Consider the following 72,089-nt stretch of genomic DNA (forward strand, 5'->3'; position numbering starts at 1 on the left):
AGGAATTACAACAAAACAATCATGAAAACAATGCAAACTATAAATTATCAGTTGTTTCAACCCAGAACATTTATAGCTAGGAATAATAATTGTGATCATTGCAGTTAGTTCCCAAAGAACAAAATGGAGAACAGACAGGGTACTTGTCTAAAAGGATAGAACTACCATGGGAAAATACATCTCCCAGAAGGCCTTGGGAGGTAGTCTTAGATTCCTGACATGTGACAGGCAGGAGGTGGGGGAGGGAAGCACTCTCATCTAGTGGTTTAATCAGGTCAGTGAGTACTGGAAGGAGGAAGAGAGCTGGCCTTGGGAGGAGGTAGGAGGAAGGAGGGAAGCCCATTTCAGGACTAAGCTGGAATAGACTTCGGAACGAACCTGAGAACATGGAGATTGAACTACATGACAATCTCTTAGAGGTGGGTGTGGAGAAGTTGGAATTTTTAGAGGGACTGGCAGACCTGCAATATTAAAGCAAAGTGGATAGTTCTGTCTTCCCTTCCTTTTGTAGTTGAGTAGTTAAAGTAGATCTTTTTTTTTTTTTTTTAATAAACAGCTGTGGGTGGATGATAGTCGTCTAGTTTGTTGTGACTATAGTGTATGGTGGTACTCTAGAGAGTGCCTGATATAAAAGTTGTTTACAGAGCAACAGTATTGGACCTATGAACTGAGACAGTGGATTATGGTATTTTTTTGTTTGTTTTGCTCTGCTCTATCCTCCTTGAAGGGTAGACTATGAAAATTGTACTGGCTCCAGCCTGGTGAAGAACTGTAAAGTTTAATTAGATTGATAAACTCTAGGAGCAAATCCTGGATCAGAAGGTATTTTAGAAGACTGCAGTATTTTAGGGCTGTGTTGAACTTTTGGATACTGCATAGTTAACTTACTCACAGACGTCTAGGCAGTGTTTGAACAGAGATTATCAGACTTAAGAGAAAAGAATCCCCAAGGACAACACCCAAAGAGAGCAGCTGCTTGACATAATGAAATGATTTATAGAAGAAAGTTATTAATTTGATCTTTTTTATAGCGAATATATAACTGTACCTGTACATAGCGATACCATTTATTTGTTTTTCTGTTTTAGTCCTTCTCTTTTGTAAAGAATTGCATTGCTGTCACTTGGGTGTCTATGAACTATGGGCCAGATTTTGAAACTTATGTGTGGGCGTAATTTGTGCGCGCAACCCGGCGCGCACAAATCTATGCCCGATTTTATAACATGCGCGTACAGCCACGCGCATGTTATAAAATCCAGGGTTGGCGCGCGCAAGGGGATGCACACCTGTGTACCTTGCGCGCGCCGAGCCCTAGGGGAGCCCCGATCGTTCCCTCCGAGGCCGCTTCGGAGCAGCCTTGGAGGGAACTTTTATTTTGGTCCCCCCCCCACATTCCCCTTCCTTCCTCTATCTAACCACCCCCCCACCCCTACCTAAATCCTCACCCTACCTTTTATTTCTTACGCCTGCCGACCAGATGCCAGCGCGCGAACCTCCGACATGGCCACAACGAAGGAGGCCTTGGGACCACCCCCGAACCGCCACCATGCCCCGCACCCACCCCCGGACCACTGCCACGCCCCAGGACCACCCCTTTTCCGAAGCCCCAGGACATACGCACGTCCAGGGGCTTGCTTGCGCCACCGAGCCTATGCAAAATTAGGGATGTGAATCGTTTTTTGACGATTTAAAAAAATCGTCAGATATTTTTTAAATTGTCAAAAATCGTTAGAGGCGTGATATAATAGAAATTCCCCCGATTTATCGTGAAAAATCGTAAATCGGGGGAGGGCGAGAAAACCGGCACACCAAAACAACTCCTAAACCCACCCTGACCCTTTAAAACAAATCCTCCACCCTCCCGAACCCCCCCAAAATGTTTTAAATTGCCTGGTGGTCCAGTGGGGGGGTACCGGCGCGATCTCCTGCTGTCGGGCCATCGGCGCCATTTTGCCTACCACTAATATAAATGGCGCCGATGGCCCGATAAAAAAAAAACCCCACCTCGACCCCCCCCCAAAAAACTTTTTACACATACCTGGTGGTCCAGGGGGGCCGCGGGGAGCGATCTCCCGTTCCCAGGCCATCGGCTGTGCTAAAAAAAAATGGCGCCGATGGCCCTTTGCCCTTACCATGTGACAGGGCAAAGGTAGCGCTGGCGCCATTTTGAATACTGGCAATACGGCCCGAGTGCAGGAGGTCGCTCCCGGACCCCCGCTGGACTTTTGGCAAGTCTTGTGGGGGTCAGGAGGCCCCCCCAAGCTGGTCAAAAGTCCCTGGGGGTCCAGCGGGGGTCCGGGAGTGATCTCCTGCACTCAGGCCGTATTGCCAAAATTCAAAATGGCGCCGGCGCTACCTTTGCCCTGTCACATGGTAAGGGCAAAGGGCCATTGGCGCCATTTTTTTTAGCGCAGCCAATGGCCTGGGAACAGGAGATCGCTCCCCGCGGCCCCCCTGGACCACCAGGTGTGTGTAAAAAGTTTTTTGGGGGTGGGGTCGGGAGAGTGGGGGAGGCTAAGGAGGTAATTTTAAAGGGTCGGGGTGGTTTGTTTTTATCGTCGCGGGCCTCACTAAAAAAAATTAGTGATGTGAATTGGAATCGGAACCCATCCCAATTCACATCTCTAATGATCAGATTTCCCCCCCAGCCGAACCCGATCATTAAAACGATCGGGCACACGATTCACATCCCTATGCAAAATAGGCTCGGCGTGCGCAGGGGCAGATTTTTTCGGGTTACGCTCGTAGCCTTTGAAAATCTGCCCCTATGGTTGTTAAAACCAGCACTGTAGCACAAGTTTCCTGCCAGCTCTGTTGCTGGTGGTATATTGGGCTTTAATACCTGAGGTACCAAACTAATTTTATACAGACCACAGCAGTATTACCATGGCTGTATTAAAGACAGCATGTTCATGGTAACACTGCCATCTTCTATATGTCAGGTTTTTCCACCTTAACCGGCCCAAAGTGAAAGGGCTGGTTAGCATGGAGCGCCTTGCCCCCATCCCCAAATTGGGGTTAAGCCAGGTTCTTTGGCAAATCTCCTTCACTCTTTGAAAAACTGAATGTCCATCCAGATCCACCCAAACTTCCCTCAGTCTCCTTGGAAAGTGAATGTGCCTCCATTCCTCCCACTTTCAAAATACAGAAAACCTCAGGCCCTCCCCTATGCCCACCCCCACCCCTTAAAAAAAAAACCAACTGAATGCAACTCTGGGCCAAACCTTCCTTCTAAGAAAGTAAATGTGTCTGCAGACCCTCAGACATTCTCACCTCCCTCCCTCCCTCTCCAACCCAGCTCAACCCAAAAAGTCATTGTCTTCACTGGCAGGAGGGAGCCAGTTTCTATTTCTACCCTGTCAGTGGCAACACAAAAATAAAACTGGTGTTGCTGACATTCTGACCCAAACACCGAAGTGTGTGAGGTTGGCATCAGTGCTAACATATATGCAAATAGCATTCATTAATGTGCTTAGTAGATGGGCTGTTAGTTAATGCCTGCATTAGCACATATCAGTGTGTGTTTAGTGTTGCCATTAATGCTAATGCCTATTAGTGCAGCGCTCCCTTGATGACTACAGTTTTTATTAATTTAAAAGAGACGTGTAATAAGTATATATTGTTAAAAGTGTTCCTAGGCTCTTTCATAGTATTGTGATCAACAGTCTTGTTTTCATCCAGTGTGTTAAGGATATTACTTATGCATAGTGAAAATTTCTTTACACTCAATAATTGCACTGATTAAAGTCTCTAAAAGACCCAGTGGTTTAGCTGTTCTAAAATTTCACAATGCCAAACATGTTGTTTCTGTCTCGGTAAACATCTAGCAGTTCTTTATTAGTTTTGATGATAACCTTTTCTTTTTCACTTAAGTCAATAGTTTTTCTTTTTCTAAGTAGCTTGTTATTACTAAAGTCTGTATTCTCATTGACACCATCAGTTACAGGAATATTTTTTTTCAATAACAAATTCATTAATGTTTCATGATTTAAAAAAATCATTAATGCTCCTACCCGTAGAATTTAATAGATTGCATTGCATCACAGACATGTATTGCTCATTCTATACATGTTGAAAGGCAATGCATGCAAATTTATCTAATGTATATTCATTGTGGATATCCTGAAAACCAGGTCTGTTTGTGGATCTTGAGGACCAGAGTTGGCCATCCCTTCCCTAAGGGATCCATCCCTGCCCCTCTAACTAATCCAACGAGTTTGGAGGGCCAGGATATTCATGGGTATGAAGGACATTAGAGATTTCTTCCATGTTCTGTAGCTGCAACAGGGATGATGCACCCCTAGTGGCATCATACATAAGAATATAAGAAATGCCATGCTGGGTCAGACCAAGGTCCATCAATCCCACCATCCTGTCTGACAGTGGCCAGCCTGGGACACAAGTACCCAAGTGATCCGAAAGAGTAGATTTATTTCTTTCTACTCACGCCCAGAAATAGCATTGGGTTTCCCTTGTCTAGCCTATTAATAATGTTTTATTGACTTTTCCTCTACAAATTTTTCCAAACCTCTTTTAAACACAGCTATGCTAGTAACTTTGACCACATCCCATGAGAAGAGATTTGACAGCTTTATTGTGCCCTGAGTGAAAAAATATATTCTATGATTTGTTTTAAATCTGGTTGTTCGTTTCATGAAGTGTCTCCTTGTTTTGATATTATTTCTAAGGGTAAATAACCACCCTTTATTTACCTATTCCTACCTACTCATGATATTTTATACATGTCTATCATGTCTTCTCTCAGCTTTTTCTTTTCTAAGCTGAAAATCCCTAGCCTGCGTTGCCTCTCATCATAGGAAAGCTGTTCCATTTCCTTTAAAAAGTTTTGTTGCCCTTCTCTGCATCTTTTCTAGCTCTGCTATATCTTTTTTGAGGTGGTGTGGCCAGAACTGCACACAATATGCAAAGTGAGGTCACACCATAGATTGATACAGAGGCAATATGACATTCTATTTTATTCTCCATTTTTTTTTATCATTCCTAACATTCCATTTGCTTTTTTGACTGTAGCAGCACACTCAGATGTGGATTTCAATGTATTGTCCAGACTCCAAGGTCCTTTTCCTGGCTGATGGCTCCTAAAACAGAACCCAACTGTTGTGAATGTGGGAATGCAGTCACTTGTTCAAGAGAATGAGACCTTGGACCACGGCACAGCATCAGGCAAAGCTCCAAGGTACACACCATGGGAGGTGACATATCCATGCCCGGGCTGAACTTGAAATGTAGCTTGGACTTGGAATGTAGCTTACTCAGATCTCCATTGAACCTGCACGCACAGAGTGAGACCCAACAACACAATGCTGGTCTTTGGGGTAGCCCTCTGGCCACTTGATAGCCCTTTCAGACCTGCTGCTTCAGAACAGCTTGAGCATCAGGACAAATGAAGGCTGAGGACACAAGACATGAAACAGGACGAAGTCTCAAGAGACGGGCAACATGGAAAAAGTCTCAGGAGATGTGGAACATGGACAAAGGTTCAGGTTCAAGTTCAGCTTCAATAGGCACTGTGCCGCAGCGTGCCCTACACAGCCTGAGGTTTTGTTGCAGACCACGCAGTTCCACTGCGCGCCATTTACAACCCACCATGGGTTGGTCGCAGACCACGCCGGGGGATGGGCAGACTCTGGACTGAGAGTTGGACATGGACAAAATCCAGGACATCCCTTGGAATGAGAAACATGGCATGGAATGAGGAATAAGGCTTGGAACGAGGAACAAGTTGATCCACTGGCTAGACAAGCTCCACAAGACCGGAACTTGGAACTTCAAAACATGGGCTGGACTTGGAACCTAGCTTGGACCTGGAGCCTAGCTTTGACTTGGAACCTAGCTTACTCAGGCCTCCACTGAACCTGCACACACAGAGTAAGACCCAAAAATGCAATGCTGGTCTCTGAGATAGCCCTTTTGGACCTGCCACTTGGGAACAACTTGAGTGTCAGGACAGATGAAGGATGAAGGCACTAGAGATGAGGAACATGGACAAAGTCTCAGGAGCCGTGAATCATGGACAAAGGTGCAGGTTCAATTCCAGTTTAGCTTCAAGGGGCACTGCGCCGCAGCATGCCCTACACAGCCTGAAGATTGGTTGCAGATCATGGAGTCCCACTGCACGCCCTACACAACCCACCTCGGGTTGGTCATGGACCATGCCGGGGGTGGGGAGGCTCTGGACTGAGAGTCGGACATGGTAAAAGCCAGGACATTCCTTGCAATGAGGAACATGGCATGGAATGAGGAACAAGGCTTTGAATGAGAAAAAAGGCATGGAACGAAGAACAAGGTGATCCACTGGCTGGACACGCCTCATGAGACAGGAACCAGGAATGTCACTAGGAACTTGGAACTTGACTTGCATCTTGAAACTTGGAGTCCTAAAACAAGGATGGTCTCCAAGGATTTCACCCAGCAAAGGTGGACTTGGAGACAGGCCTTGTGCCAGGAGGCACCCATGGACTGGTCATGGACCACAACGCTGGCATGCCTGGAGGAAGGATGAGAGAGAAGCTGGAAGGCAAAACTTGGGAACGAGGACTTCAACATCCATTACTAGACTGAAGACTTGGACAAGGCAAAGACTCAGAAGACTTGGATGAAGCGAAGTCTCAGAAGACTTGGATGAGGAACCAAGGAGAGACCAGGAACATGGAACAGGCAACATGAAGGAGCTCAAACGAAAAACAAGGATTAAAGGAACATGAAGAACAAGAAGACCGGAACATGAAGTCCATTATCACAAATGCATGACAAAGGAAGACCTTGAAGGATGCAGACTCCATGGACGACCTTGAAGATCCTTGTGAAGGTAAAGTTGGACTGACAGGGAAGCCCTTTTATAGGACTGCAGGAGTGATGAAGTGATAATGTCATCAAGAAGGGCTGCAGGGCTTTTCCTGCTGCGGGCCCTTTAAATAAAGTACAGAGATGTGCGTGTGCTCCTAGGAAGGGTGCCGCACAGGTGGAGCATCAGTGGTGGAGATCCAGGCCATGAAGAGGATGGCAGCAGCAGGGGCAGGAGCAATGGCAGCATAGCACCACAAAGACCAGCTCAGCGGCGACACAGCATTGTCAGGGCTCCCTCCAAGATGTGCTGAGGTAGAAGAGGCAGCAACTCCCTGCTGTGCAGCAGCAGGTGTCAGTGGCTCATGAGCCATGGCTTCACCAGCAGCTCCCAGCCGCAAAGGACAGCATCAGCTGCAGCTCCCACTGCGGGGAGAGAACAGGGCTGGCATTCAGCCGGCAAGGAAGGTAAGAGGCCGCTCATCGGTGTGTCCTGCAGTGGTATCGCAACACCAACATTGTGCATATTTATTTAGTTGAGATTATTTTTTCTTATGTACATGACTTTGCACTTTTCCACATTAAATTTCATCTGCCATTCAGATGCCAATTCTTACAGTCTCATACGTTTCTTCTTCAGTTCCTCACAATCCACTGCTATTTAATAACTGAATAATTTTGTGTAGTGTGCAAATTTTGATCACCTCATTTATTCTCTTTTCCAGATCACTTATAAATATGTTAAATAGCGCATGGGTCCAAATACAGATTCCTGTTGTATTCCACTAATGACCTTTCTCCATTTGGAAAATTGGCCATTTATTCTTTCAGTATTGAAAATCCACACCCCTTCATGGTCCCTCAGGTCGGCCATGTTATGTTCAGGCTTGTGAACCCTTGGGCCGATGGGAGGATGGTATACCTTAGGAGGAAGATCCGTAGGTTCTCCCGATGGGTGGCGAGGCAGGAACAGAAGACGTGACCAGCTGACCCTCAGCACTGGAGACAGAGGCGATTGTGGAGGCAGACGAAGAGTCATGACGTCGAGGAAAGGAAGTGTGTCTTTGCCACTGGAAGTCTGCGGTCCCCCCAGGAGGAGCCCGTAGGGACCCAGACCGCTGGGACTTAGGTGGACCTTTGAGAGGTCAAGAAGTTCAGTGCAAGGGCTGACTGGAGCTTCACCCCTGGAAGCCCGCGGTCCCCCCGGGAGGAGCCCGTAGGGACCTGGGCGCTGGGACTTAGGTGGGCCCTTGGAGACGATGGTCAAGACGAAGTCCAAGGTCAAGTGCCAGAGGGTCGTCGCTTACCAGTCCGAGGTCACACACTGAGGGATCACCACTTGCCAGTCCGAAGTCACACACCAGAGAATCACCGCTTATCAATCCGAAGTCACACACCAGGAATCACCGCTAGCCGATCTGAAGTCAGGAACCAGGAACACCAAGAAAGACAGGAACAAGGATCCAAAGTAGAAGAACTCACCGAAGCAAGCAGACCTGACTAACCCAAAAGTTGCCAAGTTGAGGAATGAGCAGAGGAAGTCTCGTTTTATACTTCCTCTGCTCTGACTCATAGGGAACAGCTGAGCCTGGTTAAAGGGATCAGGTCCCTTTAAATCTAATGAGGAGGCGCGGCCTCATGCCTAAAGATGGCGGTGGCCATCTTGGATTTTCTCCACGGAGGAAATGCTGCAGGACGCCGCAAGGGAGGAGCAGGGACGGCTACCCACCCGGCGGCCAGAGCGGGGACCCGCGCCGAAGCAATGGGCATCGGGTCAGGGGTCTTCCCCGGAGTTCCCGTGGCGGGTCGCCGTCGCGGGCAAGGTAGGGGGCCGCACTGGTGGCCTTCCCAAGCGCGGAACACAACAGGCCAACGTAATGCTGCTCAATGTTCCATCTGTGAAGCTGGCCCATCTTGATTAAACCAGAGAACAGGCCTTCTCCTCGGCAGGTCTGCTTCTGTGGAATAGTCTACCAAAGGAAGTGAGATGCCTCCACATAAGAGCTTTCTTTAAAAAAAGAATTAAAGGTACAACTCTTCAAAAATGCTTTCCCAACATGAAGCAACAACTTATTCTCCTCTATGCTACTCCCTTCTGAAGTTCCTTTAGCCCCCCTGAATCACCTGTAAATCTTTCCTGTGATCCCTTATACTCATGTTATCCTATGTTCAATATTATTCGTAATGTCTTAACTTCCATGTGCATCCATGCTATATGATGTTTGGCTTTACTCATTTTGCTGATTTACCAAACACTTTTTTTCATTACCTAGTTGACATATTATGTGTGTTTTAATGTACCCTGCTCTGAATGTAAGAAGGGCACTTAACATGCAAATGAGCTTTCTCAGTCGCTGGCCCAGCCCTTTGGAACTCCCTCCCTCCCCACCAACTATTGCTTATAAGATCAGCTAACCAGCCGATTTACACAATCAGATTACAGATATTCAATATATCACCTGTTGTTCCAAAAGTAATTGATATATTTTAACCACAATGTATGTAAATTAATAATTGATTGCATTGTTATTTTATTTTATTAGTACGTTATATCTGTAAACCGCCTAGATGGTCAGACCTGTCCTATTCGTGGTATTTAAAAACTTTTAAATAAATAAAAAATAAATAAAGGGCGAGTAGTACATGCTTTTAAATAAATAAATAAATAAATAAATAAATATTCCTACTGTCTGTTTCCTGTCTTTTAACCAGTTACTACTTCCTATCCAATGACTTTTTTAATTTCCTGAGGAAACTTTGTCAAATGTCTTCAGAAAATTCAAATACACTATTTCAACTAGCTCATCTTCATCTACATGTTTATTTATATCTTCAACAAAATCTAATAGATTTGCTAAAACAATCTACATTTTTCTACATTAAACCATCCAGTAATTTTAAGGTGAATTTTCAGAGATGCATGCGTACAAATAGCACATATTCGCATAAATATCATTTTATAAACCTCAAACTTACACGTGCAAGTAATGATGCGTAAATACATTTTCTCTTCTAAAAAAGGGGCGGAGAGGGCCATGTACTTTCCTGTGTGGAGCCAAAATTAGAGGTTGATTTTAAAAGGAGCGCGTGGCCATCTATATGCACGTGGTTCCTGACGAATACACATGGACGGCCGCACCGATTTTATAACATGCGCGTGCCGGCACGCATGTTATAAAATCTAATAGCTGTGCATACATGCATACCAGATTTGAAAATCCATGCGTGCATGTGTGAGTGACGTGCACAGGGTGACAAATGTTTGGTAAATATGCGTGGTGACGCAATCGGGCCTCCCCCAGTTCCCTCCTACTTCGCTCCAATTAAGGAGCAGAGTGGGAGGGAACTTCCCTACCCCCTTGCCTAGCCTTCCTTCCCTTTCCCCTTTCTACTCTAACCCCTAACCGAGGAGTCAGTTGGACCGTTAGATATCCAAGGGGTTAAAGGGGCTTTTAGGGAAGATAAGGCCATTCCAGAAAGACTAAATGAATTCTTTGTTTCTGTGTTTACTAATGAGGATGTTGGGGAGAAACTGGTTCCAGAGATGGTTTTCAAGGGTGATGATTCAGATGAACTGAACCAAATCACTGTGAACCTGGAACATGTAGTAGGCCAGATTGACAAGCTAAAGGGTAGCAAATCACCTGGACCAGATGGTATGCATCCCAGGGTCTGAATGAAATAAAAAATAAAATTTCAGATCTATTAGTTAAAATTTGTAACCTATAATTAAAATCATTCATTGTACCTGAAGACTGGAGGATGGCCAATGTAACCCTAATATTTAAAAAGGGCTCCAGGGGTGATCCAGGAAACTATAGACCAGTGATCCTGACTTCGGTGCTGGGAAAAATAGTGGAAACTATTCTAAAGATCAAAATCACAGAGCATATAGAAAGACAAGATTTAATGGATCACAGTCAGCATGGATTTACCCAAGGCAAGTCTTGCCTCATAAATCTGTTTCATTTTTTTAAGGAATTAATTGTGGAGAAAGATGAGCCAGTAGATGTAGTATATTTGGATTTTCAGAAAGCGTTTAACAAAGTCCCTCGAGAGGTTTCTAAGAAAACTACAAAGTCATGGGATAGGAAGTGGTGTCTTTTTAATGGATTACAAACTGGTTACAAAGACAGGATTCAGAGAATAGGATTAAATGGTCAATTTTCTCATTGGAAAAGTGTAAACAGTGGAGTGCCTCAGGGATCTGTACTTGGACCCGTGCTTTTCAATATATATATAAATGATGTGGAAAGGAATGTGATGAGTGAGGTTATCAAATTTGCAGATGATACAACATTATTCAGAGTAGTTAATTCACAAGCAGATTGATAAATTGCAGGATTGCTTTGTGAGACTGGACCAGACCTGGGCAAGGGGCGGCCCGCGGGCTGAATCCGGCCCGCCCACTGCTGAGAGCAGACGGGGAATGAGGCACTGCTGCCTTCCCTTGCAGAGGGAAGACAGCAGTTCATTCTCCGCTCCCTCGCTCCCCGATTGGCCGGCCAATCGGGGAGCGAGGGAGCGGAGAATGAACTGCTGCCGGCCAATCGGGGAGCGAGGGAGCGGAGAATGAACTGCTGCCGGCCAATCGGGGAGTGAGGGAGCGGAGAATGAACTGGTTTTTTTTTACAGCGTCCGGTGGGGGGAGGGAGTGACTCGAGCGAAGGCACACTGTCCGATTGGCCGGTGCTGGGCAAGCCTTGCCCAGCACCAGCCAATCGGGCAGCGTGCCTTCGCTCGAGTTTCTTTCCTACATACCGGTATGTCACAGTTCCGCCTTTCGTGGTCTTTTTTCAGAGATCCCCAACCACCGGTCCGCGGGAGTTTTTTGCCGGTCCGTGGTCTCCCGGTCTCTTCCACTGCCGTTGCCGCTGGGCTGTCAGCACGTTCAAGCCCAGTGGTAACGGCAGCGGTGTTAGAAGTGTGGCACCCGCGGCTGGCCTTTTCTTCTTCCCGCGCCTGCACCCCCCTCCCGTGACCCGGAACAGGAAGTGATACTCGGAGCGGTGCACGGGAAGGAGAAAGAGCTGTGCCGCATCGACTGCAGCGTCGGTCCCCGAGCAATTAAAGCAGCCGGTAATCAAGAAAGGACACAGCAGCAGGAGCCTCCCGCGGCCGATGGGATTCTTCTTTCTTGGCCTGCGGGGGCTGCTGCAGCTCCCATTTGTGCTCGGGGGGGGGGGGGGGAAGAGGAAGTGAGTAACAGAGAGTGAGAAGCAGCCAGCCTGCGTGTGATTGAGAGTATGTGTGTGAGTGAGAGAAACTGGTCAGAGAGCTGATGTGTGTGTGTGTGTGTATGTGAGAGACAATGAAAGTGATTGCTCAGGGAGATGACTGATGTGTATGTGAGAGTGTGAGACATTAGTCAGGAAGGTGACTGATGTGTGTGTGTGAGAGAAAAAGCATGGAAGTGAGAAGTCTGGGTATGTGGGAAAGCATGAGCGTAAGAAGCCTGGAGTTGTGGGAGTGAGAAACCTGGGTGAGTGTGCATGCATGAGAGAGAGAGACTGCTTGGTAAGGAGACTGTGTGTGTGAGAGAAAAAGACTGGTGTGTGTGAATGTGAGAGAATGTGATTCAGGGAATGAGAAGCCTGTGCACGTGGAGAGTGAGCATGGAAATTAGAGAGACTGGTGTGTGTGTGTAACAGAGAGAAAGTGATTATGGGAATGAGAAGCCTGTGCATGTGAAGAGTGAGCATGGGAGTGAGAAACCTGGGTGTGTGTGAGACACAGCATGGGAGGGAGAAGCATGTATATCTGAAAGAGAACTTGGGAGTGGGAAGCCTGTGTGTGTGTATATGCATGAGTGAGATCAGGTGACTGGTGTGTGTGTGTGTGTGAGAGAGAGAGAGAAAAAGTGATTATGGGAATGAGAAGCCTGTGCATGTGAAGAGTGAGCATGGGAGTGAGAAACCCGGGTGTGTGTGAGACACATCATGGGAGGGAGAAGCCTGTATATCTGAAAGAGAACATGGGAGTGAGAGACTGGTGTGTGTGTGTGTGAGAGAGAGAGAAAGAAAGTGATTTTGGGAATGAGAAGCCTGTGCATGTGGAGAGAACAAGCATGGGAGTGAGAGACTGGTGAGTGTGTGTGAGAGAGAGAGAGACAGAGAAAGTGATTATGAGAGTGAGAAGACCATATATGTAAGTAGAACACGGGAGTGGGAAGCCTGTGTGTGTGTGTGTGTGTGTGTATGGCATGAGAGAAACTGTTCAGGAAGGTGACTGGTGTGTGTGTGCCAAAGACTGTTTGGGAGATGATTGGTGTGTGAGAGACAGAAACTGGTCATGGGGGCATGACTTGTATGGTGTGTGTGTGTGAGAGACATGGGCACTAAGGAAGAGGACCATAAGTATAGAGCTTAGCTTCTACTGCTGCTTCTGGTGTGTGCCACGGCCTGCAGGGAAGGGGAGTAGGAGAGCTGCTGGAGGGGGTAAGTAAAGGTGGCTTTAAGTTTATTTTTCTTGACTGCCATTTTAATTGTGTGATGTCTGCTTTTTTGAAATATTTTATTGGTGTTTGGAGAATGTTTAATAGTTTTTATGAGTTTTTAATTGTTGGATGTTATTCTGTTCATAGCTGTTTTGAAACATTTATTCTGCTTATTAGTATAGTTTTACAATTATTTCTGTGTGGGGATCTATAGCTGCTTGCTAGTTCTGTTTTCCTAATAAGAGGTGTATTGGTTTTTAGGACCTGATTTAATATTTGTAGTGTTGCCTTTTCATAGATAGGGTTGCTCCTGTTTGAGTGTATTCCATAATACAGGTGTAACTGTGTGCGGATTAGTTTATGTGCATTACTACAGATCCTGGGAGTATGTTAGGTCGGTTCTGTGTCTGTTACCGAGATGAGATATTTTGCTAGCATGTAAGCGTTTGTATCGGTCTTATTTGTTGTGTTTTCTCAGAGGACATGCATTGGTGGTAAACTGCTGTCTTTTCATAAGTAGGGCTATTGAGAACTGAGTTAATTATATTAGTCCGGCCCTCTAAAACCATCCCAATTTCTCATGTGGCCCCATGGGAAAATTAATTGCCCACCCCTGGACTAGACAATTGGGCATCCAAATGGCAGATGAAATTTAATATGGACAAGTGCAAGGTGATGCATATAGGGAAAATTAATCCATGCTAAGGTTACACAATATTAGCTTCCATATTAGGAGCTACCACCCACGAAAAATATCTAGGCGTCATGGTGGATAATACATTGAAATCGTCAGCTCAGTGTGCAGCAGCAGTCGAAAAAGCAAATAGAATGTTAGGAATTATTAGGAAGGGAATGATGAATACAATGGAAAATGTCATAATGCCTCTGTATAACTCCATAGTGAGACCACACCTTGAATACTGTGTATAATTCTGGTGACTGCATCTCAAAAAAGATATAGTTGCGATGGAGAAGGTACAGAAAAGGGTGACCAAAATGATAAAGGGGATGGAACAGCTCCCCTATGAAGAACATTTAAAGAGGTTAGGGCTGTTCAGCTTGGAGAAGAGACAGCTGAGGGGGGATATGATAGAGATCTTTAAAATCGAGAGGCCTATAATGGGTAAATGTGAATCTGTTAGTTAATCTTTCCGATAATAGTAAGACTAGGGTGGACTCCATGAAGTTAGCATGTGGCACATTTAAAACTAATCGGAGAAAATTCTTCTTCATTCAAAGCACAATTAAGCTCTGGAATTTGTTGCCAGAGGATGTGGTTAGTGCAGTTCGTGTAGTTGAGTTTAAAAAAGGTTTGGATAAGTTCATGGAGGAGAAGTCCATTAACTGCTATTAATCAAGTTGTCTTGGAGAATAGCCACTGCTATTACTGGCATCAGTAGCATTGGATCTAGTTAGTGTTTGCATACTTGCCAGGAACTTGTAACCTGGATTGGCCACTGTTGGAAATGGGATGCTGGACTTGATGGATCCTTGGTCTGACCCAGTATGACAATTTGTAATGCCTGTCTACCTACCCCAATTTTTTTTATTTCCCTACTTGCTGCTCCTCTGGAGCAGAAGTAGTTTCCGCATGCCTCCGTCTGCCAGCGCACGATTCCCCTGGACAGTAAGTAATGGCTGTTGCCCCGGCTGGCCTCCATCCCAGCTCGCCCCTCTTTCAGAGCCTGGCACTTGTGCGCTTACCGTAAGAACACATAAGAACATGCCATACTGGGTCAGACCAAGGGTCCATCAAGCCCAGCACCCTGTTTCCAACAGTGGCCAATCCAGGCCATAAGAACCTGGCAAGTACCCAAAAACTAAGTCTATTCCATGTTACTGTTGCTAATAATAGTGGTGGTTATTATCTAAGTCAACTTAATTAATAGCAGGTAATGGACTTCTCCTCCAAGAACTTATCCAATCCTTTTTTAAACACAGCTTTACTAACTGCACTAACCACATCCTCTGGCAACAAATTCCTGCGTTTAATTGTGCGAAGAGTGAAAAAGAACTTTCTCCAATTAGTTTTAAATGTGCCACATGCTAACTTCATGGAGAGCCCCCTAGTCTTTCTATTATCGGAAAGAGTAAAAAACCGATTCACACCTACCCGTTCTAGACCTCCCATGATTTTAAACACCTCTATCATATCCCCCCCTCAGCCGTCTCTTCTTCAAGCTGAAAAGTCCCAACCTCTTTAGTCTTTCCTCATAGGGGAGCTGTTCCATTCCCTTTATCATTTTGGTCACCCTTCTATGTACCTTCTTGATTGCAATTATATCTTTTTTGAGATGCGGCGACCAGAATTCTACACAGTATTCAAGGTGCGGTCTCACCATGGAGCGATACAGAGGCATTATGACATTTTCCGTTTTATTCACCATTCCCTTTCTAATAATTCCCTAATCTGTTTGCTTTTTGACTGCCACAGCACACTGAACCGATGATTTCAATGTGTTATCCACCATGACGCCTAGACTTCTTTCTTGGGTAGTCGCACCTAATATGAAACCTAACATTGTGTAACTATAGCATGTGTTATTTTTCCCTATATGCATCACCTTGACTTGTCCACATTAAATTTCACCTGCCATTTTGATGCCCTATTTTCCAGCCTCACAAGGTCTTCTTGTAATTTATTACAATCTGCTTGTGATTTAACTACTCTGAACAATTTTGTATCATCTGCAAATTTGATTACCTCACTTGTCCTATTTCTTTCCAGATCTTGTATAAATATATTGAAAAGTATGGGTCCCAATACAGATCCCTGAGGCACTCCACTGCCCACACCCTTCCACTGAGAAAATTGTCCATTTAGTCCTACTCTCTGTTTCCTGTCTTTTAGCCAGTTTGTAATCCCCGAAAGGACATCAATACCTATCCCATGACTTTTCATTTTTCCTAGAAACCTCTCATGAGGAACTTTGTCAAATGCCTTCTGAAAATCCAAGTACACTACATCTACCGGTTCACCTTTATCCACATGTTTATTAACTCCTTCAAAAAAGTAAAGCAGATTTGTGAGGCAAGACTTGCCTTGGGTAAAGCCATGCTGACTTTGTTCCATTAAACCATGTCTTTCTATATGTTCTGTGATTTTGATGTTTGAATTCTTTCCACTACTTTTCCTGGCACTGAAGTCAGGCTAACCAGTCTGTAGTTTCCAGGATCTCCCCTGGAGCACTTTTTAAATATTGCGGTTACATTAGCTATTCTCCAGTATTCAGGTACAATGGATGATTTTAATGAAAGGTTACAATTTTTACGAATAGGTCTGAAATTTCATTTTTTAGTTCCTTCAGAACTCTGGAGTGTATACCATCCAGTCCAGGTGATTTACTACTCTTCAGTTTGTCAGTCAGGTCTACCACATCTTCTAGGTTCACCGTGATTTGGTTCAGTCCATCTGAATCATTACCCATGAAAACCTTCTCCAGTATGGGTAGCTCCCCAAAATCCTCTTCAGTAAACACCGTAGAAAATAAATCATTTAATCTTTCCGCAATGGCCTTATCTTCTCTAAGTGCCCCTTTAACCCCTTGATCATCTAACGGTCCAACTGACTCTCTCACAGGCTTTCTGCTTCGGATATATTTTTAAAAGTTTTTACTGTGAGTTTTTGCCTCTACGGCCAACTTCTTTTCAAATTCTCTCTTAGCCTGTCTTATCAATGTCTTACATTTAACTAGCCAACATTTATGCATTATCCTATTTCCTTCTGTTGGATCCTTCTTCCAGTTTTTGAATGACGATCTTTTGGCTAATATAGCTTCTTTCACCTCCCCTTTTAACCATGCCGGTAATCGTTTTGCCTTCTTTCCACCTTTCTTAATGTGTGGAATACATCTAGATTGTGCTTCTAGGATGGTATTTTTTAACAATGGCCACGCCTCTTGCACACGTTTTACTTTTGTAGCTGCTCCTTTCAGTTTTTTCTATTTTTCTCATTTTATCAAAGTTTCCCTTTTGAAAGTTTAGCACGAAAGCCGTGGATTTGCTTACTGTCCCCCTTCCAATCATTAAATCAAATTTGATCATATTATGATCACTATTGCCAAACGGCCCCACCACCGTTACCTCTCTCACCAAATCCTGTTCTCCACTGAGAATTAGATCTAAAATTGCTCCCTCTCTCATCGGTTCCTGAACCAATTGCTCCATAAAGCTTTCATTTATTCCATCCAGGAACTTTATTTCTCTAGCGTGTCCCGATGATATATTTCCCAAGTCAATATATTGGGGTACTTGAAGTCTCCCATTATTACTGCACTACCAATTTGGTTAGCTTCCCTAATTTCTCTTAGCATTTCACTGTCAGTCTCACCATCTTGACCAGGTGGACGGTAGTATACTCCTATCACTATAGTCTGTTATGCTCAGGCTTGTGGACCCTTGGCCGACGGGAGGATGGTATACCTTTCAGAGGCTCCGTAGGTTCTCTCGCCGGGTGGCGAGGCAGAACAGGAGGCAGGACCAGCTGACCCTTGGCACTGGAGACTGTGGCGAGCGCAGAGGCGATGAAGAGACGAGATGAGGCGCTGTGTCTTCACCACTGGAAGCCTGTGGTCCCCCCGGGAGGAGCTCGTAGGGACCCGGACCACTGGGACTTAGGCGGGCCCTTGGAGATGGTGGTCTAGAAGGAGTCCTAGGTCAGGTGCCAGAGGGTCGTTGCTCACCAGTCCTAGGTCATACACCGAAGGATCACCGCTTGCCAGTTCGAAGTCACACGCCAGAGAATCACCGCTTGCCAATCCGAAGTCGCACACCAGAGAGTCACCAAGGCCAATCTGAAGTCAGGAACCAGGAACGTCAAGACAGAACAGGAACAAGGTCCAAAGCTTGAAGACTCACCGAAGCAAGCAGACTAGACAGCACTAGGGAACATTGCCAAGTTGCTGGATGAGCAGAGGAAGCTGCCTTATATACTTCCTCTGCTCTGCCTGATAGAAGACAGGTGAAGCCATTTAAAGGGATTAGGTCCCTTTAAATCAGTGGAGGGGGCATGGCCTTGCACCTAAGGATGGCGGCGGCCATCTTGAATCTCCCCCGCGGAGGGGAGACGCCGCTAGACGCTGAGAAGGGGGAAGCAGGACGGCTTCCCCTGCAGTGAGCAGGTCTGGAGGCTGCGTGGGCGCGGCAGCCCGAATCGGAGCCCTCCCCCGGGGCTCCTGCGGCGAGAGAGCGATGTGAATCAAGTAGGGGGCCCGTGGTCGTGGGGCGCCACGGCCGTGGGACACAACATAGTCTTCCCCGACACACAAGGGATTTCTACCCATAAAGATTCAATTGTGCATTTAGTCTCGTGCAGGATGTTTATCCTGTTGGACTATATGCCATCCCGGACATAAAGCACCACACCGCCTTCCGGGTGCTCCTCTCTGTCATTGCGATATAATTTGTACCCCGGTATAGCACTGTCCCATTGGTTGTCCTCCTTCCACCATGTCTCTGAGATGCCAATTAAGTCTATGTCATCATTCACTGCTATACATTCTAATTCTCCCATCTTAATTCTTAGACTTCTGGAATTAGCATACAAACATTTCAAAGTTTGTTTTTTTGTTTGTATTTTTATTCTGCTTTTTAATTGATAGGGATAAGTTAGAATTTTTAAGCTCAGGTGAGTTTTTAGTTACAGGCACTTGGACTACTTTTCTTATTATTGGAACCTCACTGTCGGGATGCCCTAAATCTAATGCATCATTAGTATCCTTTGAAGATACCTCTCTCCGAACCATGCACTGCTGAATGACTGTCCGCTTTCCCTTTGCCCCTTTCCCCTTTTCCCTTTGCTCTATCTCCTTTTTAAAGGTTAGCGCCAGCAGTCTGGTTCCACCCTGGTTACGGTGGAGCCCATCCCTTTGGAAGAGACTCCCCCTTCCCCAAAAGGTTCCCCAGTTCCTAACAAAACTGAATCCCTCTTCCTTGCACCATTGTCTCATCCACACATTCAGACTCTAGAGCTCTGCCTGCCTCTGGTGACCTGCACGTGGAACAGGGAGCATTTCAGAGAATGCTACCCTGGAGGTTCTGGATTTAAGCTTTCTACCTAAGAGCCTAAATTTGGCTTCCAGAACCTCCCTCCCACATTTTCCTATGGCGTTGGTGCCCACATGTACCACGACAGCCGGCTCCTCCCCAGCATTGTCTAAAATCCTATCTAGGTGAAGCGTGAGGTCCGCCACCTTCGCACCAGGTAGACATGTTACCAGGCGATCCTCACGCCTACCAGCCACCCAGCTGTCTACATTCCTAATAATCAAATCACCAACTATGATGGACCTAACCCTTCCCTCCTGGGCAGTAGGCCTTGGGGAGATATCCTCGGTGCGAAAGGACAATGCATCACCTGGAGAGCAGGTCCTTGCTACAGGATCCTTTCCTGCTACACCAGGTTGATGCTCTCCAATCATGAGACCTTCTTCCTCCAAGATAGCACCAGGGCTGCCAGTCTGAAGTTGGGACTTGGCTACTATGTCCCTGAAAGTCTCATCTATATACCTCTCTGTCTGCCTCAGCTCCTCCAGGTCTTACACTCTAGCCTCCAGAGATCGGACTCATTCTCTGAGACACAGGAGCACTTTGCATCGCATGCAAATGTACAACTTCTCACTGGTGGGTAAAAAATCATACATGTGACACTCGATGCAAAAGACTGGGAAGTCCCCGTCTTGCTGCTGGACTGCTGCCTTCATCTCAATTTTGATCAGTTCCTAGTTAAGTTTTAGGTTGCTATAGGAGTAGGAATGTGTCTAATTAATGTCCTTTAAATGTATTAGTGAATTTGCTATATGTCTGGTAGTGGCCTACAGGGGTCTGAGCAAACTCTCAATAAAGTTTTTGCTGTTGTGGGTTTTTTTTGTGAAAGTGGCACCTGCCTATAAATTAAAGGATGGGCAAGGGGTGGGAGGGTTGGGAAGTCCAAACAGTCTAACTTCAATTAGTCAGCCAGAGTGACTCACTGCTCTCTTGATTAACAAATGATGGTACCTATTCAAACCAAATCACACTATCTCACCACCTTTCCAAGGTGAGGAACTGAACTGTTCAACCTTTTTACTTAGGTATACACTGCTCCTAGCTTATTTCTAGCTTCTGGCTACTTTTTTTTTGCGGGGGGGGGGGGGGGGGGTTTGTGTGTGTTTTTGTTTTGTTTTGTTTTGTTTTTAATACACTCAGTTCTGCTTACTAGCTGCCTTACAGACTTTAAAAAATAAACACACTACCTCCTGCTTACTAGCTGCTTTATTGACTAACTATGCGCGTTGCTGGGCCCATTTTAAAATGCACGCGGTGGGTGCAAGGCCCATCCACACCCTTAAACCCCAGTTTTTACACGTGGAGGCCTTTGAAAATTTGGGCTTTAATGCATATAAGTTGCTATTTTATAAACAACCAAAGCAACTCACATACATTTGTTACCTGAATGTATTTACACCTGCTAATTATCTGATGTAAGTGAGAACAACATTCTTTGAGGCCAATGTTTAGTAGGCCATTTAGAGGACAAGTTAGTAATAATATCTTCAGTGGGATAAATGTCCTGATGAATATAGTTGTTTAAAGTTATCGGGCTAGATATAGCCGGATAAATTCAACCCTAATCATCCAGTGATTGAATATAGCTGGTTAGGCCTAAGGTTATCCAGCCTCATGTGGCCAGATAACTCGCTACTTAACTGGATATCTTCAGAGGTGTCCGGGTAAGTAGCACCTCTTAGAAAAAAATTGCGGGCCTCCTAGCCTTATGCCTACCCCCTCCAACACCCTCCCCACTTGGCGGTCCTGACAACCTGGTCCAAACCTTTAAAATTCGGAAAGTTTAAAAGTTTCATTTGATGATATCCACTGGCACGGGCCTCCCCCTTCTTCCTCCCGCCCCATTAAAAATACTTTAATTGTCCCTCTTCTGCCCCCCTGTCAGCCCTCCCACAGACACCTGGCTGATGCCCTCCCACCCACCTGTTACCTCCAAAATTGGCCCCTTTGTTCTGGGATCACACTTCTTAGTAATCCCAGCCACTTGTAGCATAATTTTGGCTGTTACTTGAGTAACAATTCCAGTGTTACATAGGTAATAACACTGGAAGTGTACAGTTTAGTATAAAACTATGCTTCCAGCATTATTACCTATGAAACTTTACAAACGGCCAGGATCGCTGAGAAGCACACTCCTGGCACAAAGGGGCCAGTTTTGGAGGTAACGGATATCAGCCAGGAGTGGGGGGGGGGGGTGACTGAGGGGGGCAGAAGAGGGACAATGAAAGTATTTTTAAAGGGGAGGGAGGATGGAGGGGGAGGCCTGTGCTGGCTGCGATCATTGGGTGAAAATTTCAAACTTTTCAAATTTTAAAGGTTTGAGCCAGGTTGTGGGGGCCTCCAAGGGGAGAAGAGAGTACATACATGTGGTGTTGGGAGGGTGGACATTGGGACAGGAGGCTCGTGACTTGGTGCTTTTTTTTTTTTTGCTGTTTAAAGGTGTGCTACTTATCTGTGTAAGTAGCTAGTTATCCAGCCACACTTTAGACTTGCTTACAAGCAGGTCTAAAGTTATGTGGCTAACTTAGCTGAATATACCCGATATTTGACTAAGTTTGCCTTATAATGGGACCCCTTCCTGGACTGTCCCAGAACACCTCTTTTATATCCAGCTAAATTATAGCTGGATAAAAAAATATCCGGCTATGATTTCAGTGAATAAGATGCTGAATACTCCATATAATCCATTTAGTAGGATAACATCCTTCCTAAAAGACAGATATTTCAAAGTCTCCATCAACAACAACTCATCTGAAGCCATCCCCCTTGAAACAGAAGTGCCTCAAGGATCTGCTCTCTCGGCCACACTTTTCAATATCTACCTACTCCCACTCTGCCAACTCATCTCAAGTCTAGGTGTAACATACTACATGTACGCCGACAATATACAACTCCTCATACCAATAACCTCCACCATCGAAGATGCACTGATACTAGCAGCATCTCACCTTGACTCAATTAGGAACATGCTAAACCACCTAAAACTATGCCTCAGCTGAACAAAACAGAATGCATTCTGCTAGAAAGAAAAAACGCAGGACCAAAAACCAACCCTTCCATACAAATAGACAACATCTGTATACAACTAAAGGACAACGTAAAAGACCTCTGTATATGGATGGACAATGAACTAAACTACAAAAAGCACATCGCAACAAAAACAAAAGAAGGCTTTCATAAACTCCAAATACTTAAAAATCTAAAACCGCTACTTCACTCCCAAGAATTCAGAACTGTCTTACAATCTCTTATTTTCACCAGCCTCGACTACTGCAATACACTCTTGATAGGACTCCCAAAAACGGCCTTAAAACCACTTCAATTACTACAGAATGCTGCAGCTAGAGTCCTATCCAGCAAAAAAAAAATCAGACCACATCACCCCTGTACTCAACAATTTACACTGGCTACCGGTAGAAAAAAGAATTGAATTCAAAATACTGACAATCCTACACAATGCAATATGCAAAGCAGATAACACTGCACTCAATAACATCATACAGATATGCAGATCACAGCGCACGACAAGAACCGCGCAAGTAAATTACATCTAGTCATACCATCACTTCCATTAGCTAAGCTATCCAACACAAGAAACACACGGAAAAGCTGACAAGTGCTAAGAAAATACAAGAATTAAATCTACATGTATAAATTATTAAAATTAGGAGCACAAATACTTTCATGCAGGAGATTTGCACCATGTATCCAAATACATTTGACTTCTCCGAGTAAGTGGCGGCTTTGCTGCAACTTAGCTTGATAATGTTGCGTCCGTCTGTCTCAGACGTCTTTGACCCTTGTGCCTCACCTTTTTCTCTGCTCTCCCCGCTAGCCTTCGGAAGATGGCTACCGCTGCGTCTGCAAGCCGCGTTCTCCAGCGTCCCCAGAATGGCTATGGCAAAGCCTCACGCCATGTTTCTCCTAAGGGCCTCCTAGGGTGCACGCGCGCACGCCACCCATGTCTTTATCCACGTCATGGCGGAACCTTGGGGGCGTCTCCCTCGAGTGTCATCACGATATCCGGGTATTTAGCCTGTGCTTGTTTGCTAGCTCATTGAGTTAGCAAGGATTGGACTTGTCCAGTCTAAGCTACTCTGCCGCTTCCGTGCTGCCGCTGGAAGCTCTCTCTGCCTTTCGGGGTATTCTCTAACTTGGGTACCTGCTCCTTGTGGGCCCTTTGCTTTCTTTCAGGTGCCTTACTGGGATCAGGTACTCGCTCCTCGAGGGCCTGCTCTCCCTGCCTCAGTGCCTGTAACCATCTTCTGCCTTGTGGAATCATCAACCTTACAGCTACCATCTAGTGAGTAATCTATTTCTCAGTCTGTCTCATCTACAACTCTCCTGTGCTGGGAACCTACACCTGGATCTCCCTATACCATCTCGGTGAGACGGGTCCCCTCTGCCGAGGGCCCCTGGAATGCTACCTTTGGATCACCTCACTACTGCCACCTCTGGTGGTATACAACAGCTGTACAATAAAAGACAAACTCTGTGCCCACAGTACTGGGCTAGACTCGAGTCTAGCCCAGTACTGTGGCTCCCCATGGGGCTCCTCCCCATGGGCATGGTCATCCCCCACTGTACCCAGGAATCCACTCAAACACCTCAAAACCATAACAGATAAGACAAAAAAATGCTACTTATGTGGCTAAGTAAAATAGGTAGGATAAGTGTTAATTTATTCAGCTATGTTGAAAATAAATGCTGCATATCTTTTAGATATACGAGCCTGTTGTTGAGTTGATTTAAACATATTTCTCTATAGTGTGCACGCAATTGCGTGCATGATACAAAATATGTGAGATTACACATGCACTCCTGTCTACATGTGTTCATCAATGCGCTCACGCATATATTAAAGTTATCCACTTTATTAGTAACTTTCAAAGTGACTGCGTGCACGCATATTATAAAATCAGCTACCCACGCGTGCATGTGCGGACAATTTTATATCGATGTGTGTACGTATGCACAAATGCCGTCTCCAACATGTGAGGGGGATTTTAGTAGATGCACACGGCGACATATTAGGCCTATTTCCTAGTTCCTTCCCAGTTCACCCTATTAAAAGAGAGGACTTCCTAAACCCCCTACCTAACTTAACTAGCCTTCCTTTTATCCTACTAACCTCAACCCTTAAAACCCTTCTTTTTTTAATTTACCTACTTACATGCAGCCCAAGGCAGAAACAAGTTACATGGTTGTGGGATCCTGGCATGTGCTACTGTGCATAACTGACTACATGGTGCAGTCCTGTCCCACTTCCTTTTTGCCAAAACTTTATTATCTGTATACCAGGAGATATGCACGTGGCCATGGGCCTTATAAAATCCACGTGGCCTGCACACGTCCAAGTCACATGCGTATCACCAGGTTTTACCTTGTGCAATCCTTTAAAATCTACCTCTTTGTTTCTAAGAATAGCTACTACCATTTTGCCTGACACTGATGTCAGATTTACTAGTTTGTAGTTTCCAGATCAGCCCTTGAGCCCTTTTTCAAAATTGTTGTTGCATTGACCACCTTCTAGTCTTCATGTATTGTGACTGTTTTAAATGATAGATTACAGACTACAGGTTTTCATTTTCATGTTTGAGTTCTTTCAGAATGCTGGGGTAGATACTATCTGGTCCTGGTGATTTGTAACTCCTTAGTTTTTCAATTTGACCTATTACATCCTCCATTATCACAGCGATTTGTTTTAGTTGCTCAGAATCATCATCATCAAAGAATGTTTCCAGTGTAGGCATGTTTTTATTTATTTATTTTAAATATATTTGTAAAAGCAAATATTTAGTTTACTAAATATTGTAAAATATAATAAAAATCTCAAAGACAAATAGTATGACAGTAAATATCAGTAAGGGTAAATAGTTTAGCAGCAATAAAGCAATGCATAAGATTTGTAAAAAGATACCTCCCTCACCAGTCTCCCTATTATAAGTCAATGTATCTTGGAAGAAATCAAGAGAGACAGGTCCAGAAAACTCATGGGATGGCTAAAGACCTTCTCCCTCTGAGAATCTAAAGGACACTGTTAATTATAGTTCATTTATACCCTCATTTCTAACCCTAGTTCAGGTTTTTTTTTGTAAGTTCAGTTGGTCTTATTTAGAAATTACAACTTAAGCAGCTTTATGCCTTAAGATGTGGTCTTGCTTTGAGACATCCTGTTGCTCCATAAGTCACAAACAGTTCAAACACTTGTCCTTATCAAATAGTTAACAGATATTACCTGTTCCTATTTCAACTTGTTACTTACTAAGCAGACTAAAAGAAAGCATGTGAAACTAGCATGTCTAGAAAATCGTATGTTTAAGTTCTTGTGCAAGTAATATTGATCCATATTTAATTCATTTATTTATTTGTGTTTGCTTTATTCCACTATTATCACACCTGCTATATCACAAAATTTTTCACTTAAACTAAAATAACTGCCTATTTCTTCTCATAATCTTAATCTCACAATTCTTACAATATTCATTGGGGATTACAACTGTTATGATATCGAGGTTTTTGGTGGATTCTCAGGGGCAACAGTGATGGTATCTCCTATGGGGAGGAGCCCCATAGGGAACTGAAGCACCAGGCTAGACTCAGATGCACAAACACAGAGAATATATCTTTTATTTTAGAGCTAGTGTGGTCCACCAGGACAGTAGAGAGTAGATTAGATAGCAACAGTCTGTGATCCTTGGCATAGGAGACCCGTCCCACAATGATGGTGTAAGGCCCCAATGCAGATGTCCAGTAAGGCACTGTAGGAGAGACAGACTGGCAGATGTTATAACACACTCCCTGGTCACTGAGTAGATAGAGTTCCCAATGAGCAGTAGAGAGAGGATAGGTATTAATAGTCTGTAATCCTCGGCAGAGGAGACCCGTTCCACAATGGTGGTGTATGGCCCGATGCAGATGAGCAGTGAGGAGCTATAGATGGACAGACTGGGAGAAGTTGTACTCACTCTCTGTAGCTGATAGGTAGTATTCCAGCAGGTTGAAGAATTGGTAACAGGCACCAGGATAGACACACAGGCCCTCGAGGAGTGAGTACCTGTATTTAGGATAGGCACCTGTAAAGAAGCAAAGGCCCCTGAGGAGTGTGTACCCAGGTTAGTAGACCCCCGAAGGGTGAAGGTGGCTTCCAGCAGTGTAGAAGTGGCAGAGCAGCTTCAGACCGGAGCGAATACAATCTGTTGCTAACTCGGCGAGAGTCAGCAAATGGGCAACCTTTTGAATACAGAAGCAGTGATGTCACTTGAGGGGGGCGCCCCCGAGGTTCACGCCAACACTGCTACAAGACGTGAGACACGCGCCCTAGGAGGCCTCAGGTCAACCTGGCGAGATGCCACACCAGAGCTGCTCCAGGAAGCCGGAGGGTGCAGCTCCGCTGTGTGACCTTTTCAATAGATCCCTAGAAACGGGAGTGGTGCCAAGTGATTGGAGAAGAGCGGTGGTGGTCCCGCTTCACAAGAGTGGGAACAGGGAGGAAGCTGGCAACTACAGACCGGTCAGCCTCACTTCAGTGGTGGGAAAAGTAATGGAGTCACTGCTGAAAGAGAGAATAGTGAACTATCTACAGTCCGGAGAATTGATGGACCAGAGGCAACATGGATTCACCAGGGGAAGATCCTGTCAGACAAATCTGATTGACTTTTTTGACTGGGTAACCAAGGAATTGGATCGAGGAAGAGCGCTCGATATCATATACTTGGATTTCAGCAAAGCTTTTGACACGGTTCCGCACAGGAGACTGGTAAATAAAACGAGAAGCTTGGGAGTGAGTGCCGAGGTGGTGACCTGGATTGCAAATTGGTTGACGGACAGAAGATAATGTGTGATGGTAAATGGAACCTTCTCTGAAGAGAGAGCGGTTTTAAGTGGTGTACCGCAAGGATCGGTGTTGGGACCGGTCCTGTTCAATATCTTTGTGAGCGACATTGCAGACGGGATAGAAGGCAAGGTTTGTCTTTTCGCGGATGACACTAAGATCTGCAACAGAGTGGACACGCCGGAAGGAGTGGAGAGAATGAGACGGGATCTAAGGAAACTGGAAGAGTGGTCGAAGATATGGCAGCTGAGATTCAATGCCAAGAAGTGCAAAGTCATGCATATGGGGAGTGGAAACCCGAAAGAACTGTATTCGATGGGGGGGGGAAAGGCTGATGTGCACGGAGCAGGAGAGGGACCTTGGGGTGATAGTGTCTAATGATATGAAGTCTGCGAAACAATGCAACAAGGCAATAGCAAAAGCCAGAAGAATGCTGGGCTGCATAGAGAGAGGAATATCGAGTAAGAAAAGGGAAGTGATTATTCCCTTGTACAGGTCCTTGGTGAGGCCTCACCTGGAGTACTGTGTTCAGTTCTGGAGACCGTATCTACAAAAAGACAAAGACAAGATGGAAGCGGTACAGAGAAGGGCGACCAGGAAGGTGGAGGATCTTCATCGGATGACGTACGAGGAGAGATTGAAGAATCTAAATATGTACACCCTGGAGGAAAGGAGGAGCAGAGGCGATATGATACAGACTTTCAGATACTTGAAAGGTATTAATGATCCAAAGACAACGACAAACCTTTTCCGTAGGAAAAAAATCAGCAAAACCAGGGGTCACGATTTGAAGCTCCAGGGAGGAAGATTCAGAACCAATGTTAGGAAGTATTTCTTCACGGAGAGGGTGGTGGATGCCTGGAATGCCCTTCCGGAGGATGTGGTGAAGACCAGAACTGTGAAGGACTTCAAAGGGGTGTGGGATAAACACTGTGGATCCATAAAGTCAAGAGGCCGCCAATGAAGAGTGGGTGACTCGCCAGAATGATGGCTACTGCCTGGAGACAATACCCTTATTCAATAAACGTACACATGCTTACTGTGACTCCAACATCGTTCTAGCTTCAACAGCAAGAGGAAATGTGGAATAAAGGATCTGCACTCATAAAGGGGGGAGTAGCTGGCTTGTTACGGCGGTTACTACCCCAAACCAAATAAGCCTGTTACTTCAATTTCTATGCATATACAGCATAGTTCTCTGCTTCAACGGCAGGGGAGAAGAAAAAACTGATACTACACACATCCAGCAGAGCTCTCTGCTTCAACGGCAGGGGAGAAGAAAAAAGGGTTCGCACTCACAAAGCGGGGAGTAGCTGGCTTGTTACGGCGGTTACTACCCCAAACCAAATGTGCCTGATACTTCACTTTCGATGCATATCCAGCATGGCTCTCTCCTTCAACAGCATGGGAGAAGAATAAACTGATACTTCAAGCATATCCAGCATAGCTCCCTGCTTCAACGGCAGGGGAGAAGAAAAACAACCAATAAGGACTGTATAACATAGTCTGAGTAAAACAAGCATGGGTGTAGCTTGCTTATTGCGGCGGTTACTACCCCTACTACCCCTAACTAATCAAGCTAGATATTTCACTTGGATGCAGCTCCATCACTGCTTTCTACATTAATGGTGGGGGTGGAAGGGAAATAGAACCAAGAGCTAAGAGAAACAGATAAGTATGAGAGAAAAAAGTGTGTGAAGCTTGCTGGGCAGACTGGATGGGCCGTTTGGTCTTCTTCTGCCGTCATTTCTATGTTTCTATGTTTCTATTCTCCCTAGGCTGGTGGAGAAGGCTAAAATAGAGGTGAGGCATGTCGGGCGAAGCCGTCTGAGACTGACAGATGCAACAACAACTAACATACATATAAATCTAAAATAGTACATCATCACATAATAAAATAAAACTGGAGTTCTCAAATCTGTCCTTAGGCATTCATCCGCAGCCAGTCAGGTTTTCAGGATATCCTTAATGAATATGCATGATAAATGTTTGCATAGGTAGGAGGTAGTACATGCAAATAAATCTCATGCATATTCATTAAAGATATCCTGGAAACACAACTGGCTGGGGGTGGGGGACCCAAGGACCAGTTTTAGCATCCCTGCAATAAAACATAAATGTAATATAATTACTAGAATTAATAAAATTACTCTGCAAAAGCCTGTGCAAAAAAAAAAAAGCCTTTACCTTCTTTTTAAATTTCAACTATTCCTGCTTTTTTGGAATTTCAAAAGGTGAGGTGTTCCATAAAAGAAGACCTTAAACAGGCCGGATTTTAAAAGGGTTACGCACATAAGTTATGCGTGTAACCCTCTTAAAAGGCCCTTGCGTGCACCGAGCCTATTTTGCATAGGCTCGGTGGCGCGCAAGTCCCGGGGCTTTGCAAAGAGGGCGTGTCGGGGGCGTGTCGGGTGGGCAGCACGAATTTTGGGGCGGGGTGGGAGGCGTGTCGGGGACATGACGCCAGCCCGGAGGCATGGTCGAGGCCTCCGGACCAGCCCCCGGGCCCCCCCCCTACCCAACAAAGGTAGGGGGGGTTTAGATAGGGCCGGGGGGGGGTGGATTAGGTAGGGGAAGGTGAGGGGAGGCAGAAGGAAAGTTCCCTCCGAGGCCACTCCGAAATCGGAGCGGCCTCGGAGGGAACAGGCAGCACACGCCGGGCTCGACGCGCACAGGTTGCACAAATGTGCACCCCCTTGCGCGCGCCGACCCCGGATTTTATAAGATACGCACGGCTACGCGCGTATCTCATAAAATCCAGCATACTTTTGCTCGCTAGTGCGCTGTTTTTTAAAATGTACCCCAAAATGTTTTTGCCTTAACCTTACAAAACAATGAATATCACATGCTGGTACCACAAGTAACAACTGGGATGATGAATGCAAAGTACTTGTTGGGATATACCATGAAACTTTTTATCAGGTAAACAATAACATTTAGAATAAATGGCCTTATATAATAATACAAGCCACTTTTTTGTGTTCTCTTTTCAAATGGTAACCAGTGAAGTTCTTTCATATATGGTTTAACATTAGTTCTAATTGCAGTGTTCTGAACCAAATTGAGCACTTGAATTAAATATTTCATCACTCAAGCATATTGCCCCTCTATAGGTCCTTGATGGGAGCTTGCTTAGAATACTTTGTGCAATTCTGGAGACCATACCTTCAAAAGGATATAAACAGGATGGAGTTGGTCTAGTGGGTGGCTGCTAAAATGGTTAGTGGTCTTTGTGCTAAAGCATATGGAGATACACTTAAAGATCTAAACATACATATCCTAGAGGAACGATTAGATAGGGGAAATATGATAGAGACATTCAAATATCTCAAAGGTTTCCATGCATAGGAGGTGAGCCTCTTTCAATAGAAAGGAGGTTCTAGAATGAGGAAGTCATGAGATAAAGTTGAAAGTGGGTAGACTCAGGAGTAATTTTAGGAAACATTTCTTTACAGTGAGGGTTATGGATGTGTGGAACAGACTCTCACTGGAAGTGGAAGAGACAAATCAGTGTCTGAATCAAAGAAAACATACAATTAATACAAGGAAGTGATGAGAATTATAATGCTAAGTTAATTGGATAGATGGGCAGATTGGATGGACCATATGGTCTTTTTCTGCTGTCATGATTCTATGTTTCTATATAAAGAGTTGCAATAGTCCAGATTAGTGAGTACCAATGGTTGGACTACTATGCTAATCTAAACTCCTCACATGATAAAAGATTCCTTATAAGTCTCATTACCCAAAGCTTAAAAATCTTATAAGCAACCTTTTTAACTTGTGCATACAATGACAGCTTCCATTCAAGTATCATACCAAAATTACCAGTTTCTTCACTTACTTTTTAATCACAATCCCCTAAATTAATAGACAAATTGAGATCTGAAGGAGATTTCTTTCCTAGTTACAAAAGAGTGGTTTTGTTACAGTTTAAAACCCACCCATTATCTCCAAAACATTGTTTTACTAATCAAAACCATGGCTACAAGTTCCTATAGAAAATAGCCCTTCTTTTTCACTTGAAATAAAGAACTGTACCTCATCTGTATTTAGGTATGTTCCCTTCCCAACATCCTCCTCAGTAAATAGCAAGGCAAAGAATTAATTCAGTTTTTCTGCTATTTCCTTGTCCTCCCTGAGTACCTCTTTTACCCCTCAGTCAGCTAGCAGACCAATTGACTCCCGCAGAAGCTTTTTGCTTTAAATGTATTTGAAAAAGCACTATTTTTTAAATTACTTTTTGCCTCTATGGTAAGCTTCTTCTTAAATTCTCTTTTGGCCTGTCTTAAGTACCGTTTTACATCTAACTTGCCAGTACTTACTCACTGGCAACTGTGATGCATTCAGTAGGGCTCTGAATGATTCATTGTGCTGAATCATTACAAATGATGGTAGCTTTGTTCTGAATCATTACAAATGATTCAGAACAAAGCTGCCTTTGATCATGCTGAACCACAAATCCAGATATTGCTTTTCCCAACAATCCTCTAATAAGGTGCATTCATTAAATATTATAAAAAGGAGTATAACACTGTTGATTGTTATCAAAAAATGGACAATGTATATATTCTCATTATTTTGGGGCTATAACTAACAACTCCTATTCTCAATAACATCCATGTACTTTGCACCTGCTGTATGTTCATGCAACCAAGAAGGGGGTAAAATAGTGTGCATACTTTTTGAAAATATCAATTACATATGCGCACCTGGGAATGGAGTGTCTTAAATCCTACTCTAAAGAAGCATGCCATGAAAAGCCTGAGCATAATTTTAACTGAGCAGAGGACTACTTTCAGCCAAGCTACTTTACCCAGGTAAACGGTTTAGAAAATTGTTCATCCCACGATGTAAATTACATGAATGGATCAATAAGTGGTAAAAAAAAAAAAAAAAAAAAAAAGCCTGTCTAAAACATCCCTCTACTAAGGGTATTAAAAAGATCCTTCATCATGCTCTGTGGGCATACTGTGCTGTTCTGACATGGATAATGGCCCACACACACACACACACACAACCGTAAATGCCCTTTCAAACTCTTCCCTTTCTTAAAAGCCACCATGTAATGATCATTGAAAGGTTTGTATGCTAATCAGCGCTAAGGTCTGCATGGTAAATTGAGTTAACATGCCAGTTTTAGCACCAGCATTATATGGGGCTTTAACACCCAAAAAAGAATATTATGCCAAAAAAATTCACCACCTCCAATTCAACCCAAAGGCACTATTTACCCTAGTCTCAAACCTCACCAAACCCAACATGACTACACCCCAAGTCCCCTCCACACAGACCCGATGCAATGAAATTGCCCTCTTCTTTAAGAACAAAATATCCAACATCACTGCCAAGTTCACCCCTAATACCAAAAACTCCCCCAACACCAACAACATAACCCCCCCCACCCCACACACACCCACCATCCTCCCTTCGTTTGAACCCTCCTCAACTCTAGAAATAGAGAACATCTTAAAAAAGATGAGACCTTCCTCCCATCCCTCGGAAACCATCCCAACTAAACTTCTTCTCGCTATTCCTAAAACAATAGCCACCACACTCTCCAAAATCGTGAACTGCTCCCTGGAACACGGCCTGGTCCCTAACTCCCTGAAACAAGCTGTGGTCAAACCCATTCTAAAAAAACCCTCCCTTGATCCCTCCAATCTATCTAACCTCCGTCCTATCTCCAATCTCCCTTTCCTCTCCAAAGTCATTGAGAAACTAGTAAACTCCCGTCTCTCTGAATACCTGGAACAATCCAATATACTCCGACCAACACAATACGGTTTCCGAAAACACCTTAGTACGGAATCCCTACTCCTCTCCCTTACAGATACAATCATCAAAGGAATGGATGCCGGTAACTCCTACCTCATTGCCATGCTAGATATTTCCGCCGCTTTTGACACCGTAAATCACAACATCCTCATCAATACCCTCATCAGTATAGGAATTTCAGGTACTGCTCTTTCTTGGATAAAGTCCTTCCTCCAAAACCGTACCTACACAGTCCTCACAGACAATTTTACATCCCCTCCTGTTAATCTCGACTGTGGCGTTCCCCAAGGATCCTCCCTCTCTTCCACCTTATTTAACATTAACATGCTCCCCCTTACAAACCTGCTCTCTAACCTTGGTATCACACATTTCATCTATGCGGATGATGTGCAAATCCTCATCCCTTTCAAAAACTCTGTGCTCACTGCTATCCAAAACTGGAACACCATTCTCGCCTCAATAAACCAGCTCCTCACTGACATGCACCTAGCCCTCAATCCGCAAAAAACTGAGCTCCTCCTCGTCTCCTCTAGACATGCAGCCACACCCACCCTCTCCACCCTCCATTCCCCCAACCTTCTCTCTAACACAAGAAACCTGGGTGTTATACTTGATAACCAACTAACCTTCAAACCATATATCAAATCTATCCTTAGCAGCTGCTATTTCAAACTACAAACCCTCAAAAAACTAAAACCCCTTCTCTACTTTTCCGATTTCCGTACAGTACTCCAATCCATAATTTTTTCGAAAATTGACTACTGTAACGCTCTCCTACTTGGACTCCCTTCTACCCACATCAAACCTCTACAACTCCTCCAAAACGCTACTGCTCATATCCTCACCAATGTCAATAAGAAAGACCACATCACTCCCACCCTCATTGATCTCCACTGGCTTCCCATTCACTCACGAATTATTTACAAGACCCTCACCCTCATCCACAAAAGTATTACTAACGAACACTACAACTGGCTAAACCCACCCTTCCTCCCTCGTACCTCCACAAGACCCACCCGTGCTTCCCTCCGTGGAACCCTTATCCCCCCCCTCCATAAAATCCACTAGACTCATCTCCACCACCAATAGAGCCCTTTCCCTTGCAGGCCCCTCCCTCTGGAACTCTATGCCTCTTGACCTACGTACCGAAACCTCCACACCTACTTTCAAAAAGAAACTCAAAACCTGGCTTTTCCTCCAAGCATACCCCCTTTCCTCATCAGCTCCACCAACTAACATGCTAGCCCAACCCTCATCTCTCTCCCACATCCCCCGTTCAGGTCCTACACCCAATACCCTCCCCCTCTAATGATTCATACAATTTTTGTATATAACAAGTGTACATATTTCTCCCTCGAATCCCAATTCATATCTTATCCCCATGTGTCTGTTTGCACCCTCCCCCCTGCCCCCCCATTTGTCTCGACTACCCCCCTCCATCCCTCCCTTAGTTATTTAGTTATTTATTCTGTTACTGCGTTTATGTTATACACCGTTCTCTGTAAAGGCTACGCCTATATATCTTTTGTTGTAAGTTACTTGTAAACCGGCACGATGTGCAAACGGTTGCCGGTATATAAAATTAAATAAATAAAAATAAATAAAATGAATGAAATGATATGCAGAATGCTGCAGTGTTACCATGGCTGCAATAAAGACAGCATGGCCATGGTAATGCAGCCCATGCTCTGCACATTAGGCTTCCCTGTACTGACTAGCCTAAAATAAAAGGGCTGGTTAGGGCAGGACAACCTCACCCTCTTTCCTCTACCAGAGCACAGTTTGACTTTTGTGGAATCACTCTAGAAGAAAATAGTTGGGTCTCCAAATACCCTCTCCCCTCATGAAAGCAATCAGGCTTATTAAGCCTTCATAACCATCAACCACTGCCAGACCTCTACTTACTTTGTGATAGGTTCCTCCTGAATTTCTGCCAGCAGAAGGGAACCAGTGTCCCTCCTACCAGCTGTGGCACCAACATATCTGGGAACATTTGATTTCCAGTCACCCTGAGAATGCGGCTGATTAATATGCACACACACACACACACACACACACACATTAACACATTCACATGTTCACTCTCATACTTACTTTCATACACATACATGCTCATTCTCATTAAACCCACACTACTCTCATTCACCCCCAGACTCTCACACATATGCACACTCACTCAGTTCTTCCCATCTTTCACACACGCACGCACGCACACACACACACTCACCTCAGTAACAGCAAATAAACACTGTTCAATGCAAAACACTTTGGGGTAGATTTTCAAATGTGCGCACACTACCCGGCACGCACACATTTATGCCCGATTTTATAACATGCTCTCGCAGGAGTGCGCATGTTATACAATCAGGGGTCGGCGCGGGCAAGGGGTTGCACAATAGTGCACCTTACACGTGCCGAGCCTGCTCCGAGCCGTCTGCCTTCTCCCGTTCCCTACCCTCCCCACCCCACCCACCCTTCCCCCCTAGTTTTTCCTTTTTCTTTCTTTTATTTCCAAACTTACTTCAGCCCTGGCGTGCGCTGGCCAACTGCCGGCGTGCAATCCCAGGCACAGTGGCAAATGGCCGCTGTGCCGGGAGCCTCTGACCCCACCCTGCCCCTGGACCACCCCACCCCGTCCTTATCCTGCCCCCAGACTGCCCTTTAGTAAAGCCCTGGGACTTACATGCAAGTCCCCGGGTCTTTTGAAAATAGGCCCGGCGCACGTAAGACCAGTTACGCGCGTAAATCTTTGAAAATCCGGCCCTTTCTGAATGAATTAAAAAAAGAACCTAGGAACATGCCATACCATATCAGCACTAAATCTCAGCATTCAAAACAGCAGCAAACTTGTCTATGAAAAGGCACCAATGCAAATATTATTTAACACCCTCTTGACTACTTACTTCATAGGGCATTCCTGGATCTGGGACCGACCTGGCGGAAATTCCCCTAGAGCAGCTTCATTGGTCCTCATATTCTTAGCACCTGGTGCCTCCACCTGGAGAAGAAAGTGTTAATGGGTGGGATTTCCCTCCCTTTACCCCAGGAATACATACTGGAACTGTGAACAAGGCTAGCAGTATGTACAAATATATATTGATTTATTAGCACTATATAAGGATTTCCTCATGACTATGTACATCGCTAATAGGATGTCAAACAGCACACTTATCTTCTCATGGGTAATAGTCTCAGGCCACACAACTATATACATTTCTACATTTCTGGCAATTTCGGATTATTGGCTCTCACAGTATAGCACCATATAGAAGGAACCTCTTGCATTCCTATTTAATCAAGTATTATTATTATCCTCCCCCTTTTATCCCAAGTCTCAGCCATGTGAAAAGATGCAACTGGGCTGGTGGGCAGTGTTGGCCTGGGGGAATCCATTGTATTTAAATCCCTGTCATTTCCATGGTGCTGCTTCCGCTCTGCTGAAAGGTCCATGACAATGCTGGGGTCCACACCCTCCTGGGGGCCCTGACTCCACCTACTGGAATGTTGTTGGGGTCCATGACCTTCTGGGGAACCTGACTGCACCTCTGGACCTGCCGCTAGGGTCCCCTTCTTCCTGGGAACGGTTCAATCTGCTGCTGGGGTCCACATTCTTCTGGGGGACCTCTCAATCTGCTGCTGGAGTTCCCTTGCTCAAGGGGACCCTGGGTCACCTCCCAATCCACCACTGGGGTCCTCTTCCTCCTGGGGGGACCATGCAATCTGCCACTGGGGACCCCTTACTTAAGGGTCACCTCCCTTGGTAGCAGGGTTTTTTCTTGGTCCATGACTTGTTTAGCATTCAATGATTCAGGCCAGTCTCAGCTTTCAGTGATTTTAGCTTCGCTGAGCTCATGGCCATTCATTCGCTGTTACCCAGCCTGCCTGGGTCACCTTATCTTAGCCAAAAAGCCAAGATCCAAGCAGGGCCATGGAAAGAGAATATGTGTATACCTTTCTATCCTGCCTGGTTTTTTCATTTCTGTTGTCTAAGAACTGGCCACCCAAGGGTCTTACACCCCTTGTTAGTCAGAGTGAGAATCTGTTTGTTTCCTAGGACTGTTTTTCAGTACATTTTTCTCATAAATCCCTCTCATTCAGAATTCTCCAATGTAGGACTTTTCCAGTCATAGTTTTATAATATTGGATTTTGTTATCCTTTGATTTAAAGTGATATTTCTCTGCAAGTTACGAACAGTAGTCCAGGGGGCTGTGACATGCAAATTCTCCTATCTGAGTCTCTGACTCATCTATTCAATGGTCATTTAGGCCTTCACAGTAAGAGGTCTGGCAACCTTTTCAATCTCATTGTGGGTTTCTTGGGCTGATGGTTCATGTTACATAGCTCAAAATAATAAATCCAGATGATGCCAGACACTCATATGATCAATACTAAATTATAGAAAAGTCTAGCTAGAGAATGAGATGATTGTATGTGTTTTGAACTGGGGAAACCTCATAAAGTGCCAATAATGGGCTATATGAAAATGCCTCTATGGCTACTTAATCCAACTCCAATATAGTGGTTGTTGGAGAAAGGTTATAATCATTGGAAAACTCCAGCAGTCCAGTGTAACTTTGGTGGTATACAACAAACTGATGTTATACCACTTACAACTCACAGTTCTGACGCACAGATGTTGTATTCAAAGCTTCATGCAATCAGTCTTTTAATCCCGACACTGCAATGTTTTGAGTGAGTTCTCTTCATCAGGGAGTGACTTTTAAGCATGGATGGTATCCATATGTCTTAGCTGTGAAAATACACCTGAAAACATATTCAAACACATACAATCTTTGTGATGATGCAAAGAACATCTATATTAAACATGGCATGATTTGGAAAACGTAGGACTCACTCAATAAATGATAGCAAAACTGCTTCTTTCATTTGAATGTTGTGCTTACGCTGAAATTGTAGCAATGCTGATTTTCTGGGTCAAAGTGCTTCTTCCTTTCTCGGACTAACGGAGTATACAAATGAAAATGAAAATTTTTTTTGCCCATAATAGAACTCTCGAACAGACATCGTGGACAAAACATATGATGAGCAGTGAAAAGAAACTTACTTACATGCGCAATTGTGAAAAGTTCTTATCGCTGCTATGGCACTGACAGACGGCGGCCCGAAACGCTGGGTTATAAGGCTGAAAAATTCCCGCCGATTTGTGAAAGGAAATGACGTGAAAGACCAATTATGGTCATCTACGTCATCAATCCGCCATCTTTGATTGATTAAGGTTTTCCAAGCAACACCCCTGGTATCAGGGATAGGGCACTGTGTGCAGGAAGATCACAACACCCCTGGTATCAGGGATAGGGCATTGCATGCAGGAAGATCACAACACTCCCGGTATCAGGGTTAGGGCACTGTGTGCAGGAAGATCACAACACTCCTGGTATTAGGGATAGGGCACTGCATGCAGGAAGATCACAACACCCCTGGTATCAGGGATAGGGCACTGCGTGCAGGAAGATCACAACACTCCCGGTATCAGGGATAGGGCACAAGTTCTAGTCACATTGACTGATCACATTACTTTTTTTGTCAAGCTACCAACTGTTTCCATTTCCCATCCCCCATATATTGTCAGTGGGAACCTTGGTAACATGAATAAGTAAGAGGGCAGCCAATGGGAATACATATTCATTCCTAAACTGACCTTAACTGACCTGAAAAGTGTCAAATTGTATCATTTTCTGTTAGTGCGCACTAACAATGGTTAGTGCACGCTAACTTCCTGTTAGCGCGCGCTAACTCCCGTTAGTGCGTACTAATCGGAAAAACCGATTTTTTAACTAAAAAATCGTGCCAAACTCGATTTTCTTCTCCTGCCAGACGATTTCGATCGTTAAGACGATCTGGCACACGATTCACATCCCTATTCTATATCATATATATTCCTCTGACAAGTACCTCGCCAAAAATAGAGAGGAGTTTTGGCTATTTGGAGTATTTCATAACCTGCCTATAAATTACATGATAAGCTATGGGTGGGAGGGCTGAGAAAAACAAACAGTCTAACTTCTGTTTAGTTGCTGCCTTACTGACTATTGAAAGCACAAACAAACTAAATAATATTCCCCAATAGTTAGCTTTGCCCCAATACTTTTAAAAAAGAAAATTTCCCAAGCAAAACTTACTGATTCCTTTCAGCCCACAAGCAAGCTGATCCTCTCCTCTCAGTGCTCCCACTGGATTGAACATAGACTTTGTTGATATTATGAAGGACTTGGGTAGGCACGGACTATGGTTTCTGGGGTTTTTAAGGTAGTTGAGGAGTATGATAAAGACTGCTGATTCCCTAGGCTGGGGGGGGGGGGGGGGGATTAGCTTAGCTTTTATGACATTAGGATTAAATAAAGATATGTATCCCTTCTTCTGGATTAAATATGATTGATAACTTGGGGATCTTATCCTGGAATATAGATGGCTTTGGGATCACCTGTGAAGTGCGCCAAAATGATTACCTCCTTGCGCAGACACAAGGCTTAGATTGCCTGTCTACAAGAAACACATCTAAATGATCAAGAACATAATAAATTACTTAGAGAGTGGGTGGGACATTTTTTTTATTCTTCAGCGGGAAACAGGAAGGGTGGTGTTGTGATTATCTTGGGAAAAGGGGTAGCTTTTGAGCATGTTTCCACACATAGAGATAATGCGGATGTTATGGGGCGGATTTTCAGAGCCCTGCTCGCGTAAATCCGCCCAAAACCGGGCGGATTTACGCGAGCAGGGCCCTGCGCGCCGGGAAGCCTATTTTACATAGGCCTCCCGGCGCGCGCAGAGCCCTGGGACTCGCGTAAGTCCCGGGGTTCTCCGAGGGGGGCGTGTCGGGGGGCGGGCCCGGTCTTCGCGGCGTTTCGGGGGCGTGTCGGCAGCGTTTTGGGGGCGGGTACGGGGGCGTGGCTACGGCTACGGCCCGGGGCGGTCCGGGGGCGTGGCCGCCCCCAGGTCGCGGCCCGGCGCGCAGGAGGCCCGCTGGCGCGCGGGGATTTACGCCTCCCTCTGGGAGGCGTAAATCCCCCGACAAAGGGTCGGGCGGGTGGGTTAGGTAGGGGAAGGGAGGGGAAGGTGAGGGGAGGGCAAAGGAAAGTTCCCTCCGAGGCCGCTCCGATTTCGGAGCGGCCTTGGAGGGAACGGGGGTAGGCTGCGCGGCTCGGCGCACGCCGGCTATACAAAATCCATAGCCTTGCGCGCGCCGATCCAGGATTTTAGCAGATACGCGCGGCTCCGCGCGTATCTACTAAAATCCAGCGTACTTTTGTTTGCGCCTGGAGCGCAAACAAAAGTAGGCTATTCACGCGCCTTTTAAAATCCACCCCTATGTGTTTATAATGGGGAAAGTATGTAGCCAGGCCATTAGGGATGTAGCACTTACAGCCCTAATATATATTCCCACCAGTTTTTTGAGGAACTATTGAAAGATTTGACCATTCATGCTACGGGGACCGTAGTATTAGCTGGGGACTTCAATTATGTAGCTGATCCCACCATGGATAGGCGAATCTGAGTGCCCATCCCAAAAATGGGGCATAATCAGTGCATACCTTTTCTGTGTAAACACTTCCTACTCCTTGATGTGTGGAGGGTCATGCACCCAGAAGAAAAAGATTTTACAGACATTTCGAGAGCACATGAATCCATGTCCCGGATTGACTATATTTTGGTTTCTGATGCTAGTTTCTCTAAGATTCATAAAACAGAAATAGGACCCAAAATGTTCTCAGATGTTACACTCGCCGGCCGCAGCAAACCATGACCGGCACCACTCATCCGCAGCCCCTCGCTCCCTCTGGCTTCCAGCATCCTTGCCACTGCAGCGAGTTGCTGCCGCTGCTCCTCTCCTGTTCCAGCCCTCCTGCAGCTCGCAGGGCGGCCGAGAGCTGCCGACCACTGCTCCCATCCGGGCCTTCCCTAGGCGCGCATGCGTGCCACCTTGGCTCCTATTGCGGTGGTTAATACCCCTAACTAATTAAGCTATTTCACTTGGATGCAGTTCCAACACTGCTCTCTACATTAATGGCGGGGATGGAAGGGAAATAGAATAAAAAAAGTTACTATGAACCAAGAGAAACAGATAAGTATGTGAGAGAAAAAAAAATGTGCGAAAGCTTGCTGGGCAGACTGGATGGGCCGTTTGGTCTTCTTCTGCCGTCATTTCTGTTTCTAAGAACATAAGAACATGTCATACTGGGTCAGACCAAGGGTCCATCAAGCCCAGCATCCTGTTTCCAACAGTGGCCAATCCAGGCCATAAGAACCTGGCAAGTACCCAAACACTAAGGGGCGGATTTTCAGAGCCCTGCTCGCGTAAATCCGCCCAAAACCGGGCGGATTTACGCGAGCAGGGCCCTGCGCGCCGGGAAGCCTATTTTACATAGGCCTCCCGGCGCGCGCAGAGCCCCGGGACTCGCGTAAGTCCCGGGGTTCTCCGAGGGGGGCGTGTCGGGGGGCGGCCCCGGTCGTCGCGGCGTTTCGGGAGCGTGTCGGCAGCATTTTGGGGGCGGGTACGGGGGCGTGGCTACGGCCCGGGGTGGTCCGGGGGCGTGGCCGCGCCCTCCGTACCCGCCCCCAGGTCGCGGCCCGGCGTGCAGGAGGCCCGCTCGCGTGCGGGGATTTACGCCTCCCTCTGGGAGGCGTAAATCCCCCGACAAAGGTAAGGGGGGGTTTTAGACAGGGCCGGGTGGGTGGGTTAGGTAGGGGAAGGGAGGGGAAGGTGAGGGGAGGGCAAAGGAAAGTTCCCTCCGAGGCCGCTCCGATTTCGGAGCGGCCTTGGAGGGAACGGGGGTAGGCTGCGCGGCTCGGCGCGCGCCAGCTATACAAAATCGATAGCCTTGCGCGCGCCGATCCAGGTTTTTAGCAGATACGCGCGGCTCCGCGCGTATCTACTAAAATCCAGCGTACTTTTGTTTGCGCCTGGAGCGCAAACAAAAGTAGGCTATTCGCGCGCCTTTTAAAATCCGCCTCTAAGTCTATTCCATGTTACCGTTGCTAGTAATAGCGGTGGTTATTATCTGATAGCAGATAATGAACTTCTCGTCCAAGAACTTATCTAATCCTTTTTTTAAACACAGCTATACTAACTGCACTAACCACATCCTCTGGCAACAAATTCCAGAGTTTAATTGTGCGTTGCGTGAAAAAGAACTTTCTCCGATTAGTTTTAAATGTGCCACATGCTAACTTCATGGAGTGCCCCCTAGTCTTTCTATTATCCGAAAGAGTAAAAAAACGATTCACACCTACCCGTTCTAGACCTCTCATGATTTTAAACACCTCTATCATATCCCCCCTCAGTTGTCTCTTCTCCAAGCTGAAAAGTCCTAACCTCTTTAGTCTTTCCTCATAGGGGAGTTGTTCCATTCCCCTTATCATTTTGGTAGCCCTTCTCTGTACCTTCTCTATCGCAATTATATCTTTTTTGAGATGCGGCGACCAGAATTGTACACAATATTCAAGGTGTGGTCTCACCATGGAGTGATACAGAGGCATTATGACAATTTCCGTTTTATTAACCATTCCCTTTCTAATAATTCCCAACATTCTGTTTGCTTTTTTGACTACCGCAGCACACTGAACCAATGATTTCAATGTGTTATCCACTATGACGCCTAGATCTCTTTCTTGGGTAGTAGCACCTAATATGGAACCTAACATTGTGTAACTATAGCATGGGTTATTTTCCCTATATGCATCACCTTGCACTTGTCCACATTAAATTTCATCTGCCATTTAGATGCCCAATTTTCCAGCCTCACAAGGTCTTCCTGCAATTTATCACAATCTGCATGTGATTTAACTACTCTGAACAATTTTGTATCATCTGCAAATTTGATTACCTCACTCGTCATATTTCTTTCCAGATCATTTATAAATATATTGAAAAGTAAGTGTCCCAGTACAGATCCCTGAGGCACTCCACTGCCCACTCCCTTCTATATATATATGTTTAAAGGGCCAATGGTGGGAAAAAGCGATCTGGGCCTTGTGATAATGTCAGACCTCCCGGCCTACTTAAAGACCGCCTCTAGCTACAGCTGACTGACTTGGCAACAAGTTCTCTGGATCCTGTTTCAGCATGTCTGCTTCAGAGGTTCCTGTTCAGTGTTCCTGCCTCAGCGTTCCTGATTTGGAGGTCCTGATCTCAGCCTTCCTGTTTCAGAGGGCCCGGCCTCCACGGCCCTGCATCGGAGGCTCCGGCCTCAGAAGTCCCGGCTTCTACATCCCAGCTCAGCTGCCTCCTCTTCACACCTCAGTGGCGGACATGAGCCTAACATCTCCAACTCTGGCCCCTTCGGACCCGTCTTTGACCTCATTGCTTTCTGCTGCCTGCCTCTGACCTTGGATGGGAGTTGACCATTGCCTTCTGCCGCATACCTCTGACCTCGGACCGGACTTGACCATTGTCTTCTCTGACCACAGACAGGACTAGGTTGTCATTTCGCCTGTCAGCTCCAGCTCTAGTCTCCTCAGACCCAAGACCCAACCTCGGCCACTCTCCGGGACCAGCCACACAGAGGTCCACCTAAGACCAGCTGGCCCCGGCACCCAAGGGCTCAACCTGCAGGGAGCGAGGGCTGGTTCTGGCAAAACTCCCACCTGCCTCTGCTTCCCATCCGGCCTTGCCTCCTGATGGTGGGGACCTGTGGGTTTCCTCCTCTACTGGCAGGTCGGCAAGCAAAGCTGTTTCACAACAACTTATTTCGACCCCCTGACGAAGGCACAACCGAAACACTGGTCTGTGTCGGGCTTTAACAATTTGAGTCTCTTACACGATGGGAGTATGGCATTTCTTCGCGCTACCAAGCTATTAAGCTAAGTAATATCCTTTGGAAAAATTGAAGAAAATTATGCATATGACTTATTTTAATTTTTACTAATTGTTGTTCAAGTTTTGCACTGAAGCATACAAAAATTTTCATTACTTGACCTATGATTATACTTTTTGGCGCATTTATTACCATGCTATTTAGCATTATAAGGCGCCTATGTATGAGGTCTAATCAATGAGAGAAAAAATTCTGTTTGTTGCACCCAGGGTGTACATATTTGAGTTTGATTTAGTGTGGTACATCAGTGTTTATTTTTCTGGTTATTTATACGACTGATACCACCATCCTAATTGTTTGAGAGAAGTGTTGTGACAAAGATTAAACAGGGGCATACTTATATTGAGGCCCTGAATGAGATAGGAGGGATGAGATGGGAGGGATAAGATGGTCATCGGCTGAGAATATATGCAAAATATTTAGATCTTTTTATGAACAGTTGTATTGTAAGGAAGTTGTGGCTGGGGCTAATGAAGCAGAGGACTGCTTTTTTCAAGGGTTATCTTTGCTGAAGGTAATGGAATAACAATTGTCTTGGTTAAATAGACCGTTCACCTTGGCAGAAATTATGGAGGGAATCAAATCCAGCCCCTTATATAAGACACCAGGCTCTGATGGGTTCAATGCTGATTTTTACAAGATTCTGAATGAGGATCTGGGAGTCACTGTCAAGGATTTCTTTTCCGAGGCCTTGCACCAAGGTTCCTTTCCTAGGGAAGCCAAACGGGCATATATCATGGATCTCCTAAAGGGGCGGGGTGGGGGTGGGGGGGAGATCCGTTACAACCGGTTTCATATAGGCCAATATCCCTTTTGAATTTTGACCTAAAACTCTTTGCTAAAATTCTGGCTACCAAATTAAACTCAGTGCTTCCAACCTTAATCTCTCAAAACAAGCGGATTTTACACAGGAATGGACAGCAAGTAAAATATAGTAAGATTATGGAAAGCTATGGCCCAGAGTCAATTCTACAAAACACAAGCATTGGTGGTGGGTTTTGATGTTGAAAAGGCATTTGACCAGGTGGCCTGGTGATACTTATTCTCAGCACTGCATAGATACGGGTTTGAAGGTGATACTCTACAAAATATCTCTCTACTATTATTGAACCATGTTCTTTTATTTTAGCTAACGGCTGTATGTCCCAAGAATTTGACCTTAAAAGATGCACCAGGTAAGGCTGTCTGCTCTTCCTGCTCCTATATATTCTCTCTTTAGATCCTCTATTGTGGAAAATAACAAAAGATCTGGAGATTCATGGATTTGAGGTGGAGGGAGAATTGTTTAAGATAACGGCATTTGCCAATGATGTCTTAGTTTTTATGATTGATCCTGTCCCCTCATTACAGAAAGTTATGGCCCTACAGAAACAATTTGGTGTTTTCTCAGGCCTCAAAATAAATCTCAACAAGTCATAGGCTCTGGATGTCCTAGGGAATATGAAAATGCAATGGCCGGAGTTCTTTCCCTTGCTTTGGGTTGAAACTGAGATATCTCAGGATTAAGATATCGGTTGATATATCAAATATTTTTAATAGTAATATTCTTCCCCTGCTATTAAGGACCAAGCAGAAATTGACAGAATGGCAGACATTACCCCTTTCCATCAGCCGTAGGATCCAATTATTTAAAATGATGGATCTGCTTAGATGACTATGTATTACAAATATTACCAGTTTAGCTTAAACTGAAACATTATTTGGAATTGGACAAAACCCATTGTGGGTCAACTGAGATTCTTCCCGGGATTGGGGAAATCAATATTTTTAAGTTTGGCTCAAAAAGGGTTGGTTTCTCTGCGTCAGTATCTCCAGGATGATACGGGGGTGATTTGCTCTTTTATTGACCTTAGATCAGAGTTTGACTTATGTCACAGGGAGTTCTTTGTGTACCTACAAGTTAGACATTTCATTGAATGTGATTTATTAAAAAGGTCCCAATCACTTAATACTCAGTGGTTAGATAAGTTTTTCTTACTACCGCCTGGGAAGAAGGTGCCTTGTGCCTCCCTGACCAAGGCTATCAGGGGCATCGAGGCACCAGATGATTTGCAGGACTTGGCTTGATGTTGGAACCAGGAGCTAGATGTTCTTATCTCTCATAAATTGTGAGTTCAGTTTTTGTCTGCACATTTCTATTTATACTTTATGTGGCTTTATTCTGTATTTGGTGAGGGTTTGTGTTCTGCATGCAAAGACTGAGATGAAGCATTCTTTTAACATGTGGTTTCTCTGTAGGGATCTGTAGTAGCTTGGACTGTTCTGTTTTCCTGATAGGAGGTGTATTGATATTTTAGATTCTGGTGTAATATTTGTGGTATTCTTTTTCATAGGTAGGGTTGTTATTCTTTGAGTGTTGGAAGATAGTACTGTGTTGATACGGGAGGACCATGCCGAAATATATCACAATAGGTATGATGCCATATGAATTCCAGGATGCAAAGTTTTCTTGTTGGCATCACAACAGTGCATGAAATTATCACAATGTGTATATTATGTTTACCTCAGAATGTCACATTTCATGTAAAATATGTTATAAATGCATAATTTAAAATTGTGTATCGGGAGGTGGTTGGAGGGCGTCAGGCTGTAAGGTTTGCTTAGGGTGCCCAATACCCTTGTATTGGCCCAGTGCACAGCAGCAATGCTCCACCCCACCCAGGCATAGTTCATCATGTTTCAGGTCCTAGCACGCATTTTAGACTCCTTGGTTCGTGTTTCAAGATGGGTCAGGTGGACAGTACGCCCCAGTTAACAGTCACGCCGCTGATCACACAGGATGGCAACCTTCCGCTAAACATTTCACATTCTATGATGCTTCCAACCTTTTCCCCTAGGGTCAGAAACCTAGGTGTTGTCATGGATAACCAACTGAGCTACACAGGTTTCATCAACAACACGGTAAAAGAGTGCTACTATAAATTCCAAGTTTTAAAAAGACTAAGACCCCTCCAACACTTCTATGATTTCAGATCAGTTTTACAATCAATCATTTTCTCAAAAATCGATTATTGTAATTCACTTCTTCACGGCCTTCCAGACAACTCCCTAAAGCCTCTACAGCTGTTACAAAATGCAACTGCTAGGATTCTTACAAAGTCCAACAAAAGAGACCATATAACACCAATTCTAAAGAATCTCCAGTGGCTCCCAGTCAAATTTAGAATACTCTATAAATTCTTATCAGTCATCCATAAAGCCATTCACAACATCACACCGCTGGACCTCAAAATGCCTCTTCAACTTCACACCTCTTCCCGCCCGCTTAGACTAGCTCAAAGAGGTACCCTACAGGCTCCATCTATTAAAACCTCTTTAAGAAAAAGAGCTCTTTCCACGGCCGGCCCCAAACAGTGGAATTCGCTCCCACCGGACCTCAGGCTGGAACAATGTCCAAACACGTTTAAAAAAAGACTAAAGACTTTTCTGTTCTGCCAAGCTTTCCCATAACATCACGGACCCTCCACAGCTTCTTGGACTGCCATCACCCAGGGCCTTCCCCTAAGTATACTTCCCATTTATTAATAAAGCGATAGTTTCACCTTTCCCTCCTCCCCCCCTTCAGCCATCCCTCCCCTACCTGCAGGCTTGATACCCCACAAGTCCAGCTACTACTCCTCTTTATTTCTCTGGTTCTTCCAAGTTATGTTCATCCAAGTTGTTCGATTCCCTGTTCAATGTAAGACAATTGTTGTCATTGTTCGCGTGCTTGTTGAATGTAAACCGAACAGATAAGTAACCCTGTTACTTGAACTTCGGTATATAAAAGCTATAAGACTAAGCTATATAAAAGCTATAAGACTAAGAATTTGCCTGCTGTTTTTTGTACTTTGAACTCTCCTATCTGTGTATATAGTTGGTTTACTCATATTGAGTTATATTTATAGCTAGTTTTCACCCCCCTGTTTAATGTACTCTATTGGTTATATGTAAGGGCCCCGCCCAAAAGTTAATCTTGTTCCGCTGTTATATGTAAGGGCTCTGCCCAAATGTTTTTGTTTTTTGTAAACCGATGCGATGTGTCAACGGATGTCGGTATAAAAGAGACCTTAAATAAATAAATAAATAAATAAATAAAATAAATGCTGAGCTTAGTCTTGTCTTGCCTCCTTGTCTTTCCCCTATCAACAGCACAGCGACCTGACTATCTCCACTCTGCCAGCCTGTCTTGCCCCTATCAACTTTCTGCCACTCTGCCTTGCTGCCATACACCAGACGATTCTACTCCTTGTGGTGTTCTTGCCACTATCATGATTCCTCAGTGTGTTGATGCTAGTCTTTCTGCTGCTTTGTCCCTTTATCGGCACTTTGTGGTTTTTTCTTATACCCATTCTGCTTGCTATGTCCCCCTTCATTGTGCTGTAGGATGTTGATGCCACTTGCTTGCCACTTTATCTGTCGTGCTGCATTCGAGGGTTCATGCAACTGTTATCGGTGCTCTCTTTTGAAGCTGTGGTGTGTTTTTGACACTCTCGCTGCTGCTTTGCACCTCTGTTAAAGCACTCTTGCCATTCCTGGTACCCCTTTGCCCCTTTACAGTGCCTTAGGCTATTCATGCCACTTTGGTGCCACTTTGCCACAGTCTAAGTACCTTGGAGCTCTTTTCTCATTCTGATGATTTTTCCCCAGAGGTTTCATCAGAATTGATAAGAAAACCCCAATTCTGCAGCCAAAATAGGCTGCAAATACTTCCCCATTGACTTTAATGGCAAAACGAATGAAACTAATGAACAAATTGTTTTTTCCCCCTATGAAACTAATAAAACAAATTTGGGTCCCAGCGAAATGGAAACGAAAATGAAACACATTTTTTCCTTCTGCACATCCCTAATAAATACTTCTCTATGAGGGTCTTGTAGAGAGTCTGTCTCTCTCTCTCTCTCTCTCTCTCTCAAAAATGCATTAGTAATACTGTTTGATGAATCTAGCGGTAAGTTTCCTTTGTAAGGTGTCCCCATTTTTGATTTATTTCAGTTATGACGATTGGCTACTAGGGGTATTGGGGGGTGCTCTTCTCTTTAGGGCTGCATCACTAGTGAAGAAAAACGGGCGGATTTTCAAAGCCCTGCTCGCGTAAATCCGCCCGGATTTACGCGAGCAGGGCGTTGCGCGCCTATTTTCCATAGGCCGTTGGCGCGCGCAGAACCCCGGGACGCGCATAGGTCCCGGGGTTTTCGGAAGTGGGCGTGTCGGGGGCGGGGCCGAATGACGCAGCGTTTTGGGGGCGGGGCGCGGCATTTCGGGGGCGGGCCCGGGGGCGTGGTTTCAGGCCGGGGCGTTCCGGGGGCATGGCCGCACCCTCCGGAACCGCCCCCGGGTCCGGTCTCGGCACGCCAGCAGCCCGCTGCGCGCGTGGATTTACGTCTCCCTCCGGGAGGCGTAAATCCATGGATAAAGGTGGGGGGGGGGTTTAGATAGGGCCGGGGGGGTGGGTTAGGTAGAGGAAGGGAGGGGAAGGTGAGGGGAGGGTGAAAGAGCATTCCCTCCGAGGCCGCTCTGATTTCGGAGCGGCCTCGGAGGGAACGGAGGCAGGCTGCGTGGCTCGGCGCAGCCGGCTGCCCAAAATCGGCAGCCTTGCGTGCGCCGATCCAGGATTTTAGAAGATACGCGCGGCTACGTGCGTATCTTATAAAATCCAGCGTACTTTTGTTTACGCCTGCTGCGCAAACAAAAGTACGCGATCGCGCAGTTTTTCAAAATCTACCCCAAAGGTTTTCTGTACTGCACCTTCTAGAGGGTGGAGTGGGAAAATTTAAAAAGCTCCACAATGGGCTAAATACCTTCAGAAGGTTAAGGTTGTGAAAGAATGGGATAGGGAAGTGGGTATTGAGGTTTAACCTGAAGAATGGGATCAGATTATGGAGAATACATTGAAGTACTTTTGCTCTTTGAGCATTATAAAGTACCAGGATAGTGTTATGAGAGCTTATAGTATATTACTCTGCTTCGCCTTAAAGTGATAGACCTTACCAAAACTGATCTTTGCTGGCAACAGTGTGGAGAAAAGGGTTTGTTGTTTCTTGTCTTATATTTGTGCTCTGTTCTTAAGGCCTTTTGGGTTACTATTGCATATTGAACAAGATATATTTGGAATAACTACTCCTGATGATCCTAGGCTGAATGTGTTTTTCTGTGCTCCTTCTAACCTTATTGGGTAAGCAGTTACTTGTCCTCAAGAAGTTATTTGCAGTTGGTCATCGGGTCTCGCTGCAACATTGGAGAAGAGTGGAACCCCCAATTGTCAGGATTTTTTGAAGTGAGTAGTTGGATTGAAATGAAACTTTTATCTGCAAAGTTACAAAGTAAATTTTGGGTGGCTTTGAAGTCAAGTTCTTAAATTTCTAACTGGCTGTAAGGCGCACATTTTGAGATGATGTTTGGATCATCATCTGCAAGGTGGGTTTGGACTTCTTCAGAGCTCTTTGGGGGTTTTAGGGGTGGTGGGTAATAGTGGGAGGGTGGTTGGGGATGTGAGGGATAGGGAGTTGGGGTTCATGGAAATGCTTAATCTGTGGTTGGAATATGCTTTTGGCTATGATTCTGTTTGAATGCTTTTCTTGCTGTTGATGATTATGCTTGTTCTTGTTTTGATGTGTGCTTTGGATTTTATAAAAAGTAAATTAAAAAAAATCATCTCGAGTGCCTTTGATGTCATGTGTGCTGTAAGTTACCGACCCAAATTCTAGGAAGTACCCTTATATATTACTTTACTACTGACCATTCAAACTTCAGACTACTGTGTCTGTGATCACTTATTGCTTTGTAACTCATCTACTGATTTTGTAAAATGCAAACCATGAATAAAGAAAGAACTCGACAGTCTAGTTGTCAGTACTTGGCATTTATTTGTAAACTGCAGGCCAGCCCCTACAAGTTTATAATATTGATAGATTAACCTGACAATCATCAAGCCATTTCTGCTGTGGAAAAAAAACAACAAACTAACCACATAACATTTATGTTTCAAAACAGCATATCATAAAAGAAAATAATATTCCACTTGGAATTTGGGGTTGTTTAATGGGAATGATAAACTTGTAGCATTTTCTGTCTATGGAACTGGAAGATGCAATTGTATTGTGCTAATAAAACATGAGGCTTCCTGCACCATCTGTGTCCATCCTAACACATTTGCTACTCATTTAGTCAGCTAACCACCGCTCCTTTGGAAATGCTGTTAGATGGTAATATGTTTTCACACTTCTGAGCTCATCTATTTTGTCTGTTAGGTGAAAATAAGAAGGCAAGTTGCCAAACTACCTGGAAATAATTTGGTTGAAAAATGAATAGAACTTGCTACAGTGCACTGACAGCATCGACCGCAAACATAATGATCTCTTTCAAACATTGACTATGACAATTTATTTGTTTTTTTTGTTTATTTGATCTAATTCATAAACCTCCTTTCCATTAAAAATGCTCAAGGCAGTGAACAGTCTCAAAAAATAAAATATACATAAATGCAATTTCGCAATAATAAAAAATATAGTACAATCACAAGGATAAAAGAAAAATGCAATTTTACGGTATGAAAATACAATATCACTTGGGGAGGATAATTTTCAATAGTGTGTTTATTGCTTAACTCAGCACATGCACTCATAAGTAGGTATATGCATAGTTATATCTGTATTTTATAAACTTTGCTGCAGGATCCACACAAGTTATATAATACCATACATTACTGCTCTGAAAATATGTACATATGTTTCAGTACACACACATTTTTTAACACAGGGATCTACATAATTTATTAACATATTTTAGAAAACTACATACATATATTTTATGTGTTAAAAAATTGCAACATGTGTGTATAATAACCCCAAGTTTATGCATAAGAGGTAGGTATTTTACAAAGCTAACCAATGTATGTGCGCATCTCGCATAGGAAAATGCTTACTTCCTTTGTGCTTGGGGATGTACCCCTGGCCTGTGGCAGTGCAGAGACCAACCACAGGGGGCGGAGCACGAGAGGAGACAGAGGCAGTGTTGATCTTCTCCACTGGAAACCCGCGGTCCCCCCAGGAGGAGCCCATAGAGACCCAGGCCACTGGGACTTAGGTGGGCCTCACAGGGTCTCCTGGGAGTGTCAGAGTCTGGCGTGCCCACAGAGGAGCTATCGGATTCGAGGCTAGGAACAGATTGGAGATAGGCGAACCAGAAGAGCGTTGGTGATGACAAAGCTAGGGACAGAGCCAGAATCAAGCAAGGTCAGGCGAGCAAGGTCAAAGTCCAGGAATAAGTCCAAGGAGTGGTCCCCCGATTGGCTGATGGTCACTGACTCTCCTGATAGGCTCAGGAGAGCAGAAGAGGACAGCTCTGGACCCGAATGGAGGAAGCCTTGTGGTCGGCTTCGGCGGCGGCCATGGGTAAGGGAGAAATTAAAGGCCTTATCCCGGCGGGTCTCCGGCGCCGATCGTGCAGGCCTGGTCGTCCGTTCGTCGCCGTGAGAGAAGGGAAGAGGAGCTGTTTCAGAGCTGGAACCCAGTTTCTCAAGCCTTTCTTGTGCCTACTCACTGACATGTCTGGGTTAGATTAGAAACAAAGGCAAAGAGTGCTTTGGCGTCGAAGACCAGGTCATGGATCTTAAATGAGTAGAAGTCCCTTTTAGATCTAGCGGTGGAGGTCTTGTAATGATGTAGGGTCAGTTTATATGCCGAGAGTATGCTTGTACATGGGGCTTTACGCCATTTGTTCTCTTTCCGTCTTAAGCTTTGTTTCAGTTTTCGGAGTTCGATGGTGAACCATAGTTGTCATTTGGACGTGTTGGTATCCCCAGTAATCAAGCTCAATCAAAAGCAGAAGAACTAGCCCTGTTCTTCCAAAACAAAATAATTAATATCCTCACACAGCTGCCCACTACCACCCCACCTTACTCAAGCACTCATCAATTAAATAACAACAAATCCATACGTTTTGAAGCATTCGATCCTATCACCGCAACAGAGATCCAGTCAATCCTAAAGAAAATGAAACCCTCCTCTCATCCTTCAGACCATATCCCTAGCAAACTTCTCCTGAAAATCCCTGACTCCATCTCCAAAACACTGGCGGACATCATAAACTGCTCTTTATCTCAAGGAATATACCCTGACGTACTCAAACTGGCATCCCTCAAACCACTTCTAAAGAAGCCAAACCTGGATCCTACAGACCCGAACAACTTCCGCCCGATCGCCAACTTACCATTCATAGCCAAGATCATGGAAAAATTAGTGAACACCCAAATATCAGACTATATCGAAGATAATAAACTACTATTCCCTTCTCAATACGGCTTTCGCAAAGCCTCCAGCACAGAATCGCTTCTAGTATCGTTGACAGACTACCTCATTTTGGGTCTCGACAAAGGACAATCATTCCTATTGATTCTTCTAGACCTCTCGGCAGCTTTTGACACCGTTAACCACTCCATCCTCATAAACCAACTCTCGACCATTGGTATAACAGGTACAGCAATAACTTGGTTCAAAACTTTCCTCAGCAACAGAGGCTACAAAGTTAAAATCTACAATAAAGAATCCCCCCGCCATGACTCACCTGTAGGAGTCCCTCAGGGTTATGCCCTATCACCCATGCTCTTCAATATTTACCTCCTTCCGCTATGCCAGCTTCTAACAAATCTAAATCTCAAACACTTTCTCTACGCTGACGATGTCCAGATAGTGATCCCCCTTAAAGAATCCCTCTCTAAAACTCTCGATCATTGGGAATCATGCCTTCAGAAAATCAAGAGCCTTCTTGCCAGCCTAAATCTCATATTAAATGCTGCAAAAACAGAATTACTGCTCATCTCCCCAGAAATCAGCAACACCTCCTCTTCTCCTCCAGCCATCCCACTCTCCACCCAAGTGAGAGACTTAGGAGTTATAATTGATAACAGGATGAATCTGAAAGCATTTGTCAACCGCACAACCAGGGACTGTTTCTACAAACTCCAAGTTCTGAAAAGGATAAAACCTCTATTTCACTCTAATGATTACAGAACAATACTACAAGCTTTAATCTTCTCAAAAATTGATTATTGCAACACCATCCTACTAGGCCTCCCATCATCGTACACCAAACCTCTACAGATGGTCCAGAATGCGGCGGCAAGAATTCTCACCAACACCAGGAGAAGAGACCACATATCACCTATCCTAAAACACTTACACTGGCTCCCTATACACTTCAGAATCATCTTCAATTCCATCATATATAAATCCATCCACCACCTTACTACACTTGACTTACAATTCTCGCTCAGCCATCATCACTCCACAAGACCCACCAGAGAAGCATACAAAGGATCCCTCCAAGTACCTCATGTCAAATTCACTCGACACATAACTTTAAGAGAATGGACCTTCTCAACAGCTGGACCAGCACTCTGGAATTCCATTCCTCCGAATCTCCGACAGAAGCCCTGCCTCCCAACATTCCGAAAAAGACTTAAGACCTGGTTATTCAAACAAGCTTTTCCTGACCCCTCCTAATCGCTGCCTTATCAACTTCCACAACTCAGTCACAACTGCCCTTGTAAATAACACCACGAGATGTTAATCCAATTCAGTATTTACCTACGCCACTAGTTCAATGTTAATCTACTTCTGTATTTCCCTTCTCTCCCAGTTCGATCTCCCTTGTTATTTGTAACTGCAATTTCCTTGCACATGTTTTTAGTTTTAATGTATTTGCACCCCTGTTTAACTGTAAACCAGAATGATGTGATTGTATCATGAATGCCGGTATATAAAAACCTTAAATAAATAAATAAATTTGGGTTGGAACACATGCAATAGATGATGTTTTTAAGCACTTGATTTAATGAGAGAAAATCATTGGATGTGTCACTGGAGAAGTTGAATGGGGGATGGTCTTTTGCCCAATTAGTCCTGAGAACTAGAACAAACCACAGTCAGAAAGAGTGCCAGATGCGACCCCAGTTGAGATTGTAATGTTGGTATGTCAGACAGCAATCTCTTAGTAATACCAGTTCCAGTTTGTTAGCTTGCCTTCACATTTCTTAGAAGATTGTGAGGTCCTGCACAACATGATGACTGACTCTAGGCTAGAGCTTCTTCAAACTTTTTGGATGAACTTTTGCTTAATGCCAGTGGATTCCAGTCACCCAGGAGTTTCCTGAAGAACTTAAAACAATAGATAATTCTGCCCTCGTCTTATAGACCTGATAGGATATCAGAATATCAAGAGTCAATTTGCTTTGATCTAATCTGAACACCATATTGCAGGATCATCTGTTCATAATTTGAGAAAGATTATCAAGTAGCATTCACTATACATTCCAAATTCTAAATCATGCAAACCCCACCACACACAGACACACACACACATTTAAAGCAGTGACATGGCCAGTTTGATGACTCAGCAGAAGAAGAATATTTTCAAAAAGCATGTGCCCAGGTATTAATCCAGGAATAATGGCCTAATTGAAAATTGCCCTCCTCAAATGCAGCTACAGTTACACAAGGTTCTATAGCAGCACATGCATTTTGTAGCTCTTTTAGGGAAAATTAGAAATTCTTGTGGATGTGTTTAGGTCAGGAGAGGAAAACAGCGTGTACACCTACTATTGACAAATCAGTACGGGAGCTATTTTTGTCCCTTCTCTGTTGCCCTGCACAAATCACAGGCACACAATACACAGACACTTTGAACATAAACACTTTTCACTTGATAGGTTTAAAAAAGAAACGTGAATAAAGTACACCTGTTAAAAACCTCCTGCACAGTTTGCAGCTATGCGGGTTGACTGAAAATTATACCCTAAAAGCAATACATCTGCTACAATAAATAATACAGACAAGGAATGCAATAATGGTTAAGCTAAATAACTATCCAATTATCTTTTCAGGATTCAATAAACATTATGAAATTATTTTCAACGTTTTAGTTGCATTTCATTTTTCATCATAATAGTAATACTGCACCAAAACCATAGAGGGTGCAAGTTTTCAACCTGCGCTGGAAGAGTGTCTTTAAGTGCGTTTTACCATGGACTTTGCACCACTTCTCAAAGAGGAAGGATGTAGTTACTTTCCCCTTGAAACTCGCCATGGATACAAAGCATCTACGGGCACTGGCACCTGCTTTTTGTGCGGGTGCTTTCTCCATGGACAATATCACATGTGGAGTTGAAAATACAGTCTCCGTGCTTTATTTTCTTCCTTCCACTTAAACGTGTCCCCGGGAACTCTCCTTGTATATGCGGCTTAACAGTGCTTGCTTGTAGAACAGTGCTTTTTTTCTGTGTGGAGGGAGAGTAACTTCCAGACAGCCAATTTACCAACGTACATGACTTTCAAAATTGTCCTTCCCTTTAGGAGCTCGGTCTAGTCAGGGTACTCAAAATGCATGATAATATTATGGTAAAACAGATATGCGAATGAAAGCCTCCAATGGGAAAAGAAACAATAGTTATTGTTGAAAGTAATTACTTAATTATAGTTGAGGGGACTGCACAAAGGGATATTGTAACTTGCCTAAGTCACAGAACAGGGATTCTAAGCGGATGCACCAGGGTTTCCCCTGGCTCAGAGTTCTGTGTTATAACTGATAAACGGCATCCTCTGCTGTTTCACATGTTACTGAAGATCAAGCAGGCTGAAGCATAGCTTTCTAGCTTCCACTTGAGCTTTGAATGGAAACAACACCCAGTCAGAAAGCAGCTGCTATCCTGTGATGGCCAATCAGAAAGCTGTCTACACATAAGCTGTTGCTGGATTGGTCTGTTTACAGGGAAGTTATAAAGTGGGTATTTAATTCTTCATTCTTGATTAAAGCATGCATTTATAAAAGTAAACACTTTTTAAATAACATATTAACACATTATCAATTCGTACATACTGGTAGAGTATTGTAAAGCAACCAATATTCAGGTAACGGTCTGTTTTTTTAAAAGTTCTTCTGATACTTATTTCATTCAGAGGCTGATTTCTAACAGGTCAATCCAGTAAAGTGCGGCCGCATTTACCCTGCTCCTAACCCGCTTTCTACTCACTTTCCGGCCGCGTTAGCCCTTCCTGCGATCCACAATCCTCTTTAACCTACTCTTACTGCGTCCTTAAATCCCCGCATAACCCCTTCCGCACGCGGCATGTATATTACATGTAAACGATCAAATTAGCTATTCCCTACCATCCAGTAACGCGCACCCCGACTATCGCTTTTTTACCCTGCCGTTTTGCCGTGCGTTTAACCTGCTAACTTACCGCCTACCCTTATCCCTGCGTTAGAGGCAGGGGTAAGGGTAGGCGGCAAACTTTCCCCCAGCCCCCGCTCACCTGCCCTGGCTGTGCCAATGGGTGCTGGTCTCCAGGGCAGCCCCAGGCTTCTCTCTCCCCCCTCCTCCTGAAGCAACGAAAGCGGAAAAAAATCTAAAAATCGAAAACGAAAAAAAAAAAAAAAAAGTAGCAACGAAGTGGACGGTCGGGATTGCCAGTCCTCTCTCCCCTCCTCCCGAAGCAAGGCTGATTTACTTTACTTTACTGGATTGACCTGACACGCTTTGAAGTTTTCCCATATTTTATCTTCCCCTCCCTCCACTTTCTTCCAGCACTTTGCCTGTTTTCTTTTGGGGGACTCTCATTTTCACCACTTCAATTCCCTTCTCCCCCCAGCAGCTAAGGCCTCCTCCCTCCTCACAGTCCCATGTGTAAAGCAACGACTAACTTTTTTTTTCGCAGTCGCTCGAGATTGCCAGTCCTCTCTCCTCTCCTCCCGGAGCAAGGCGCGAAAAGCAGCCTTGCTTTGGAAGGAGGGGAGACAGGACTGGCAGTGCAAAGCAACGACTTACTTTTTCGCAGCCCTCCTCCGAAGACGGACATCGGCAGAGACGGACATCGGCTCCCCTGCCTCCCGGAGGCGAAGATGGATGCCTGCACGGGTGAAAGCGGCCCCTGTGCGTGCAATTGGGCCGCTCAAGGCGTGACGTCACAACGTTTGGCGTCACGGCATGTGACGTCACGTCTTGAGCGGCCCAATTGCACGCACAGGGGCCGCTTTCGCCCGTGCAGGCATCCATCTTTGCCTCCGGGAGGCAGGGGAGCCGATGTCCGTCTTCGGAAGAGGGCTGCGAAAAAGTAAGTCGTTGCTTTACACTGCCAGTCCTGTCTCCCCTCCTCCCGAAGCAAGGCTGCTTTTCGCGCCTTGCTCTGGGAGGAGGGGAGAGAGGACTGGCAATCTCGAGCGGCTGCGAAAAAAAAAGTTAGTCGTTGCTTTACACATGGGTATATAAAAACCTTAAATACATAAATAAATAAATAAATAAATTTGGGTTGGAACACTTGCAATAGATGATGTTTTTAAGCACTTGATTTAATGAGAGAAAAATCATTGGATGTGTTACTGGAGAAGTTGATTGGGGGATGGTCTTTTGCCCAATTAGTCCTGAGAACTAGAACAAACCACAGTCAGAAAGACTGCCAGATGCGACCCCAGTTGAGATTGTAATGTTGGTATCTCAGACAGCAATCTCTTAGTAATACCAGTTCCGGTTTGATAGCTTGCCTTCACATTTCTTAGATGATTGTGAGGTCCAGCACAGCATGATGACTGACTCTAGGCTAGAGCATCTTCAAACTTTTTGGATGAACTTTTGCTTAATGCCAGTGGATTCCAGTCACCCAGGAGCTTCCTGAAGAACTTAAGACAATAGATAATTCTGCCCTCGTCTTATAGACCTGATAGGATATCAGAATATCAAGAGTCAATTTGCTTTGATCTAATCTGAACACCATATTGCAGGATCATCTGTTCATAATTTGAGAAAGATTATCAAGTAGCATACACTATACATTCCAAATTCTAAATCATACAAACCCCACCACACACAGACACACACACACATTTAAAGCAGTGACATGGCCAGTTTGATGACTCAGCAGAAGAAGAATATTTTCAAAAAGCATGAATATCAGCTTCTTAGTGGCCAATTTATTATGTTAATGCATGTTAAATGGCTGGTTAACGTGTTAACAGTAATACATGTAGTTGCATTACTGTTAATGCCAAAAATAGTCATATGCAAAAAATCTCTAATATCTGCATCACATGTAAATTTATACAAAGCAGCTAATTAATATTAAATATGATTACTACAAATAGTATTATCATGCAATTTCCATTAACTAGACTGGTAATGCAAAATATAAGTACAATTTGGTATATATTCCTACGTTTTTCTGTTATTCACCAGTGGCCAGATGGGGGGATCCAATCTCTTCTCTCTCCCCATTTTAGTCAAAAATAAGACATTTCTGGATTGAAGATTCCCCCTTCATGACTAAGCAAGAAGCCCGGGCCTTCACTCCCCACCTTTCAACCTATGATGCCAAAGTCTCCAGGGCTGAACAACCTTCTCAGTCCTTCCTCCTGATATGGACTCTTCTGTCTACCTCATCTGGTGCTGTCCAAATGCAGATGGAGGCTGGAGAGAGAGTCTACACTCTATAGCCCTTCTTATTCTAACATGTAAAATTGCCCCAGCCAACCTTAATTTGGGCCATATGAAGTCAAAGGCGCTGAAGGAGCGCGACAAAGGGGCCTGCCCCTTTGTGCGCCCCTTAGTGCGTACCCGAACACAGAAGCTGCAAACACCCTCTCTACACCAGCTGGAATCTTATACACTGATCTCAAGCATTTCCAAATCAGCCCACCTCTAACATCCTTCCAGCCTATCTAACATTCGACCAACCACGCCAGCATTCAACAGCGTGCACTCAGCCACTCCAGTGTGCACTCAACCACTCCAGCATGCATCCAGTCACTCCAACCACTCCAGCGTGCACTCAACCACTCCAGCGTGCACCCAACCACTCCAGCGTGCATCCAGTCACTCCAACCACTCCAGCGTGCACTCAGCCACTCCAGTGTGCACTCAACCACTCCAGCGTGCATCCAGTCACTCCAACCACTCCAGCATGCACTCAACCACTCCAGCGTGCACCCAACCACTCCAGCGTGCATCCAGTCACTCCAACCACTCCAGCGTGCACCCAGCCACTTCAGCGTGCACTCAACCACTCCAGCATGCACTCAATCACTCCAGCATGCATCCAGTCACTCCAACTACTCAGTGTGCACCCAGCCACTCCAACGTGCACCCAACCACTCCAGCGTGCATCCAGTCACTCCAGCCACTCCAGCGTGCACCCAACCACTCCAGCGGGCACTCAAACACTCCAGCGTGCATACAGCCACTCCAGCTCTCTTCCATCCACTCCAGCATCCTCTCTAATACAACTGCACCGCAGATCACCCTGACCTCTTCTAGCAAGAATCTTCATCCTGACCTCATCTAGAAACCTCCAGCTTTGGTCCCACATTCACCAGGAACTCATCTTCTTCATCCTGACCTCATCTAGAAACCTCCAGCTTTGGTCCCACATTCAACAGGAACACTCAAAAAATCATGTTGTTCTACACGTGGGAAGGGCTGCGCGTTCGGCGCCACAGACCCATCGGTTTGACTTCCCAAAAATGCGCAGAGAAGTAATCCATTCACTCAAGATGCCCTCACTCCCCATACCCACCATTCCCCACTCTCCCAAGCTCATGTCCAACAGACCGAGGATTCTAGGTATTCGACATCAAAGACTGATCCCAATCACAATCTCTCCAATCTCTCAAATGCTCGGTCTTACCCTATTCACACTAACCTTATTCAATGCTCAGTCCATTACTAAAAAAATTCACCTTCTTAATGACCACCTGACAGATTCTAACCCTGACCTATGCGCCATTACTGAAACGTGGTTGAAACCAATGGACACAGTTCTATTAAACCATCTCCCCAACCATCTATATGATATCCATTCAAGCCCGAGACTCAAAAAAAAAAGGAGGAGGCCTACTGTTAGCTGCAAAAAAGGGGCTTGGACTCTCCCTGCAATTATCCACTAAAATAAGCAACCTTGAATTAGCTCTCTTCAGTTCGGACCATCTCCAAATCGCTCTGGTCTACTCACCACCAGGAATCCTAGATTCTGATCCCTCTCCACTAATCGAATTTACAGCCAAACATGTCAAGAGAGATAAACCAGCCATCTTGATGGGTGATTTTAATCTCCATGTGGACATTTCCCCGCTATCCCACAATTGTGAAATCCTACTTACAGCACTCAGCCACCTGGGCTTTAGACAAATTGTTAAAGGCCCCATGCATCAAGCGGGCCACACTTTAGACCTTATTTTCCTGAATGATGGTCTATCATCCGCCACTCACCCAACTTGTGTCCCAGTCCCGTGGTCAGACCATCATATTATCTCATCTGAGCTTCAAATCCAACATCATCCTCGGCCACTCTTCCCTAAAACTACAATACAATACAGGAAACCTTGCTCCACAGACCAACTTAGCAAACTGCTCTCAAAAGAGCTAGATTGACTTAACCTCACGGACACTTCCTTGGCTATTAACTCTTGGATCAAGATAACAAATGACGTCGCAGAACAATCTTGCCCAACCATCACTAAATCTCTGCACTCACCCCAAGATAACAGGAATCCTTGGTATACCCCGGAACTTAAAGCTCTCAAACAAGAACTTCGTAGTAAAGAGCTCAGATGGCGCAAGACCCAGTTCACCTCCACCCTATCCAACTACAAAGCCCACCTCAATGCATACAGGAATGCCATCCTCAAAGCCAAAAAGACTTCTTTTCCAAAAAAATCCATAACTTCTCTTTCGACCCTAAAGCCTTATTCTCTTTCGTTACATCGCTCACAAAACCCTCACCCCCCATCATTCCTGACGAGCAAGCATCTAAGAAAGCCACAGAACTAGCTATCTACTTTGATACGAAGATAACCAACCTCCTCAAGCCTCTCTCCACCTCCCAACCGACCACCCTCCTCTCCAGCACTTCAACAACTACTCGGAACGTCAAATTATTATCCTATGAGACGCCATCCTCACTGGAAATCGAAACCATCCTCAAGAAGCTAAAACCTTCTTCTCACCCGTTGGATGCAATACCTTCTAATCTTCTTCTCTCCATCCCAAACACCATCTCAAAATCGTTAGCAGACATCATTAACTGCTCCTTCTCACAAGGAAAGGTTCCAGACCATCTAAAACTAGCCATTCTAAAACCTTTACTAAAAAAACCTAACCTTCCGACGTCTGACCCTGCTAATTTCCGACCAATAGCAAACCTACCCTTGATCTCCAGAGTCATGGAAAGAATTGTAAACAAACAGCTGTCTGACTACCTCGAGGAAAACAACATTCTCTCTCCATTCCATTTCGGATTCAGAAAATCGCAAAATACTGAAGCCCTTTTATCCTCACTATCTGACACCATCCTTCTTAATCTGAAAAGAAAACAACCCTACCTTCTCGCACTTCTCGACTTATCGGCCGCTTTCGATACGGTTAATCACTCCATCCTACTGGAGCGCTTATCAGATATCGGCATCCAAGGAGAGGCATTTAGTTGGTTCAAATCGTTCCTTGAGAACAGATTCTACAAAGTCAAGATTAATAACAAGGAATCACACCCAATCAAATTGAACTGGGGAGTCCCACAAGGATCATCCTTCTCCCCCACACTCTTTAACATTTATCTGCTGCCACTTTGCCAATTACTTTCCAACCTCAAACTAAAGCATTACATATTCGCCGACGACGTACAGATCCTCCTACCAATCACAGAATCCCTGCAAAAAACGTGGGCACACTGGAACAGTTGTCTACAATCCATCAATAGTCTGCTTACCAGCCTTAACCTTATCCTCAACTCTAACAAGACTGAGATCCTCATCATTTCACCAGACGAAAACCACATTCTCCTCAACTCTCAAAGCACATCCCAATTCGCCAAAGCATTCATCAACCACTCCCCTTCTGTCATAGACCTAGGGGTTCAGTTCGATAACCACTTCAACTTAAAATCTTTCGTCCTCAACACAACCAAAGAATGTTTCTTTAAACTACAAGTACTCAAAAATCTGAAACCTCTCCTGCATTTCAATGACTTCCATTTAGTAGTTCAGTCAATTATCCTCACAAAGCTAGACTACTGCAATTCTCTATTGCTAGGTCTCCCAGCGACAACTACCAAACCCCTTCAGATGGTCCAGAATGCCGCGGCAAGGTTACTCACAAACTCTAATAAAAGAGCCCATATCACACCCATCCTTCATTTCCTTCACTGGCTTCCCATAAAATCTAGGATTACCTTCAAAGCGTTGATGATGATCCACAAGGACATTCACGACATCGCCCATCTCAATCTAAGCTCTCAACTCCGTCTGCATACATCAGACAGACCAATCAGAAATGCATATAAAGATTCATTATATGCCCCACCGGTCAAAACCTCACTAAGAAAGCGTACAATCTCGACAGCTGGACCCACCCTTTGGAACTCTCTGCCTCCAGAGCTTCATCAAGAACCTAGTCATCAAACATTTAAGAAACACCTCAAAACATGGCTTTTCAGACAAGCCTTCCCGGATTCCCAAGACCATTTTGACACAGGTCAAAGGACATAACAGAATATAATTGTCCTTCAGGGTCCCCTTTACGCTCCATTTGATTTGTTCACTTGTTCTCATATTTATACTTGTTCACTTGTTCTCATTTTTATTCTCATATTTATTCTCATATTTATACTAGACCCTATGTTTTAATGTAATGCCTTAGCTGCCACTGTTATGTTGTTCTATTTACTCTATTAGAAGCTTTGTTTTAATGTAACGCCTTATCCGCGATTGTTCTGTTAGATTGTAAACCGATATGATTTGTCAATTGTACAAGAATGTCGGTATATAAGAATAAATAAATAAATAAATAAATAAAGGTCACCATCAGACTGTGCCATTTCAAATTGCAGAGTTGCAGAGGCTGGAAAGAGTAGTTCTTGCTTCAGCTAACCTCTACATTTGTACAGTTCTGGAAGGTGTAGATCAAGGTCCTTACCCAGGGCTTGAGGGAGAGACCTGGGAACTTTGATTCAGCCAGTAGGAGCCTTGATTGTACATTGTAAAGTGACAGGTGGGGATTAAGGAATTGGAGGCAAAGAAAGTCCTTAATTGTTCAATAGGAGGTTAAGGCCTGGGGGGATCTTGGTTATATAAGTATTAAGATGGTAGTTTTGAATGGGGGGTTAAGGCCTGAGGGATTTCTTGCTCACTCATGGCAGGGCATCTGTTGCACAAATGGGCCTTACTGTTGACTGGAGGGAAAGGGTTGTGACTAGAGCTTCAATCTGGATTTGTATTACTGCAGGCAGTAATCCATCTGATCTTAATGCATGATTTGCTAAAGGCTTAATGGCCTTTAATAAATCAAGTGTTAAAATTAGGGCTAATGCCCTCATTAAAACCATTGGCATTAGTGTCCAATTTTAGCACAGCTTTCTAAAGAGGCTTCTTAGTTACCAGCAGTCTGTTAGTCGATATTTGAAAGGGATTTTTTTTTAAAAAAGCTTTTTTGAGAAGGCTGGCCAGTGGCTCATTGGTAGTGCTGTGCACTATTATGTGGAAAAGCAGGGTTCACGTTCCAGATCCAGCCTTTGTTCTGTGGGGCTGGGGATGCTGCAGAAGCAGGTTTTAAGCTCTTTCAGCAGCAGGGAGTCCGAGCCATATGCCCAATCGTGCTACTAATAACTGGAACTAGGGTGCTCATCTTCCAGGTTCCAGAGATAATGACTGTCTACAGCTTTCAATCAAGGATTGTCACTGTAATGGCTGGACCAGGGAATATTATAAAAAAGAGGAAATTCCCAAGTAGATGCAAATTAAGGCTCATAACACCATTTCCCAGAAAGAGGCTGGTTGTGATTGAGCTGGAAGCCCAAAGAGGCTGGTTCTGATTGAGCTAGAAGCCCAAAGAGGCTATAGGAAACTACGGGACCAAAACAATCCCCCAATGTTAAAACCTTTCAGCTCGATTTTAAATGACCGGCGAGCGTAAAAAAAAATGAGGGTCGCATGCGCTTCTGGGCCTTGCATGCTCTGCGCGCATTTTAAAAGGGGCCCTGTTGTGCATGTAGCCCTCGTTATGCACACAAGAGCCGGGCGGAAGAAAAGAGGTGGTCTGGAGGGCAGGGAGGGGCGGAGCTGGAGGAAGCTGGTACAGCGGCCATTTGCTGCTGTGCCAGGGGATCATATGCCAGCAACCTGCCAGCACGCACAACTTACACCAGCTCAAGAGCTGGCATAAGTTCCAAAACAAAGAAAAAAAAAAGTAGGGCCTTTTAAGGGGTTGGGAAAGAGAGGGAAAGTAGGTAGGGAGGGTGGGAAAGTTCTTTCCCAGTCCGCTCCTTAATTGGAGCAGACTAGGAGGGAACTGGGGGAGGCCCGATCTCGTGGCTGCGCTTAAATTGCATTTATCAACCCCCCCCTGTGTGCGCCGCCATGGATTTTATAACATACGTGTGCTGGTGCGCACATGTTATAAAATTGTGCGTATGTTTTTAAAATCAACCCCTTTCTGAGAGACGCTATCACAGAGATCAAAGGTTCCATTGTAATGCGATCACATCACAACATTCTGCATTATGGCACTGGATGACTTCCAAGTATCATCTTCTACTATTCATGTAGCGGCCGTCAACAGCCTTGCCGTATTTTTCTGATGTGTTCTGTTATTCTTTAATCAGTTCCTGAAAAGAAACCCTTTTTTTCTCTCTCCTCAGTCTTAAAAATATAACAGATAGTAAGCATAAGCAAAGACATCCATAGTTAAACAAACTGACAGTGGGAAACTACAGTAATTGTCTAGATCAGAGCCAAGCTTAGTTAGGAAATATGGCCAAATTAGTTTTTGTTTCTAAATTCTGCAATGCAACAGCATCTCATTTGCTCGCACTGGGAACTGCACACATCCAGTCTTGGATAGTAGCATATCAGATTGATGCTACACTGCAACTGATTGCCAATCCAAATACACTTATTGAGAACGCCACTTGTTAACGAAAAGCAACTAGACACGTTTGTGTGACATACATCCATTGTTGGATTCGTAATATGAATTATATACTCTTGGAAATACTGGATCACCTAATGTTTTGGGATGAAACCCTTATTAGTAACTCATTATAAAGCTCCTATGGATTTCAAAAGCTAGACAAGGCATACAATTTATTTTTAAGTTAAAGTCTGTGGGGGAAGAAAAGTCCCTCCTTCATCCATTTGCTATTTCCCATGCCATTACCACACTTGCGTATAAGCATGAGGTGACCATGATGGTGTGGTGGGGAAACAAATCAATTAATTTAGCATTCTGATTGACTCAGTGCCCCCAGATACTTTAATACGGCATCTAACAATTTGGGTCTGTAAGAAGAGCTGAACTTCATTTCCAGATATGTGACAGTATAATTCATGCACAGAATTCAGAGATTCAATCTTTCTTATTGAACTAGGTGCCCCCTCCCTCTCCCTTTAAGATAGCAAACTCAAGCATGTTCATTCCCACCTAAGCAGAAAGCTCTCCATTCACCACCATCACACAAAATGCCGTCCACTTTGAATTATATTGCTCCTTTAAAACATGCCAACCAGTGCTCTAATATTGTTTGCGGTCTCTTTACATTTACTTGTTTTGAAAGGAAGTGAGGCTGGGGAGGAGGGAAAGGTTTTGGCTGCCTGGTTTGGTGCGTTTCATCTTTGATTACAGCCTACACTTCTGCAGCACTCCAAATTAATTGTCTCAAATAAGCATGTAATTTAGATTTAATGAGAGTTACATGTTAATTATCGAGTGATTGTAAGCAGAATTCGCTTACTGAGGGTTTAATAAATATGCAGGCGATAAATCTAGTTGCCATGGAGTTAACTCAAAGTGACTTCACATTGTAGTATAAACGCTATATTCAGAAAAAAAAAAAAAAAAGGGTTCAGAGACTAGGAATATGTGATGGAGCTCATACTGCACTCCTGTGCCCTGGCACAACTATTCATCAGAAAAAAAAAAAAGGAGAGAAGCCAAAAAGGCACATCAGTCAATCATTTTGACTGAGGGCATGCTGAAATCTTCTGTCTTGTCAGATACAACCTGTTTCTTAATGAGAAAACCAATAGATGTATTAACCAAAATGGTGTTGAGTGTTAATGTGATTAGAAAGTCACATCTCTTAGGAATGTCCACTAGTGGTGGAAAGTCATTTCGTTCACCCATACAGAGAAGCATTCAAGTGACAGGGGAATACTGCACAATTTAGCAGCTGGAACATTTTAAATGCAGCAAGGCGTCATGATTGGCTATTGTTAAGACTATTAACAATCAACAAATGGTACTCTCTATGATCAAAAGCATAGTATTTTTTTTTTTAAATGGCTGATCAGAGCAATTATTATCAACTTTGTAGGCATCCTCTACTTAACCCAGGGATGTTCTCATTGATATGTCCTCTCACTTATTAACCTGACATTTGCAGTCATTTTATTTTTTAACACAAACAAAAGAGGTATCCAATGAAGAGCTGCCTAAGGAATCAGTCAAACTTATTAAATCTGATCCATTGTAGTAATTATAATAATGAATAATTGAAAATTGTTGCATAGCTGATCTCTGTTTTCTTTTTCTGCTGGGGTTCTCAGACTATGAAACAAGGTGACGTTATCAGTTTGCAACAATTTCTTGGGGCTTTCAGACAGACAGGATCTCATTCTAGAGAACTCAGATTTAAAACATAGTCTAAAACTATTTATTTCATTTTGTTTTCTGTTGTTTTTTTTCCTTCATATTGTTTCATTTTATGCAACTATAAGAAGTAGATTTTAAAAGTGTTGCGTGCCCAAAACGGCCACGTATGAGTGTAGGTTAGCTGCACGCAAGCAACATGAATTGTAAGAAGCGGCAAAGTACATGCGTACCTATCCATGCGCACGTACAGAATAAGGGGAGGAAAAAGGGTGATGCATGGACGTTCCAGGATGTGGCCAAGACTTAAGCGAGTATTCCAAATTTTAAAAAAGCTGGCCATGGTGTTCGTTGCTGGTTACTGCTGGTTCTGATGAGGAGCAAGTCTGGAGAGCTCGAGTTATACGGCTTTCAGCACAGCGTGAGGGTTTGGGGTCAAGTAGGGGGCTTGAGGGATGAAGAATCAGAGGGGGCCTTAAGGACCTCAATATCAACTGGACAAACTGATGGATTAATTGGGAAAACTGTTTTTCCCTTGCGTGAACATGTTTTAAGATCTGCCTGCATACGTGAGCAAAACCCGCTACAGCCCTAGCGGAAATACGTGCTGATGATTTACTTGAGCTGCCACTTAAGATTACGCATACACATATGTGTGGGAGGGGTATTTTAGTATGCATGTACTTGCGCATGATATAAAATTGCAGCATATCTCCTCTCGTGCTCCGAATCATGCGTATGTGTGCGTGTGTGCGTCCTTTTAAAATTAGCCAGTAAAGTTGTAGTCTGCATTAATACCATTGGGGTAGATTTTTAAAGTTATGTGCGGGCGTAGATTTGTTCGCGCCACCCGGCACGAACAAATCTACGACCGATTTTATAACATGCGCGCTGCTGCACGCATGTTATAAAATCCAGGGTCGGCACGCGCAGGGGGGTGCACAATTGTGCAACCTGTGTGCGCCGAGCCGAGCAGCCTGCCTCCGTTCCCTCTGAGGCCGCTCCGAGATCAGAGCGGCCTCGGAGGGAACTTTATTTCTGCCCCCCCCCACCTTCCCCCCACCTTCCCTTCCCTTCCCCTACTTAACCCACCCCCCAGCCCTAACTAAATCCCCCCTACCTTTGTTCAGAAAGTTATGCCTGCCCGAGGCAGGCATAACTTGTGCGCGCCGGCTGGCTGCCGGTGCATCATTCCCCGGCCCGGGGGCTGGTTCAGAGGCCTCAGCCATGCTCCTGGAATGCCCCCAGGCCAGCACCACGCCCACGGCCCTGCCCCGGAATGCCCCTGAATGCCACGCCACCCCCAACAAGCCCCCCGACCCCCCCCCCCCCCAAGCAATGCCCCGGGACTTACGCGTGTCCCGGGGCTTTGCACACGCCGGCGGCCTATACAACATAGGCGCGCCAGCACGCAAGTCTCTTGCGCACGTAAATCCGGCTGGATTTACACGTGCAGGGCTTTTAAAATCTGCCCCATTTGGCACACACTAAACATTTTAGTGCACAAAAGCATGTCTGTAGTAGAAGGGGTTTCGCTGACAACTACTTCTGTTAGGGGAAGGAAGCCGTTTTGGAGCTCTCCACAGATGAGAGGAAGGAGTGAAATGAATCAAGATTCTGTTCTAGGACAGGAGGGCTGGGTCCTGTGTTTCTTTGAGAAGCCACACAGATACAGAGCTCATACAGAGGAAAAGTAGATATTTTGAGCTCTTACATAGAAGGGAATTTTCAGTTTGACAGTTTTGGTTTGGAAGGAACACTAAACTTTAAGTGCAGATCCCTGTAGGATAGGGATTTCCTTTTCTAGAGAAAAATAAAAGGAGACTAGATACCCCATGCTTGGGGAGGGGGAGGCCACAACATGAACAGTGTTGTGACCCCACCCCATGTCTTGGTCCAAGAAAGAAAGAGGATGGGGAGAGGTTTAAGGCAGGGCAGGAGTAGAGAGGAAAGAGAGAGAAATCATAGGAGGTACGATTTAAGTATGCAGGGAACAATGGGAGGAGACAGGTGGAGCCCATAAAACTACCCTTTAAGTGGCTACAAGCCTATCTCTAGCCTATTTCCCTTTTGATTGGTTTTCCCAACAATCCCATTTGCTCCATCAAATTAGAGCACTAGGAGATAGTGGGCGATGGAACGCTGACGATAGTTGCAGCAGAGAGGAGGGGGGGGGGGGGATGGCTGAGCCTGATATACACAAACTAGGATTGTGTTGAGCTGCATTTGTTAGTTGCACTTTTGTATTGAGTAGTAGTTATGAATTGCTAGGGCCATGGGTGGGCTTTGATGTCCAGGACAGGCCCATGTTATGCACGATCTAAGAAACATGGCTTGGGGTGACCCTGGATCTTCTACAGACTCAGAGCCAACACAAAGAACCAAGCATGCATGGCAGTCAAGCTTTGCCAGACAGTGTAAAAGGGCAAGCTTTGACATCTCAACTCTTCACCATGAAGTAAGAACTGACAAGAAAGAGTGCACTTCCAATACCTACTCAAAAGCAAGCCATTTATTGCAGAATGAGTTGACAAAAAGTTCAGATATTGATGTGTCCAGGATTGGGGTGAAGCCAGCCTCAGGGTAGGCTTTTTGTTAAATGTTGTGAATTAATAACCTGTCCTTTCTCTTCCTTCTCAGCCAAGTTCTTATCACCCTGTTATATGTAACTGCCTTTTCAGCACCATCGTTATAGTTATGTTTACTATGCTCACTATGTTTACTATGCACCCATGTTCTATGTGAACCAGCATGATGTGACTGCTGTCTCGAATGCCGGTATATAAAAATCGGAAATAAAATAAATAAATAAATAAACTATTGGTGATAAATGCAATTTTGCTGCATATATATATATATATATATATATATATATATATATATATATATATTTATATATTTATTTATTTATTTAATATCTTTTATATACCGACGAACATTGGGAACATCTCATCGGTTTACAGAGAACAGAACTTAGCAACAGGCTTTACATTTGTCACATGATTATAATAGGAATAGTAGAAATAACAATAATAACAAAAACAATAACATACGAATAATATGGAAGTTATACAAGTAATAATTAACTAAGTGGGATACATGATAGTGGTTAGTCAGAAGAGGGGCAGGGAGATTCTGCTAGATATGATTGATATCAACATTTGTAGGAGGAATAAATTTGTATATACAATGGTTGTCGAGGAATATATACACGTTTGTGAGTAAAAATGTTCTTATTTACAGTAAGCTGACTTGATAAATTTGCTTTCCGGGAAGCATAGTAGAAAGCTAATTGTTAGGCAAGATGGAAAGGGGTGGTTAGGGGGTGGGGGGGGAGAAGGGAGGAGGGAGGTTAGGAGTTAGGGAGGGGGGGGGGGGGCTAGTGAATGTGTGAATGTTAGGTGTATGAGTGTCTAAAGAACCAAGTCTTCAGGTTTTGCCTGAATATTTTTGGGCAGGTTTCTTGGCGGAGGGAAGTGGGTAGTTTATTCCAAATTATCGGTCCTGCTAGGGAGAGGGCTCTTTCGTTAGTGGTGCGGAGTTTAGTAAGCTTAGGTGAGGGGGTGTGTAGTGTGGCTAGATATTGTTTTCTGGTGGGTCTACTACTGTTGTGAAAGGAGAAGTGTTCTTTGAACCAGTGCATGTTGTTGTTATGAAGGGATTTGTGTATTAGGGTGAGATGCGACGGGTAACCAATGTAGATGTTTGAGTACAGGGGTTATGTGATCATATTTGTGAGTGTTGGTGAGAATCCTGGCAGCTGCATTTTGGAGTAGTTGTAAAGGTTGGATGGTGTTTTTAGGCAAACCTAGTAGCAAGGAGTTGCAGTAATCTATTTTCGATAATATGAGGGCTTGTAATATGGTGCGGAAGTCGCTGAGATGTAAGAGAGGTTTGAGTCTTTTTAGGGTGTGCAGTTTGTAGAAGCAGTCTTTAAGGGTGTTATTAATGAATTTCTTGTAGTTAAGATGACAGTCAATGAGTACGCCGAGGCTTCGTACATGGGTGGGGAAGGTGTGGTCAGTGGCAGGGCCATTGTTGTGTGTTTGTGTGGGGGTCATAAGGAGGGTGGGGGATATGTTGGGGGGTGATATTAGGATAAGTTCTGTTTTAGTAGTGTTGAGGGCGAGAAAGTTGTTAGATAAGAGGCTGCTAATATCAGAGAGGGCGGATTTCCAGGTTTCAATGACTTTGTGTATTGAGTCTTTAATCGGAATAAGTATCTGCACGTCATCGGCATATATGAAGTGCGGAAGGTCAAGTTTAGCAAGGAGATGGCAGAGGGGGAGGAGATATATATTGAAAAGTGTGGACGATAGCGATGAACCTTGTGGTACTCCTTGAGAGAGGTTGTGGGGCTTGGAGGTGGAGTTTCCCATTTGTACGCTAAATTGTCTTTCAGCTAGATATGAGTGGAACCATTGTAGAGCCAGGCCTGAGATACCAATGCTGCTGAGACGTTCTAATAGGATTTGATGCTTTATGGCAGGGGTCGGGAACCCATGGCTCGCGAGCCAGATATGGCTCTTTTGAGGGCTGCATCTGGCTTGCAGACACGTGTTGCCATACTTCGCGGTTCCCCGCTGACCCAGCTGCTCCCCGGTCCTCCGCCGCCCGGGCTTAAAATGCTGTCAGCCCGGGCGGAACGCGGCAGGACAGCTGGAGTCAGCGGCACCTGCGTGCTCTCTTCTCCTCCCCCCCCCCCCCCCGCGGCCCGGAAGAGGAAGTGGAGAGCATCGGGTGCCTGCGCGGGAAGAAGA

General features: G+C 44.6%; 1 long non-coding RNA gene across 1 annotated transcript; it reads left to right on the top strand.

The window, feature by feature from the left end:
• Positions 1-294: 294 nt before the first annotated feature.
• Positions 295-49,966, top strand: LOC115095389. Its single transcript, XR_003857759.1, has 3 exons — positions 295-419; positions 44,860-44,905; positions 49,893-49,966. It is a non-coding gene; the product is annotated as an uncharacterized LOC115095389 (long non-coding RNA).
• Positions 49,967-72,089: the final 22,123 nt, after the last annotated feature.

Source organism: Rhinatrema bivittatum, chromosome 7 (assembly GCF_901001135.1).
Source record: "Rhinatrema bivittatum chromosome 7, aRhiBiv1.1, whole genome shotgun sequence".
NCBI lineage: Eukaryota > Metazoa > Chordata > Amphibia > Gymnophiona > Rhinatrematidae > Rhinatrema > Rhinatrema bivittatum.